General features: G+C 46.1%; 2 protein-coding genes across 3 annotated transcripts; both read left to right on the top strand.

The window, feature by feature from the left end:
• The first annotated feature begins 12344 nt into the window (after positions 1–12344).
• On the top strand, positions 12345–18427 carry LOC142585449 (lysozyme c-1-like). The gene is made up of 5 exons (XM_075696221.1): positions 12345–12590; positions 14810–14898; positions 15612–15672; positions 16047–16122; positions 18227–18427. Exons 1-5 carry the CDS (start codon positions 12464–12466, stop codon positions 18291–18293), a joined length of 420 nt encoding a protein of 139 aa, XP_075552336.1. The 5' UTR covers positions 12345–12463; the 3' UTR covers positions 18294–18427.
• Positions 18428–23550: 5123 nt separating this feature from the next.
• On the top strand, positions 23551–39724 carry LOC142585448 (glutathione S-transferase omega-1-like). Of its 2 annotated transcripts, none has more exons than XM_075696219.1 (5): positions 23551–23804; positions 24126–24231; positions 26391–26610; positions 30159–30285; positions 38375–39724. In XM_075696219.1, the coding sequence occupies exons 1-5, from the start codon at positions 23780–23782 to the stop codon at positions 38611–38613; spliced, it is 717 nt and encodes a 238-aa protein (XP_075552334.1). In that variant the 5' UTR covers positions 23551–23779; the 3' UTR covers positions 38614–39724. The 2 variants fall into 2 exon arrangements, with proteins under 2 accessions (XP_075552334.1, XP_075552335.1); XM_075696220.1 differs by lacking the exon at positions 23551–23804 and adding an exon at positions 24001–24023.
• Positions 39725–59598: the final 19874 nt, after the last annotated feature.

The following is a 59598-nucleotide window of genomic DNA, read 5'->3' as shown; positions in this document are numbered from 1 at the left end:
TTGCCAGAACATTGGCTATAATTCCCCCTCCCTTCCTTCTTCCCTCCCTCCCGCCTTTCTCTCCCGGTAAATTTGGTGTCGGTAACGTTCATAGTTCTTCCAGGGATTTCACATTCCTGGATTAAATGGAAGCGCTGGTAATAATTACTGAACCATCGTTTCCTTCGCTGTTTTCATGCATCAATCGAGTTTCATAGCTAGTTTATGCGGTATCGTACGTGAACTAGTCTTATTCACCCTGTTTATAGTTGGCGAAAATAAGGGGCCGGTTACGGGTCACGTGTACGTAAAGTTCAAAGTACGTGCTAATTCCTTCCTTTGCTATAAATTACGTATGCAAGTGCTCCGGAGTCTTATGAGCGTGTTTCACGATCTACGCAAGATTTATCCAGCTACCCCGACGTAACTACAGACGCCACCAAAATGAAATTTAGATGCCTTGGGGCATCTAAATATTTCAAATATGTCTGCGAAGTTTAATGCATGTGGATACAATACAGCCTTCGTAATTGTTTATATTTATTTGAAATGCGAAGCATCCTAACTGCAATGTATTGCAAAATTTTTGCGTTACTGGCTTAATGAGGAACGTGACTGTTGTATCCTTCTTTATTGTTTCAGTTTCGTTTCTTTCAGTGTTCATATCGTCATCGTCGTGCAATATGATTTCCTATATAAGTGGCTTTACTGTGACGAATAAAGGATAATGTACTGTACATACTGCGCTTGCGTGGTCCAGTGTCATGCGTCTGGTTTGAGCCAGACACCACACATTGGCGACGAGGGTCAGTATCGGAGCCATGCCGCTCGGGTGTTTCCCAGCACCGCCCCCGTTCTTGCCTGTACCCGGTGACCCGGCTGTGCCTTGGCAGCAGTGGAAACGCGTATTCCTGAATTTCCCGGAGGCCATTGGCGGCGATGAACTGCAGCCCAAGCGTTGCAGGGCAGTTCTTCTAAACGCGCTTGGGGTTGAAGGCCAGCGAATATTCTACAGCATCCTTGCACAAGGAGCAGACGTGACCGCGGACGCCAAGGCCGAGGACAGGGTGGACCAGTTCAAGGACGCCCTTGCTGCACTGGACACGCATTTCGCGAGCGCTGCGAATGATTTGGTGGAGCAGCGCCGGTTTCGCCAAAAACGACAGCTGCCTGGCGAGACCTTTCAAGCATTTACAGTCTTCGGGACCTTGCGTCTACTTGCAATTTCGGCAGTGCTACCGATAGCATGATTCGAGACCAATTGCTGGAAGGCACTTCGTCACGAACAACGCGTGAACGCATGCTTTATGAAGGGTCTTCGCTTCCGCTGCAGCGTGCTGTTGACATCGGGAAGCAAACTGAGCAAACGCAACAAGAGCTCGGGGAATTCGCGCATAGCTCTGTGAACATGATTCAAGATGTGCGAAAAAGGTCAGACTCTGAGCAAGGAAGCTGCTATAGGTGCGGCTCGTCATCGCATATGGCTAACTCGACTGCATGTCCGGCGAGGAACAAGCGTTGCCACTCTTGTGGAAAAATTGGTCACTTTTCAAGCATGTGCAAATCGAAGAAAAAGAAATATGCCGTTCGAAAGCTCGAGAAGGCCAACCCTTCACGGTCCTTCAAATCGGTGACCGTAATGTCTCGGCGAAAGATATTCGAGCCAACATTTCTATCGGGAAGATAAGATTGTCGTTGATTGTCGACACGGGCGCTACAGTGTCTTTGCTCAGTTAAGAGCACTACCACAAATATCTACCCAACAGCTACTGGTTGCGACCGCCGACTGCCAATTTGTGCAACTATTCCGGAGAACAAATCAAGTTAAGCGGTTGCTTTTTTGCTGACGTATCTTACACGGGAAACAGTCAGTTTGCTATTTCATGTCACAACCAAGGGCACGTCGCTGCTGGGGCTTGATGCCGTTCGGAGCATGGGAATCACTATCGACGGCTCAACCTTGAATTGCTGCCAGGTGGCATGCCCTCACTCACTGCCTTCAGAATTCACGCACCAGTTTGCGCACTTGTTCACGGAACAGTTAGGGCATGTGAAAGGCTTTGTTTACCATGTTAAATGACGTTTACCTGTGAAACCAGTCGTTGCGAAGCTCCGACGCCTGCCGCGCACGCTACGGCAACAGGTATCGGTGGAGATACAACGTCTGCTGGCCGAGGATATAATTGAACCCGTCGACCCATCGGAGTGGATTTCACCGATCGTCGTCGTGAGGAAGGACGGTTCAATTAGGTTGTGTGTGGGCCTACGTGAAGTGAACAAGGCAGTAATTGCCGATGCTTTTCCTCTCCCACATACAGGGGAACTACTTCATGAACTAGCCGGAGGAACGTGCTTCTCTAAGCTCGACTTAGCGTCGGCATACCATCAGCTAGAACTGACTCCGGAAAGTTGGTGACTAACCACCTTTATCACACACGAAGGGTTGTTTCGTTTTAAGAGTGTGTTTTGACCTTGCATCTGCCCCTTCAGCCTTTCAGAGAACGATGCAGCATATTTTGAAGGATTGTAAAGGTGTACTTTGTTACATTGATCATGTGATTGTGTGGGGCAAGACACGTGAGGAGCACCACAAGAATCTACACCAGGTGCTAAAACGCATCAGTGATTCAGGTTTGAAGCTCAACCAGAAATGTACATTTGCTGTTTCAGAACTATCCTTTTTAGGGCATACGGTGAGCTCAAAAGGGCTCACACCATTGCAGTGTAAGGTTGACGCTATTGTCAAAGTGCCTGCTCCCCACGATGTGGCCACTTTGAGGTCATTTTTGGGTCTCGCTGGTTACTATGCTCGGTTTGTGCCGCGAAATGCTGATCTCGTCGAGCCGCTTAGAAGGCTCCTGCGGTCTGGTCAACAGTTCACGTGGGATGATGAGGCTGAGCGTAGCTTCCAGCTTGTTCAGACAGCTTCGTCTTCAAGCCCAGTCACACAAATGTTTAACCCAGACCTTGATGTAATTGTTACGACAGATGCTTCTGATAAGGGACTGGGAGCCGTTCTTCAGCAACGCGGTGGTGACAGCGTACGCACGGTGGCCTTCGCATCGCGTGCCCTGACTCCTGCTGAGCGGAAGTACTCCGCTGGAGAACGCGAGGCCCTTGCTTGTCTCTTCGCGTGCGAGCGCCGTCACGTCTACTTGTGGGGTAGAAAATTTTTGTTGCGTACGGACCATCAGGCACTGGTGACAGTAGGTTTCTCCGTCACCCTCGGGGAACAAGGCAACTTTCTTATATTTGGCAAATATGAGAGGCACTTTATGGGTAATGTGTAGACAGAGTTCGAAATGTAGGGTCGACTTGCCACATTTGCAGTAAATTACGCATGCAAGCGATCCGGATCGTTATAGGCGTGTTCTATGAACAACGCTGAATTTATCCACGGTACCCTGGGAGGACGTAACCTAGATCAAATTTAGCTAAAAGGGGCCGGGGAGTGAACATTATGGCCAATGTTCTGGCCAAGTAAGATGTGTGTGGATGAACTACTGCCTTTGTAAAGATCCTTAACAAGTACTCGGAAGCGTTATATGCGGGCAATGTTTCAAATGGAAGAGCCATACACGCGTGCAACGTTTTAATGTGTGCTATTCAATTGCAGGCAACAAACTCTTATTGCAACTTCTCGAAAGAAACGGCTTTGTCAGAAATTGGTTTGTGATTCTGAAAGGTATCGCTCAAGTCTGCTGTCTTCTTTATAATCCGCGAACAATTTTCACACAGGCAATGAAACGAGGGTTACGGGTTACACGCACAAGTAAGCAAGTAAGAGCGCTCCTGAAATAAGTCTCACATTCTAATGCGCGTTGGGTTAAGCTGGTGAAGGGAAAGCGTGAACACCTTATTTACAACAGCTGAGTAAGACAAAGTACGCCCTTGAGTGTTAAATTTGACTTCTTTTTTGCCGCTTTTCTCTTCCGCACTTCGGCAGATCCGAAACCGTAGCAAGTGGAAGCAACGCTGATTCGGTACATGTTCCAAAAAACGAGAAGTGCTGTCAGAGGCGAGGAGGCTTTCAACTTTCCTGTACCAAACGCTGCCGGACCGCCGAACTATACTTGAGGCCGTAATACGCACGCAGGAGCTCCGCCCATGTTGCTTTCACTTCATTGTCACAGAAAGTTGTCCGCGAGTGTAATCTATCTGCTTTGTGCACTTCCTCCATGTCTCTTTGTAATTTCTTTATAGCAAGAGCCGTTATTAAAAAACTTGATTTTAAGACTTTTGATTCGCAGCAAATGTAGTATTAGGTAAAAAGTATTGCGGTGCCATCGAAATGACTTGCAATTTTTTATTGCAGTGTCATATATTAAAAAAATTCTTAAAAGAAATTTACACAAACGCTACGCGGATGACCCGGGTGATTACAGAAGTTGTGTAGGACTGCAAGCAGCTGATGTCGCCTCGAATAAATCGGTTTCATGTTCAGACGTTGCAGTTCGTATGAAGTCTTCGTGTTGTCTATAATGGAATTTCTGACAAAAATGAGGCAGAAAATTGAGTCTCCTCAGAATCGTTGTGATTTGGATGCGAAAGCATTATGAGTTCTCTAATTGATTGGTTACGTCTGTGGTACGTGACGTCATACATTGTCACATATCCTATACAACTCCACCTTAATCCACCTTGCTTTAATTTGTACTAACCTTATACCATTTTAATTCACCTTCATATCCGTTACTTCATCTTAATTCACTTTACTCCACCTTACTCTAACTTGTTCTAACTTTAATTCTGTACTCCTACTGACGTCATACAAAACGCTGATGACGTCACTGATGATGATGATATTCGTTACCACTCGCTGGGGGCAACGCCGGCTTTTGTGCCTCGTAGGCCATATAATGATTTCGCATTAATAAATTCAGAGATGCATGGGACATCAACTTTCCGCTATTTGAGCGGAGATAGCTCGCGGAGACGATGTGTTGTGGCTGTACGTGGCACCCCTTCCACGTGGTGCAGCCCCCTCTTACGCATCGTGATATCGCTGCAGTCGCTTCTATGGTCTTTTATTGCGACAGTAGTTGATTACTTGAAATCGCCTGGTCCGTTTGTCCATCCATTTTGTTAGGCTACCCGCGACCGTTGTCGTTATCAGTGACCCACAACGTTAATTTTTAAGGCGAAAGCCTTATATGTCTCGTCAATGCGAAAAGTGACTGCTGTCCGTCAACACGAATGGTGCCAAAGGTCACGTGACCTCAGCGGCATCGTGTCTTACCTATATGCAAACGCTCAGGCAACCATCTTTACAGTGTGCACGTGACTGTCTTCAGCGTGTTAATTAGTGCAGTCGAACCCAGGACGTTTGGTGTTAATTAGGGCGAAGTTAAATAAGATATAGGTAATTAAGGTAACGTCAGTCAAGGCACTCGAACACGCGACCTGTGGCCGTAAAAAACAAGTAATGAGAAGTGACAACGTCTTCGAATGAGAATGTCAAGTAATTTAACGAATGTCTCTTCAGCGTGTACGCTTTCGCCTTCACTCTCTTTCTCGTATGCTAAAGTGACTATCAATCTTTTCATCGGCAGGCCTCCTCTTCATACCCATCTTCGCCCATTGCCACAGCGTTAAGAAAAATTGACTTTGTCCACAACCCACTCCACTGCGTTTGTGCATTTGGAAATGTGCAGGCAATATGCATTTGGGAGTTCAAGCACGCACTCCAGTTAGCTATCGCGCAACTTTTTTTCTCCTTCTTTATTACACGAGTAAACTTCCCTATAAAAATCAAGACACTGCAGAAGTTAAAGATTACTGCAAAAACATCTACTTAAAATCGGCCGAGCAAATGCAAACGCCCAATAAAGACATCCAGTCCGGCGGTGGTTCTCGAGCGGCATAGACACTGTACTGACGTAAGTAGCAGATTCCCGAAAGAACGGCCGATTGCTTCGTGGTGATTCAGCATGCATGCCACTAATTCTATTGTGCCAACAGCTATGCAGGCCAATCAATATGAAGGAAGGAAGGAAACAGGAATAGACGGAAAGACAGAGGTTAAGTAATGTGAACATGTCGTATGGTGGGTCACAAGAATTTTTGAAAGGAAGACTAATGGCCCAGCACTGCTGTTGCGTGACAGCTCACACCACACAACATTTCACCTATAGCGTAACGACAGCGCTGGACAATTATTTCAAGGCTTTGTCACTCTGTAGACACCTGCGAACCGTCTGACGAGGACGACTTCTCCGGCAGGTCCGATGAGGATGCAGCTTGTGGCGTCGACTAGCGAGATTTAGAAGCCGGGCTTACGGTAAATAAATGTGTGTCGCGTTCGACGTGCTTTTCACATTTTTAAACATATGGGTCGACCCATATTCAAATTATATTTTTTCTAATATTTGGCGGCGAGTTCAATATACAGGAATCCACTCAAATTCGCGTCCGACCTATATTCGAGTAAACACGTAGTTAAGTATCAAAATAGCAAAAAGCAAAGAGCAAAAGTGATCAGCAGAGTTTTTCGGTCAAACAGCTGCCAAAAAGAGTTTCCATAAAGTTATGAATTTTAGCTATATACTAAATTTACCATTCTGAGGGGGAGTCTGAGCTCAGGTAAATGCGTGATGCTTCTAAGGCTCGATGACTTGCCGCGAAGATCCTGCCTGGCACCTTCAAAACAGTACGGCACCAAAGACAGTGGCAGCGTTGACTATTTTCACCCGTCCGAGAGCACGTGCTAAAAGCGCGCACGTGCTCACGCAGATGATACTCGACGCACGCGCTGAGCGTCTTAAAGTACGCTACTTGGCGTTGGCACGGGAGAAGTACGCCTGCGAACGTGGCCAATCACAACAGCCAGAATGCGGTCTAACCATTTGACCGCATTCGCATCTTTAGAGCATCGGGCCGTTGTGCTGGGACAGCGAAGGCCGTTCCCAAGATCGCGCATGTAATTTTAATTTTGATGTGTGAGCTATTTCGGCGAGGATATGTGTAGCGCCGCTTTAATAAAACGCGGGCATTCGATACAGACGCGCGATGCCAGGGAAGTAGCGCCAGCTTGCGTCGAGCTTCTCATACGGAGGGCGGTCGGTCGTTCCGCCTTCTTCCCTTTCATTCCACAAGGCGGCCAACTACGAGGTCGTCGTCTTCGGAGCGGCTTGCGAGGAATACGTCGAGGCACCCTATCGTCTTCGTTCTAGCCGAGACGTCTCTGTTTTTAAGAGGAAGCTTTAGCTCGTGTGCTCCTACCTAAACACATGTAGAAGGAGAATTCGTTTTTCTCAGCAACCACTACACCAAATTTGGCGAGGTTTGTTGCATTTAAAAGAAAAAAAAACTTAAAATCTAGTGACTGTTGGTTCCGAAGTTTTGATTCACGTCGTCAATATTTATTGAAAATTCGCAGAAATCGAAACTTTTCAGAAAACGAAACTATCAAGTTTACAACTCTTCAATTCAGCAATGAAAAATGATATCACGATTGCGGGAATTGAATCTAATAGTACATTTAAAGCACAAAATTTATATGTTACGCATGAATTTCAGAAAATTTAGTAATATGTAAATACATCTTTCCCAGAACACTTCTACACAAGGTAACAAATTCGCGTAAGATATAAAATGACACATCAAATTTGTCCAATTTGAATGGTCTAGTGGATGCCTTTTACAGAACCGCGATATCTGCTCTTGAATGAGCTATGAATTTGTAAACTTCGTGCTTCTATTCTTTTAAAACGGTAGAATAGTTGAAAATATTTTTAACAGAATTCAGGCCCTAAAACGCAATTCCTCTTCCAATTGTCACTAGAATTTAACTTTCTCTCTCAAATGCAACATATTTCATTACAATCGGTCCAGGGGTTACCTCAGAAAAACGTTTTTGCGTTTTACATGCATTTGAATAGGCCGCGTAGTAGTTGGGTCCGAGCTAAAGCTTCCTCTTAATCCACGATTCTTACTCGACGCAGCGCGGCGTTATCGGACACGTGCGCAGAGTCGTAAAATTTAACAAACTTGCTGAATGGTCGGTTTAACAGCTGTGCAGTGACGTTGGCCCGCATTCTCTAATATTATCATACGTAAGCGCCATGTGCAATTTGCCGCGGCTGTCTTTTTGTGAGGCTAATTTCTGTCACGATCCGGCTACGGAACGTCGGTCTGTGAGCACAAGGAGGGTTTCGCGAATTTCGGGCTGGATGTTCAATGTGCGTTGTATAACTTCTGTGCGTGTCCATCGTCGTAGCTGCATTGAATTAGCCTTGAAAGAACGTTCATTCGTCTCTTTACACGCATTCGGACCGAGATATCTGGAGAAATCGGAGGAAAGCCGACAGTGGCAACCTGCAGTCGTTGTAAAGTCAGACCCGCATATTTACATTTGATTCAGGGTGCTCAACCGAAATATCTTAGAGTTCGCTAAGAGTTCACGTCTCTTTTTCTCTCGTTCTTTTTTTTTTTTTTGTTCGTTTCAAGTTTACTTTCACAGGGCAAAGTTCTGGAAGGTCGAAACATTTCTGACCGCTTATGCGCGTCGAAGCGAGAAATCGTGTATATTGCAACAGCTTCCGCTGAAAGCAACGCATTGCATTCAGGGAAACACATAGATTTGTTCGGTTATTACTAAAGTTACATGTGGCGTTCTGTGTAACCGAACGTCTAAATCCATTTTTTTTTTCTTATCCATATGTAAAGCATGTCAAGTGTTTGAACTGAGGAGTCCGATATAACACGTATAATGTCTGTATCTTATGGCACCAGGTGTCTCTATTCGTTGATGACGCCGAGGAGTTGATGTTCCATATAGGCCACATTTCACGTCTCACTGCATCTCAGCACTTGTCATGGACGCCATGAAGTGCTGATCATGAGACCAATCCCGATTTCGTTATTCTTCACATCACTTTCGCGTAGTGTTCGAAAATTATTGTGAATGAAAGGCGAAAACTTCCCCTATGTTGTTTGAAATAGAGAATTTAATGCCTCAGTATTCTGTTTGTAAATATAAAACTCGACCATTCACCAACCCCTTACAACGCATATATGAAACAGACCGTATATCTTACATTTGTTTTCGCCCATTTCACGCTCGCTATCGGTACCATTTTTATTACCGTTCCTGGCTCCTGACGTTCGGGAACTGGAACTGACTGTAGATGATCGCCATTTGAATCCAACCATTAGCCGTCGTTTGACCCGTTAATGCCACCCACGAAGCCAAAAAATATAGTACAAATTTAAAAAATAATAATAAGCAGTGAGTGACGACAACCGGCTTAAATTTTGCGGCATACTTTTATGTTCTCCTTGTTTGCGTATACTGGTAGTGTTTGACTTACGGGTTTGCGAGAACGTAATCTGTTGACTGGCCAGATTTATTTGCCACGCTCAATAAATGTCGCATGGTTCCTTTCACAAACGAGTGCATAAGAGCTTCGATCGCCACCCAGATCATGTGTATTGGACGCGCGAAAAAGATGTCTAGGTAGTTGAGGTCGTATCTTTCTAATTATACGCTCCCTTTATTTGGCTGCGAATACAAGAGAACAAAAAAAAAAGCGTGAGACGTTTAGGCGACCCAATTATGACTTCATGTAACATCACCGAAATTGTAGTGCGTGGGCGCGTTGAACCTCTTCATTTTGCTAATCTATTATTATGTATATTTATTTTATTAGACACGACAGTGTAGAAGGTTAAACACTGTTCGGTGACGAAGCACGCAGTCTTGCATGCAGGATGGAATTTATAGAATAAAGACTACATAACCGCTGCTTGGGTTCAGTGGCAGTATATGGTATTCTGCTTCTGAGCTCGAAGTCGCGGGTCCGAATCCCGGTGAAAGTGACCGCGTTTTGATTAGGCAAGAATGCTCGTCTACTTACATTTAGGAGCACGTCAAAAAAGCAAGAAAGAGAGAGGCGGGCGGCAAAAATTAATCCGGTGTCCTCCACTATGCAGTGTATCTGCAGCGCTACTTTGGGACCGTTAAAACACTCCAATCGATCTGTCAGTGGTAAACCCCAACCCACTAATAGAAGATACATCGGTTGCTAGTCGCCACTCTCACACCGCAATGAATTTATCGCTCCGCCAGTGGAACCGCTGATCGGGACCATGCATATACAATTGTGTACACACGCACGAATATGGCTACATGGCTGTCGAAGCTTGCTGGAGTCACACTCGTTCAAAAGAAAAGTTGTGATGGCGGAAGAATTGAGCCAGTCGTAGCTGGCAACAATATCGAATTAACGCGAGTTGCCTTCCGGAGCCGAGGGCTGCGTCGGTTCCTTTTCCTGCCATGACCGAATGAAGGCCTCACCTACGGTCCACCTCGAACAACCACCGCTATGCCGCGACTGCAGCTACGGCGACGTGGACAAATGTTCTAGACAAGTGAATGAGCGCGGACGTTACGTGCATAAGAACACTCATCTGTCCAACGTGTTGACTGAGCACTTTTACACAAGGGCAACCATATCATCGACAGGCACATGGCATCAATGAGCGCCAAAAAAAGACAGCTGACGAAGAGGTCATTACTGGAATTTTTACTGAAACGATCGACACCCGATGCCATGAACACCTTGTCCATGGCACCTTGCCCCAAGTTAACGTCCGATCATTACGTGTACTTCCCGTGCGACACACTTAAATTAGGTGACCTCATACCTACACTGCATTAGGACAAGGAAACGGAGTGGGTTCCTAAAGGTCAGTGAACTTTACGCCGCCTCTGACTGGATCAGTGATGAACACTTGTGTGTGTAACAGTGCAAACTGTGAACTTTTCTTCCTTCTCCTCTTTCAATCCCCCTTCCCTAGTGCAGGGTAGCCTACCGGACTCAGCCTGGTTAACCTGACTGCCTTTCCCTTGTGACTTCTCGCACTCTCTCTCTCTCTTCACGTGATCAGGGTCCAGAAGCCTTTGCGTTCTTTCTAGCAGTCAGGGAGATCGACTAACTTCCGTTAATGGCAGCTGATCCCTGCGAAGTGAAAAAATAATAATCGCAGAGCAGAACGTGGTAGCATACTACTTAATAGCGCCTCTTGAAGATGGTAACGGACGATTTGGCTGGCTTTCATGCGCGCTGTTTTATAGTATTGCGTTAGTTTGCACTGCTGCACAGAAAGGGAAGGTGAGGTAAATATAGTTTCTGCAGGGCATTGGACAGAAGTTTTTAAAAAGTGACCTGCACGCGGCGCCGCAGCCTGCATAACGTGTTTTTTTTTTTATTTGAACGTCACTATACTCAAGATGTGCAATGTACCACAGAGCGGATGTACCGTTACAGCGACACTTTACCACAGCAATGGTGGGGTCGACGGGCGGCAGAGTTGAGAAACTGTATTAGCCGCATCAAAAAATGGGACCGTGTCAAGGAGACAGCTTGAGAAAGTGTTTGTTGGCGAGGACATCCTTAAATGCTTCAAAGTGTTGTTCTATGTTTGTTGTTAGTTTTCGTTGAGTAAAGCCAGTGAAAACAACACTTTGAAGCATGAGTTCCCCTGGCTTTTGGGAACATTTTCTCATCCTTAAATGCGTATAAGCGAGGCCTCCTCACGGGATAAACCCAGCCTTTCGCACCTGGAAGCCACTGCGCGCAGTTAGTTCTAATTCTGCCGTATTTGAGACCACGTTTGAAAGGAAGTCAATTGAAAGAGAACCGTAACATTATTCCGCGTCGCGCAGTACCTTTGTCACTTCACGCGACAAAACAGGCAACATGCGACGCCCTTAGGCAAATGTCAAGAGCCAACCACCACCTCCGGTTCGCTGCGAAAAGAAAGAAAAAAGAAAGAAAATGTTTGGACCACTTCCTGTGTGTACTTTCAGGGTGCTATCAGAGCGGTATATACGACAAACAAAACCAGATAAGAAGCAGAAACTGGCAGGTGGTTTGCATCCCACATAACAAGCTTATCTTGAACTTCTAGTTTTCTTCTTGTCGCTTTAGTATTTTTTTTTCAAGATGACATTTTCAAAAACGTATGCATTACATTGCTTTATTTTGCGTAATATTTCACGCACACACGCGTGCGCCGCTTCTGTTCCAACTCGAGAAAAACCCGAGCTAAGGGCCGCCGCGGCAATGGATTCACCACCACTGATATATTACTCTCAGAGCATGGCATTGCACGCAGGAAGGCCAAGAGACTGAACACGCCCTTGTATTCTGCCTGTCCCTTTCCTTTTGCTCTCGCTTCCCTCTTTATCGCTCGCTCTTTCTCGTGTAAGGCGCGTTCCGCCCAGCTTGATACCAGCGGATCCGCCATGTAGGAGCAAGTACACATTTCCGATGATGACAGAGCAAGGGCCAAGGGCCGCAGCGATTGCACAATAGGACAGCCGCCTAGAAAAAAAGAAATAAAAAACGGAAGGGTTGATAGGATCGTTTCGGTGTGTCTCAAAACGAGCTGGCGTGCTCGCCGCCGGGGGAGCGCACTTTAGAAGCATCCACGTTGTATAGCGGAGCTTTGCCCTCCGCTTCGGCCGTCCGTGCACGAGATGCAGCTGCACGTGCCGCTCGCGGTGTTTGTCCTCCTGAGCGCGGCCAGCGCCAAGAAATACGGGCGCTGCGAGCTGGCCTCCATTCTAGTGCGCAACGGCATTCCCAGGAACCAAGTGCCCGATTGTGAGTACAACGATCGCCTTGCCTCGTCGTCAGCAAATCGAGCACCAGTCGCCGAAGCACCGCAACTTTCTGCATACTTTCGGGAAGAAAGGGATACCTCAGCAGTGCACGTAACCTTGAAACGGGCTAAGGCTTGTGTTGGGTCAATTTGAACTGTACATACATAGCATTGGTGTGTGGGAAGAGCAACGCGTAGCTGTAGGAGGCAGGGCAACGGGAAATTGGGCATGGATCGTTATCCTGTTTCCTAAAGCTGAGCAGTGACGTTTCGCACTAACTTAAAGCGCACGTTGGGCACAATGTGTGGCTTCGGTATATTAGCGCAATATGCTGGAGCATACGTAAACACAAACAGACAAAGATAAGGTACTTGTGTCTGTTACAGGATTCTACGCTTATAGCCAAGTTAGATTGCAAGGCCAACAAGCCCAGCGTTCACTCCCTATGAAGTGCGGATACCTGCCTCGCAATTATTATTATTATTATTATTATTATTATTATTATTATTATTATTATTATTATTATTATTATTATTATTATTATTATTATTATTATTATTATTATTATTATTATTATTATCTAGTTCAGGCGGCAGAGCTGCCGGGCGACAAGGAGTTATCGTTCCTTTGGTCCTTCGGGCAGTCATGCGACAATAGGTGTAACTAGAGCACCATTTTGAGCGGTATTTGGAAGCATTCTAAACAATTCTGAAGTAATCGGAAGCAAGCGGAAATGCTTTCTTCTCGTCACGCACAGCACTTCGAAGGGTTTGCAAACGGCAAGCGTGGAACGTCGCGTCTTTGTTTCACGATGCGAGCATTTGAGGGGCCGGAATGAAAGGCCGTTTAAGGGAATGTTAAAGTTAAGTCGCATTAAGGGGGACGTTAACTAGACTTTGTCCTGTGGCCAATCATACGGGGAGGGGGAGAGCGAGAGAGACAAGGCTGGTGATCAGACCAGTTAACCGCACTGGGCAATGCGCAGTGTGTCTATAGTCGTGAATACATATAAAAAATAAGCGGACCCCAGGCACTGTGGGAATCGATATAAGCACGCCTTGAATAAGTTGTCCACTTGACGAACTTGTATGGTATTTTTCAGAAATAGCAGAAACGAGCTGTACCGCGCGTTGAACTTAAATTTATCCGCTTTGTTATCCACTTAAATTTATCCGTCCTCACCCCATGTATGGAACTGCAAGCCAAGAGCGGCAAGGCTGTTAGTCACTCGTTTTGCGACTGTGTCGGTTCTACACCTACTCTGCCTCCTCTCCCCCTCCTCTCTCACATTCTAGCTGGCTTCCGTCTGGACTTTCACGTTAGTAGAAAAGCAAGTGCTGCAGTTTCTGCAATGCTTTTGCGGGGGGTCAATGATAATTGCAGCTGTCAAGAGGCTCAAGTGGCGACGCGAGGTTCAAACAAGCTTCTCGCGTCACCTTTCCCTTAACCACCCCCGACGCGGTGTGCCAAACAACAAAAAGAACAGCAGCAGCAGCAGCAGCAAAGGGAAAGTCGAGGGAAGAGACGAAGAAAGTATCGCTTTAAAAAGGAGAAAAAAACGGACTGCTTGAAAATGTCCGTTGCTTGTTTGATTTGATTGCGCAAAAGAAAAGGAGTTAGTGCAAAAATATAGGCCGCTGGTATCGTAACTGTCTTGATTTTCAGTGTCCACCGGGCAATGGACGTCGCAACCGCCATCATAGGGGCATTAGACTGAGAGATTCTCCTCAATAACTTATTCTTCATTAATAAAGTTCTATATATATATATAGTATATATAATCCTTATATTCAGAATGAGACTGCTCGAGCTTTACTTGCGTGCTTAGACCCCTCTCTTCAAGCGTTAGCAACGTTAATTTTTTTTAGTTCGACTCTTCTTACGCTTGTGATTCTTGTTCACTCTTTTAACACGGCGAGAACTGCACCAAATCTACAAGAAAAGGAAGCCATCATTAAGCATTGTCTTAAGCATCAAAGCAGAAGTCGTTTGTATAAATTTAGCTTCACAATTTCTAGCCTCTGTCATACTCGGCTGTGGTTAGTGAAGTACGTGTTACTTAATGTCGTACTAACACGTTTCGTCGTCACGGGAACGTTTGTGTTCCGCTGTCTTTCTTTTTTCTCCTTGTGACTGCCAATGTAACTACAGCTCGTGGTCACTATAGTGTAGAAGTGAAAGCCAGCTTCTGATCCAATACTGCTTCCCGTTCACTTACAGGGATCTGCTTGGCAACAGCAGAGAGCTCTCTCAATTCCAAGGCCGTTCACAGAAACCGAAACCACTCTACCGACTATGGCATCTTCCAGGTTGGTGTTGCGCAGGTTTCACTTGGCAAAGAAACCTTAATTTGCAACTGCTGCATCGTGATGAACGCGCAGTGTTTCCGTCTTCTGATGGGCTGCAGGAGAGAGCATTACTCAATACAAACGATCTGTGTCACTTCCTATATTAGAGGAATTTTTATGAACAGTAGAAGCCTTCTGTTCTCTTCCGTTCTGTTCTGTTATGTACGGGTTCCTATGGAGAGTTTGAGTCTGTAAACAGTGCTTCAATTTTACTTTCTTAAACATAAAGAGGCGGCTGGTGGGATCCTTCGTCACTCTTTCTTTCTCTCTCTCTCTCTCTCTCTCTCTCTCTCTCTCTCTCTCTCTCTCTCTCTCTCTCTCTCTCTTTTTGATTGCGCTACCAAACTGCTGGTGATCAAAGCAGTAAGATAGCTTTTTATTTAATTAGCCTCAGCAACGACAAACAGAACAGTAAGGTGTCCAACTTGTGGATTTCTGGCTCTGATTCTCCGTAAGTGTGCTGACGTCGCATATCTTAAATTTATCTTTTCCTTTCGATTGGCCCACACATTTGCATCAACACGCGGGGGATGTCAAACTGAAATTGTATCTACCTTATAGCCCTGCCTTTCTTTATTAGCCACTTCTCTTCAGTTCCTTCAGATTGCTAGGCGAGCGCTGTACATGCCGAAATCCGTATAATAATATTAAATCTGCATGTAATTACATTTTAGATCAACGACGGCTACTGGTGCAGTCCGGGTCGGCACAACGTCTGCAAGGTTTCCTGTTCCGGTAGGTACTGAACTATACTCTACGTATACAGGGACGCGCATATTTCGCTTAAAATCTCCGAAAAAAATTTTGCGCTTACCGCTGCACTACTTTTGCTCAAATTCCGCACAAAGATCGCATTTCGGAGTCTACATCGTTCACTTTAACGCTGGTTGAGTTCGCTTATCCTGATGAAAACTGTGTGCCGTTGACCCGAGATAGTCTTCGAAACCCGCTGGGCCTAAATTGAATTACAATATCCTCTGTCTGTTTGCGCAACCAGTCTGAAAGTGAGACGAATAGCTTGATGTGTTACATCGATGCGTTGCAATGGTTGTTTGTTGAATAACTGTGTGTCTTTATTTTATTTTTTTGTCCCTTCCATTATTGAACAGCCTTGAAGTCGGATAACATCCTCCCGTCTATCAAGTGCGCAAAGCAAATTTACAGAAGACATGGATTCAATGCATGGTAATCTCTGTATTTTCCTTCATGCGTTCCCGCGATCGGTACTGTTGTCTCTACTTAATAGTCTGTGCCTCACGCGAACAGTGGCGCTTTTAAAGGGACACTAAACCAAAACTCTAATTCACGTTAAAGTGGTAAAGCATTCATTTGTCAAAATTATATTTTAATTGATTTTGTGTAACCATTGGCTTAGTGCATATGCTATGGTGACTCTATATTGAGCCCTGTATGCGTATCATTTCATTTATCATCGTATTCATCTGGAGTAGTGGGCCAGCTATGCGTTTCCAGTTATCCTTACAAGTACATATATCTTTCAACTTTGTCCGTTATGTTTACGAGACGGTTGGCAGTGCTAAAACGGAACCAGCTTTTTAATTTTCCCCCCTAAAAAGCAAGGAGTTTACTTGAGGAAATACCGTAACATCAAGTATCCTTCCTTCATGACGTGTTCCAGATGCGCAGTTCAGAAAGGATTCGTTACAAGCATCTAGTAGAGCGTGGTGTAATGTCGCCTACCGTTAGACTGCACACGATATCACGTCTCTTCCACCTCGTTATCATAATGTGTTCGTCTATACTTCTGTTTCGACTGGTATCGTTTTTCATACCTTGGCACAGCGAAAAACATATTGTTTGTGTTTGCTTTTACCATTACTGTATTTGATACCCACCTGTTTGCTATTGTTTAAGAAAGTAGTTTATGTAAATAAAAATAAATTAATTAGTAAGCTTGACCCGTAAAATTATTACTTGCTTCATATTTCGAATACCCTACAATATTATCGGTCAATTTTGAAGAAACCGAATTTATTTTGCGCCAACAATGTGGAGAATTCTCATTCCACCTTGAAGTCCACTATGCTGCACCCACTATGCACCCGCAAGTACCTTCAAACGTCTGTGCATAGAATGCACACATTTATACGGACAGTCCAATAAAGGTTCGTGAATTAGTAGACTTAGTGGCGTACAGAGTCAAACATAAGGAGAAGTCGCACAATGCCCAGTCAGAGCTAGTGCACACTTGAATCAACCAGCAGTTAAAAGAACGCCTGTCAGAACCTTGCCCCTTCAGAGACAGTGATCACCACTGGGGCGCCCGTGCTTACTGCCTCACCACGCGGGCAGCCAGCGGCGGAGCGTAAACAAACTCGACTGCACTCCGCAATGCCGGCACGCCTAGGGGTCAAACGCATACAACACGCGCTAAGGAACCTCCTCCGTAGTACCTAGGCGGAGTCACACATTCAAGAAGCAAAGGCCCCCAGATTTTCTCTCTCGCACCCACTGTTGCTCGCGCCTGCGCAGAAACGTCGAGCGCCACGCCCCGCTGTACCTACCAGCAATTGTAAAAATGCAACGCGGCACCACAGCATTCTCCTTTTCCTCGGACTGCGAAGATTTGTTTCTGAGCAACCCGTGTATGGTTTGCTTCACAGCTTCGTGCAACTTTCGCTTGAATTATTATTTTTCCTATCATGAAACTTCTACCTAACGGATTTGCGAAGTCCTTGATTGCTCATTCTTGTTTAGCTTAATTGGCCACGTGACATTGAACAGGATTGGGCTCACCATCTTAGTGAGGTGCTCGTCCTTCCCATCCTTCTAGCGAAAAACACTTGTAATAAAAAAACTCCCTGGAAATATGAAGTTAGCATGTTTTGCCGTTGCCTTCGGGTTTGTGATATTGTAGCTGACACTGGTGAAAGTGACTATAGTTTGCATATCTGGTGACTTCTACAGTTCTTCACTGTGTCCGTAATTATTAGTGTCAATACGTCTTTTGTTTATCAGGTGTTACTTGTGCACGTCACATCGCGCATTGCAGTATATACTAGAAAAAAATTTTTTTTACCTCAGTTGGCAGAGCGACTGCACAGAAACTGTATCACCGAAACAGGGCACTATATATATTTCCTGCGAATATATTTCTGCTGAACCCGTATAGGTTTCCATTGTAGCTTCGTGGCGAATGATTTCGGGTCGGTGTGTGTGCGTGTGCGCGTGCGTGTGCGTGTGTGTGTGTGTGTGCGTGTGTTACGGCCTGCTTCTTTTTCGCTTGCCTTATCCCGTACGAACAATTTACTTCATTTTTTATTGTCAGGTATGGATGGAAACGCAAGTGCAAAGGGAAGAAGCTCTCCTCCTACGTCAAGGGGTGCCGATATTGATCTGACGTGCCACTGAATTACTACCTGCACGACCCAAGCATTTGCAACGTAGCCTTGATATATTGGCGCCTGACCTTCTGTCAGCGAGTGCTCCTGTTCACATACGTAATAAAGGAGCCAGTGTTACCATTGCAGCTGGTGTGTGTACAGTGTCGTTTACTCTTAGAGGAAACGCATATTTACTAAATTAGGCACAGTATACTAGGAAAACTGTTCCGATAGTAACATTTGTTTTATCCATCAATTGTTTTATTTTGTGTAAACGAAAGGTTGGTTATCGCGATACCTTACGCTGATGACTGTTAATGAAACGTTAAACTATGGGTACACAGGCAAAACCTGAGCAGAGCGTTTGAGAATACTAATCAGGTGTTTCACCTAATTGTAGATGATCCTCTATACCCTGCACAACCTCAGGATGTATACCATAAACTGGAGTGGAGTGGTACATATCCTACCATATCGTTTCAAGTGTGTATTTCTTCATAATCATCATTATCAACAGCAACAAGAACAACAACTGAAGAAACAGTATATGAGCCATTGTATGGGAAACAAGAGCAAGCATCCGCCGTCACTGAATGCGTGCGGTTGTTTGGATCATGGCAAGTGAAATACAATAAAGCCGCGCTACTCACCTATAAGGAACGCTCTCGTATTATGCATCGCTTTCGCAAGATGCCACTGGCTAAGGACTAGCCCCACAGGCAAGAAGGTCTTTGCGCGTGTAGATGTCACTCTGCTACGCATATACAACGCCCTAAATTAAATCATCCGCGTAAATAGCTGCAGCTTGTTCGCTCTTTCGTGCTGCACACTTTAAAAGTAGTAGTATTAGTACTAGGAGTAGGAGTTGTAAAAGTAGTAGTAGCACACTTTTAAAGTAGTATGCTTTTCAGAAATTCACTGTTTAAGGCTACACATGCAGGTTAACTTATTTTCAAGGGCCCTGAAACAATTTTTGAACATGGTAAGAAAACCTTGCGTCTTTGTAGAAGAGGCTCCTGTGAACATGTGAGCCAAGTATTATTACGCATGTATGCAGCAGGAAATTTACAGTCTCTTGTCAAAAACAGTGAAAAATCGCTTGCTCTCGTCTTCGAAATGTCGTCATCGGAAAGAAAAAAAAATGAAGCACGAAGGTTAAACATCCGTCCTGCACTAAAGACAGCTTTTTCAGTTCTGTAAACTGCGTCTATTATAGAATGTAAAGCGCACAAATTAGCTATATTACTTTCGAGCTTATTGAAATTGTTGCATGTACAACGGTTTTGCAAAAGTCCTGTACTGACTAGTGGCGTAGCCGATGGGGCCGGGGGGAGGGGGGAGGGAGGGAAGGAGTACACCGTGCACGTGCCCCAGCCCCCTTTATCTTTCTGTGTTCGTTAGCGGCCTGCCAAGTCTCAAGTTTTGTGATTTCCAACAATATTAGTTTAAAAATTATGCATATCCCACGCACTGTGGGAATCGATGCAAACGAAACTTTCTGTGCTGGTTGCTTTGATTGACGATAATTAGCGGTGGTGCTGACGGCGAAAGCTTAATTGCTTCAACGTTTAGGCAAACCCGAGAGTGGTCAGTTGATGTTAAACCTTACCTTGCATGCATCACTGCTGTTTGTCTGCGTATACACAGAAGACACAGGGAGAGGTGTTTGCTTGAGGCGTTCTTGTGCGCCATATTTCATAACCTCTGAGAGGATTGAGCACTGTAATTGCTTCACATGGCACATAGCATCGCGGCAGAAGTATTAAACTTGGATTATGGGCGTGTACGTGCCAAAACCACAATCAGATTATGAGGCACACCATAGTGGCGCACTCCGGATTAATTTTGACAACGTGATGTTCCTTAACGTGTCCCAAAATCTAAGTGCATGTGAATTTCGCCACCGTCGAAATGCGCTGCCGCGGTCGGAATCAAATCCGCAACCTCTAGCAATGCCATAGCCACAAAGTTATCGCGGCGGGCACAGAAGTGTTGATTTGACGGTTGACCGCTTCCGTAGTGTCGCCTGGACGCGGCGGTGCGCTTTAATTAACGCGCCTGCTTCTGCACGCCCTGCGTAATTGGTCCGCTTGACATATTTGTAAGTTGTTTATTTTTCAGACTTACCAGGAACGTACTGTACCGTATCTTGAACTTAAGCGTATCCAGTTTCCCAGCAACCGCTGTCGTATAGTAGTAGGGTTTCCTTGCCTTCTCACGTCACCTCAGCCTCCCCCCCTCCCCCCATGTGGGAACTGCCGCTTCTCCTCGCTCCTCTCTACAGTTCTGTCTACGTCCCCTCTGGACTTGCACGTTAGTTCCTGCAGTGCTTTTGAGGGGAGTCACGGATAATTGCAGCTGTCAAGACAGGCACGTACTTCGGATTTCTTTTAGGGGGGGGGGAGGGAGGGCAACCCAAGGTTTTTATGCAAATGACTGAGGGGAGGTGCCTTTACTAGTACCAATGTGAATAACGCCCACCCTTCGCCATAAAGACGGGCAAACCCGCAAAAGATGAATGAGATATAAGGTGTATCTCACAGGAATCTAGGCGGGGGGGGGGGGGGGGAGGGTTGTCCTCTCCGCCCACGTTACCTCTCCTCACACACATTACTAAAGCGCCGCCAAATCAATTTTGGGACTCTACAGCTATTCGGCGGTCAACATTTTGCTGCCTTTGACGCCTGTGAGATACAACACCTCCTTTACTTGGCAAACAAAAAACCACATCAAATGGACTGGCGCAGGAAGAATACTGCCAAGAACAAGTAAACAAGCGAAAGCGTAAAATAAAGATTTCTGGTAGCGTTTTTTGAATTAGCTCTGGAAGAATTATAGAGAAATATATATTTGCGAAATAATCACAGTTCAGTTCGATCCCTCGTTTACTGCTCTGCCAAGTGCGAAAACCGACTCGTATTGTTATTTGAAAAGTTGCGTAGCGATGCGCGGCCGCCAGTCCCGTATATAACCGGGTGGAGACGCTCAAGACGCTGCGCTTCTAGACCTACTGCGCCCACCGCAGAAAATTAGAAAAGCACCAACATAAGCACAGCAGAGAAGTGGCTACGTCAGGCGGCTCGATTGATAACTGTAGAAACGTCATTCAAAACACACGGAATTGTGCTTCACTTCCGGTGGCGTTTTCTAGCTCTACTTCTTTTTTAAATGAAAAGATGTTGATCCGTAAATATTTTCACAAACAACCGTCAATTTTCACTGTTACTTCCTCTTTGTCTGCTGCCTTGGCTCTCTCCCTTTGTAGATCGCTTAACTTCTCAACTCATTGCGACTGTTGTTTCCAGTTGGAAATTTTGCACGAGAAGGGCTGTACAATTAGGGAAAAAGCAGACGAGGTAACGGATGACAGTCATATTGCTTATGGCTTTACGGGTTGTTGCAGGGTTTGATGATGAATGCTGTTTCGCATTACTTAATTTCCACCTAACCATATCGCGGGCATATGGTTCCGAGGATCTGCCAGCGTCGCGGCGAGCCGTCACTCCAGGAAATAATGAAGCAAAGGAAAAGTTAAAAGCAACTGGCGTTTTCTCCGGCCGCAACTCGTTCCACAAGCATACAAACCAGCTGACTAAGAACCGAATCCCTTTCCTGGCCCCTGGATCAGTCTAAACAAAAAAGGTTGAACTAACGAAGCAACAGCGATGCGCGTGACCGTTGAATAGACGGTGACAACTGAAAGCATTTCGAGCTAATCGTGTGGGCACAGAATCGATGAGAAAACTGGCCTTCACAACCCAGGAGATGCCGATAACTACCGCCAGCCAAAGGGAGCGAAAAAGGCAGCAAAATCTTGACCGCCGAATAGCTGTAGAGTCCCAAAATTGATTTGGCGGCGCTTTAAGAATGTGTGAGAGGAGTGGTAACGTGGGTGGGGAGGGCGCCCCCCCCTCCCCTATTCGACGCGGTGGGGTCAAAACGAGTTCCTCGCGTCGCATTTCTTCTCTGGCTCGCTCCTTTCACGCTCTGAACCACCCACCAACACGGTGTGCCAGGCAGCAGCAGCAGCAGTAGGAAAGTCGAAGGAAGAGAAAAAAAAAGCTTCGCTTAAAAAAATATGGCGGCTTCAACAAAAAGAATTCAATGGCGATTTAGCAGTAAAGGCGAGTGAAATGCGCTAGCATTACGTCGCACGTCTTTGAACATTGCATCTTTGAAGTCTCGGATACCTGATTTAAACCACGGTTACCACATTGCATAGTGTTGTTCAGTAACTCCCTCGACATATACGAACTGCCTACTCGAAAGGCGAATTGCAACTAACGCTGGTCCGGAACAATTTCGGTTGGTGGACCGACCTTCTCCAAGAGCTACAGTAAATTATATATATATATATATATATATATATATATATATATATATATATATAAAGCATGCCTTGTCTTACATTATTGACAAAGTTATTCCTCGGAATGTTGAGAATGATAGCCCACAAACAAATGTCATGAAACAAAACATCGACAGCACATGCCTTTTATGTCAGCCGGTAAACATTATGGTTACATAAGCTGTAGTTGGCGCTAAGCGTGAGAATCAGGCAGGGATCTTAGAATACTAACGCGTTCCACTCTTAAAAGCGAAGCTTAAGCGTCCTCCAAGTTTATGCTTTCATTCGTTTCGTATTTAGGATCGTTGATATCAGAAATTTCAAAGTTTGAGTACCATAGTTCATTGTGGTTCGAGGAACTGTCAGCGCGTCTAGTGGGAACAACTTCTTCCTTTTGAGGTTATGACAGCAAGGGATTTCGGAAACTCAGTCCCTGATGGGGGTAACAATCTAATGTAGTGCAGTAGTCGATATTCCAATTTACTGGTAGTGAGAATAATGTTATACTGAACAAAGAACTCTCTACTGTGTGCTCTAATGCAACAACCCACATCAACAAGCAACCACTTAATCAATATCGGTGTTGTGGTTACCAAGAAAGACGATGTCTCCTTTTTCATGCATTTACGTAGGAGCGCCAGCGCTAAAGCTTCCTATTAAGCATTATATAATTGTTCGTCAGTGGGCATATTCAGAGGCTATTTAATCTCTGACTGGAGGTAGAAAGGAGAGCTATGACAGAATCATTTGGTACTATCACTTTGAATTTGCCCCTGTAAACGTTGAACGCAAGCACGATTGGCTTTACGCGTTTGTAGTGACAATGTCCTGCCATCTCGCGGTAAAAATGATAAGACGTCGTGGTTGACGTATTGATCAGTGCATGACCTCCGAGATTGACAACGTCGTGTAATCCAATGGAAGCGGTTCTTTATTCTATGTGGAGGCTACGGCCGGCGTATGTCTGCTGGCTCGCTGCCATGTACGTTAATAGTTGCTCTGCTGCATTCCGTTACCTGCTTTTATAGATTATGATCTAGCGCACCAGCTGGAACCTTACGTAGTTTGAATTCAACAGCTGTTTACGACTGGGCGTTCGTACTTTCCGGTCAAACTGAAGTGGCTGCACGGCATATTCAGTACCACCAGCATGTCCCTGAAAGCTTGTAAAGCAGGTAATGTCCATTATTTTATGTGTGCTTGAGAAATTACTTATCCAGCGCTTATCATTTCGTGTGGATCGTTAAACGAATGTGTCGGAAATTTCGTGCGAGACTGAAACGCACGTACAAGCTGCAGTTGGTTCTCATACATTTAACTAGTCAACGTTCGGGTTAACTATGCATTTCCGGAACAATGGGCAACATTTCCATCAATACTACTGAAGCACTCCGGTTTGTGTCATGGTAGAGCAACGATTCAAGCGCACGTCCTGTTGCATCGTTTATAAGTGTGTGAAGTATATGCCGCTAATCTTTTGCAAAACCATTGTGCAGGCATGCCATGCCCCCCTTTAGCACCTGGAAAGCTCCGAATCTACAGCATGCGCTTCTGCCCGTTCTGTCATAGGGCGCTCCTCGTGCTTCATGCGAAGAATATTGAGTAAGTATCGGTCACAGCCCTCCGTGAAATGTCATCACAGAATAGTAACAATTAAAGTTGTCATTCGTTAGAAACATCGATTCCAAGTGCAGTTGTACTCGTTATTGTAGTGCAGTCAAAATTCAGCTGACATGAATACCAGCGGTCTCAAAGGCAAGCACAGTTTGTAGAGTACCTGCATTAAGTTTATGATCTGTTCGTTATGCTCAGAGAAAGAAAGCAATAATGATAATTTGCTAACGTGTTTTCCACAAAAGTGTAAAGTTGCAACAGCTACTACCAGAGAAAGAAAGTATTTTTCTGAATATTTTTAAAAATGTATCCCCCTCGCAAACCAAATGAAAACTAAGTTGCAGTGCTCAGTTCCGCCACTCAACGCGACGGGCACATTTTTCGATATTCACTGCATTGAAATTCTGGCATGTCTGTAAGAGATTTGCTAAAATTTGCTTGTACATTTAAGAAATGTCTACAAAATAATTAGGGGTGTGCAGACATTTGAATGCGAATTAAATAGTTTTTGTAAATTTATTTGCTTTCAAGTTGGGAGTTCTCAATTTCAGATTCCTCAATATTTGTTTCTGTCCAAATGTACTGGACATAGCAACAGTTACTGATGCGCTGTGGGGCAAAGACCAATCCAAGTGGAGGCTATTTCAAATGACTCAGCCACAGAAGAGCCACGGTTGTTGCACAAGGACACCAGTTTTTAACGAATGCATAAGGCAGACTAATTTCAAGCCATTCAGTAAGAATGCCCCACTTTTTAAGCAGTATATAACTGAGCTTTCCTTGATGTAAGAAATGAAATTTATTATTCGGTAAATAATGCTTCATGTTTCAGTAGGAGAAAAAAAAAACACAAGAAGTTATAGATCCAAGGCAAATATAAGAAAATTTTCCTAGTGGGAAACTTGTATTTTCTGTGAATGTTAGCTGTTTGCATTATTTCTCATACTGCAGCACAAAACATCATTTCATATTGTCTAGTTGTAGTGACGGTTAAGAATCAAACACTACTGGAAGTGTGAGTTAGGAACATCTTAATTGGGTGTACTGGTGACAAGCAACACTCAAATCGTAATGATAGCACCTAGCACAGTCATTGGTTGTTGAACCGGAACTGATGGGTCAAGTCCGTTCGCTGTATTATATGTGTCACCACACATTTGAGGGTGATTGCTGCTGCTTACCTATGCTAGAGAATGTACACTATTTGCATTGACTTGAAATAGTTTGATTAGACAAGACTCTTTCACGACGGAATTTGGGACAACATGCAAGAAATTTCAAGTACACTGGGCTTGTCTCGCACATCTTTATAACTCATAGCATCGATAACTCGGTGAAAAGCAAACACATGTGAAAAGCAGAACATCAACACGTGACCTCTGGCAAACTTGTCAGTCCCTTCCACTCCCCAATACCAAAATCTGCGATTGCAGAAAACTGCACTGTTTGCTTCCTGTTGCATCTGCATTGACAATCGTCAGTTAGTTATGTAGCGTCTTATGGTGCAAAGCACCTAAAGCTGTAATGTGCCACACTTAAGGTCAGATATTATAGTCAGAAGTCTGTAGAGTGGTAAAACAGCATTAGGTTGCACTACTTGTCTCTGAAGGAACGACACAAGATTGAAGCTGTGCAACTGATCTTGTATAAGCAAAGAAATGAAATGCTGAAATTATCGGTTGCATGCAAGTTAGAGGGGGTGGTTGTCATGTGTGCCCCGACAAGTTGTTTAAAAGAAATGAAATAATGAAGCATAGAATATCTGACACCACTTCCTGTGCATTTAGTTCCTGAATTTTTTCAAATTGCAACCCTCAGAGAGGTCCTTGCTATTTTTCTTTCTCTATCTCTGAAAAACTGTTATGTTCGATATGGGAATTTGTATAAAATTTTAAAAGTATTTGTTGTGTATTTAGAAAAAGATATGTCTTAAAGATAACATTTAGATACACAAGTACCTCTAGCCTCTAGCTGGAAGGAAGGGCCCTGTGTATAATTGTAGAAAAACAAACACCTGCTTTCCTTTTCTTTTTGTGGTCTCTAGAGTGCCACGATTTATATGCAAAATAAGTGCCAGCTGGTGCAGCAACATACTTTATGAAAATTGTGGTATATTTCTTTTTAATTTTATATGTATCTTCTTTCAGCCATGAAGTAGTTAATATCAACCTCAAGGACAAGCCTGAATGGCATTTCAAGTTAAATCCTGCTGGCAAGGTTCCCATACTCCAACAAGACGACAAGCTGGTTTGTGAATCACTGATTGTGTCCGAGTATTTGGACGATGCATATGGAAAGGCAAAGCTTCTGCCAGCTGACCCCTACCTGAAAGCAAGGGAGAAGATGTTTATTGAAGTTGGCTCTGCGGTGAGTACCTTTGGTAGTGAACATCAAGTGAACTGAGGCCTTCATATCGACATTTCGGTTTCAGTGATTCTCTTTTGCACAACATGGCATCTAATGCGATGCCTCATTAATTCCATGTGCATTCTTGTGGCTTGCTTAGCCATTCAGTGCCCACTGAAAGCGGTACTAAGAGTGTGCAACCTAGAATAACACCTCTGGTCTCGAACCAGTCAGAGCAATGAAATGTCTTAGCAGTCCCATTGCATCTTTTTGTAGCCAGTCAACAGTACTGAAAGTGATGTCTCCCAAAGTTATTGACATAGAATACAGGCTCTAATCTCAAGCCAGTGACTGCAGCGAAACACCCAAGTGCTTGCATATAGTGCTTTTCTTTATGCTGTTCAACAGCACAAACTTAAATAAGATTTTCTTTGTTTGCCTGTGGATGGAAAAAATTGTGGTGCCATTTGTTGGCAGAGATAAACGGTAAAGATTTCTCAAATGAAGGGCAACATGTTGGTTTCAAACAACTTATTCTTGGTCTAATTGGTTCAGCAAGTTTGATGGCAGCTAAGAGGCTGCTTGTATTGTTTGCAACAATATCGGTCAGTTGTGTGCAACTGATTGCTTGACTGGGCGTCAAATTTACCATTTTGGGTCTCACTTGTTCTTAAATAGGTAGCAAGGTTGGAGGTTAAGTCATGCCAGTCTTTCACAAGTTATAAATAAAATTCAGGTAGTATGACTAAAATAAAGGTACATGTGTATTTCCTACCAGACCATATTCTCACCCTTACTCATTTTCTGTTAGTCTTGTACAGTAAGGCAGTGTAAATTTGACATGTTTAAGCTTGATTAAGCTCTTGTATGCATTGTAACAAGTAATAAATTATTTATTGATAAGCCATTAACCAGTTCTGAGAAAGTGCTGTCCAAAGCTTACTGTGTGATTTTCGTGCCTGTCTTTAATTTTTGTGTCTTTTCTGGTGTAGCTAGCAGAGTTGACTGTTGGGCTAGTTGGTCGTCCATATTTGAAGTAGTAGCTTAGCACAAATAAAACCATGGTTTTAGTCGCGCTAAGCTACTACTTCAAGTATGGTGTACCTAGACCCCACTCATTGTAAAACCAACATTTCTTTTGCTCCATAAGTATAATCATTTATTCCAGTTTACCTTCACATTCCTTTTTACACATTCCTTACCCGCCGTGGTTGCTCAGTGGCTATGGTGTTGGGCTGCTGAGCACGAGGTCGCGGGATGGAATCTCGGCCACAGAGGCCGAATTTCGATGGAGGGGAAATGCGAAAACACCCATGTACTTATATTTACGTGCACGTTAAAGAACCCCAGGTGATCTATCTGACAGGTGACCTATCTGACAGGTGACCTATCTGATCGATCAGCTCGAAGCAATACAAAATAAAGCAGCAAGATATATCACAAAAAATTACTCGCGAAATTAGTTTTACGGATATCAAGGAATCACTTTCATTGCCCTCTCTTCAAAACCGCCGACTAACAACATTGTTATCACATTTTCATGTGCTTTATCATAGTAGATCCCCGTTCCACGAATCTTACATCAATGCAGCTCATAGTATTTTTCGTTTTGATCACCCATTTAAAGTGCAACCCCTTTTTGCTCGCACTAATCTGTACTGTCATTCACCACTACTTTTGGCAATATATCATTGGAATAAACTACCGAGGGACATTGTATCTGCCATTAACCATGATGTTTTTGTTAGCAAGATGAAGGTTTTCCTAAATTTGTGATTTTTTCTGTGTTGAGTGCTTACTTGCATATGTTATTCTTTCTGTATATAATTATGTCACTCTATCTTGCCAATGTTCTTTTTTACACGTTTGTAATTGTAACTGGCTCCGCCTTTATGTAATGCCCGAATGGGCCTTTAGGGTATATGCATGAATGAATAAATTAACAATATTTACAGTCCTTCACTATGGCGTGCCTCATAATCAGAAACTCGTTTTGGCATGTAAAACCCCATAATAAAATTTAATTTTTTACACATTTCTTTTTGTGCTCCTTTTTACACAATGTAACAAAGGGCTGCGTTAGGAGGTTCTGACCCCCTCCCCCTTTACTTTATCTCTCAGATATATTGCTGCGGTGATGTGTTTCATGTAACTTGTAACCATAAAAGCTGGTGGCTACTCTTATAGCCTAAACATTTATATAACCGAGACGTTTCACCTAAACCCATAGGTTTGTTATACAGTTTTAAATAAACCTTGTATAGCCTAAACTTACTACCAAACTTATAATGTAAACTTTTTTTCTTTGCTTAACTTGGATTCAGGTTTCAGGCACCCACGAAGCTCTTTTTTTTGAAGTACAAATAACTTAAATATATCTTTCTAATTAGTACACTAAACTCCACTTAAACAGAACTAGAAGGGGCAGAAAAATGTATTCTATTCATCCAAAGTTTCATTTAAGGGAAGTACACACAAATCACCAAGAATTCTTTTATTCGACAAGCATCTGAGTCTTTTGATACTACTGTGATGAAAATAAAAAGCCTTTTTATGGGGTCATCTAATATTACAGCTTCCTTTGTGCAGCGTTGTGTGCGAAAGAATCCTCAATAATTCTGCACAATCCTTGAGTTAAAATTAGCGCTGTAGACTTTCAACTGACGTCTCTTGCCATCTGGTCTGAAACAGTAACCCACAATGGAACATTAATGCCAGTGTGTTTGTCAATAGAATCATAGCTACCACCATGAACTTCCCTGATCATATCTTAAACTCTCGGAGCAGGTAACAAGGGCATCATATGAGGTCTCTTATTCCTGGCAGCGTGAATGAAACAGTAGTGGCAGCTTCGTTTTCGTCCTCCTCAGGGATGATTGCTTACCTATAGGGAAACCCTCAATATAGAGAAACACCGTTGGAAATTCAACATACTTAATTTGCATTAAAGCTACCGTGACGGCTGGATGTATAGGATTTTCTTCAATATTTATAACATGAACATTTGATATGGTTGTTGAACTTTTCCTGTTCCATACCCTAATAAGGTGGGTGATAGTTTCGGTTAAAGTTCCATTGAACTGAAGTTCATAAAAAAAATGGGATTCCATTTAACCCCAGTTTTGCTAACATTGTTCCTATAGGTAGCCAACATAAGTTGATGCTATTGTTTTGCTTATTTGGCATTTCCGTTTGTGTTTCGTTTATCCCCGGCACCCACTATACATGTCAGCAACGATGTGCTTGATTCACATGTGAAAATAAATTGATATATAAACTTCAGGATGGCAGCCATTGTTGCTGCAAAACCTTCCCCCCTCCCCCCCCGCAAAAAAAAGGTGCAGCCCTGGCTCTTTGGCATTCCCTTAACAGCAAAATTTTTTGACGATAAATTTGCATTATAGGTAATGCAACTCATACTGTTTTCATTTTCATCCATGAAGTGTGATTTAGTATCAAAGATTTGTGAAGCTAGGATATATGATAACGGTGTGAAGAATACTTTGGTTCTGATGTGCTTGCTGTGGTGCTTAATCCTCTCTTCTCCTTATTTTGTACTTTACGGACAGGCTTTGATGCCGGTGCTGAAGATACACTACAACAAGGACAACAGAGTTGACCTGTGGAAAGAGTTCAAGGAGAAAGTGCGTGCTTATGAAGAGGAACTGTCTTCCAGAAAGACTCTCTACATTTCTGGTACGTAAATTCAGTATGTATTTGCTTGAGCGCTTCCAATGTACTTTGAGCACCTTGCACCTAAATTCAAGGTATCCAAACGAACTACACAGTTTTGCATAGCCATTAGAAAAAGCTATATTAACCACTGCAGCATCTACTGCTACTCTTCTGCAAATATACAAATGAGGAGTATCACAAGGTAGCAATTCAAGTTAGGTGTTCTGCACATATATACGAATTATCTAAAAAAACTGGTAAATGTAGGAGGAGAATTCCATTAGTTTTTCTGGTTCTTTTCACTGTGTCATTTTACAGACATCATCAAGGCTCGGGCTTTCGTGGGCTTTCGCTTGAGCTTGCTTAGCAGTTTTAAAAAACAAATTTCCTAGCCAAATGTCTCTGAGAGCATGTGACATGTACTATTAATTGTGCTCAGTGCGAGTTGCGGTGAAGGAGCCTGTTAATGAAGGGGCTCCAAAATATGTAGCGCAGGGCCGACTCAAAAAATATTACTGAGCTGAATGGCATTTCAATTACTTGTAGCACTCTGTTTATAAGGAAATTGGCACCTGTTACATTTCTTATTAAAAAAAAAATTGGCAGATGTATATTGTGATACAGCTGATATTGAGCACAGTGGTGAATTCTCAACCACATTCCTAGCAACATTCCTCTAGTAGTACATTCCTGAAACAACAGTTGTATGCCATTGTTGGCACAGCTGTGAACGTCATTGCTTGCAGCACAGTTGTCACTGCTGGAACTTGGCACAACTTAGTTTGTAGCTTGTCACGGCTATGCTAATATTCATTCGTTGCTCTCCGTTACTTATAAACTAATGGTTACATTGTAAAAAGGCTCACTTAAACAAGGAGAATATTGTGTACAAAATAAAAGGCTATAGATTTATGTGCAATCATTCACTATTTCTGGTTTCATGTAAATATGACTGAATCTACCAAATCAAACTTAACTTTATATTTATTATGTTCTAATCATAGCTTTGTTCACCTAGCCCCTTGCCACACTTGGAAAAATTAATATTTTGGCACGGCAAGTGCAGTTAAATCGCGATTTATTGCTACTAAAAAAAAAACAGAACATAAGCACATAAAAAACAATGACAAAAGAAATAGGAAGATAGTTCTGCGAGTGAGCTCAGCTATCTTTGTGATCTTAGTGTGCAGGTGGGCTAAACTTTCTAAGAATGCCATTGATGGAATAGAACCTGTGCTATCGTTCCCCGAGTTGTCAAAGTAGACTGTTACTACCATGATGCAAAGCTTCTTAGTTTTTAAAACATGTTATCAGATGCAGTGAGTGCAAAATTATTAGCATTCAAAGCTCTGTTGTGTACTTATTCAAAGCTCTGTTACACTCCATTTCCTGAAAGCATACCTGCCAACTCTCCCGCTTGTACAAACACTGCCTTAAATCTCCCGAAAAACTGCCCCAATGCCTCTCCGCAAGAAAATTAATGAAAAAATACCGTCATAAGTACAGCGTCATTATAATTGCCATTGCCGTTATGGCTAGGATTTAAATGTAAGTCAGTTAGATTTAAGAGGAAGCTTTAGCTCGGGTGCTCCTATATAAACACATGTAAAAAGATATCTTGTTTTTCTCGGCAACCACTGCACCAAACTTGACCAGGTTTGTCGCATTTAAAAAAAAACTTAATATCTAGTGACTGTTGGTTTCAAATTTTTGATTTCGGTCGTCAATTTTGTACTAAAATTGGCAAAATTCGCAAATTTTCGGAAACTGAAACTATTAAGCGTACAACTCCGTACATAACTCAGCAATGGAAAATGATATGACAATTCTGTGAATTGCATCTCATGGTACATCTAAAGTAGACAAAATTGATATGTTACACGTGAATCTAAAAATAAATTTAGTAATCTGTCAATACACCTTTTGCAAAATTCTTGTACACAATGTAACAAATTCCCGTAATATATAAATTGACATATTTTGTCTGCTTTGAATGATCTAATCGAGGCTATTTACAGAATTGCGATATCTGTTCTTGACAGAGAGCTACATGCGGAGAGCTACACGCTACACGAGGTACACGCTCCCCGCATGGGCAAAGGCACCATACGTGAGCTCAGTCCTAGTCACAAAGGTGTCGGTGGATGAGAGGAAGCATGTACGTACCGGGCGTCGTCCCAAGGAGCAAGATAGCCACTACCGTCACGGTAGTAGCCACCAGGGGCCGCTTCGTGACGTCACTAGCTCCGCCCTCACCGCGAACCATCGCGAGTGGAGCGCCACCGCTGCCAACTGGCTAAGAGCGAGAATGGCATAGCTTAAGGATTGCAGAACATAGGTGAAATGCGCCCACGCAATGGCCCGTCGAATTCCCCAAATCCCCGCAAATTGAATAGGCCACGTCAGAGTTGGGCCCAAGCTAAGGCTTCCTCTTCAATCTAAATCGTTGGTTTGTAGGAAGTGTAGGCCTAACTCAGTTCACCTCAGATCAAGAAATGCTTTGACGAGTGCATGTGAAGCAAAGGGCTAATATGCATTGCAGAATGCCAGTTCTTATTAGTCAGCTTTGCCATTTTGCAGCAGTATTAGGCAGTGAAGCATAATAAAAGTGGAAAGAGGTCACTGTCACAGAACATTGCAGGTGCTCCTTAATAATGCACACGCCGTCTCCACTCACAGTAATACCTGTGTCACACGGGCACATTTGGAAGGCCTTCCAATCGACGGCCTTCGAAACACCACAACTCTATCGACTCAAAGGAGTTGTCGTGCTGCTACATGGCACTTTTGAAAGGCCATTGGGTGGTTCAGGCGTGTCTCACAAAATTGTGTGGCGCTGTAGATCTTTATTTTAGTTTTCATGTCACCAAATGTTCAACAACATTAAAACCACTTAAAAGCACTATAATTTCTTTTATGTTTGTTTATACATTAAAGAAAGGCACATGGAGTAGAGGGAGATTGTACTAGACAACATGGAGGAAGGAATGAACACAAGTACGTCGCTGTTGTCGAGAGTATGGGCAGTTCGCACATATCAAGTGGCAAAAATACTTTATTGAAGAACTAATAACACTCATATATAGTATTTTTAGAGCATTTTGGCTTGGTTTGTTCTTTGTAACCGTGAGTACGAGTGCACTGTGAATGAGAGGGCATGTTGGTGCTGTTTCCGCTTCCGTTGCTCAAAGGCCGTCAAGATTTCGATAGAGTTGTAAGGTGCTCTGTTGACTCGATAGACTATCGACTCGGCGGCCTTCGAAACTGCCCGTGTAGCAGCTTGAACTTGACCTTTGAGTCAACTGACTATTGGTTGGAAGGCCATCCAAACGCCCATGTGACACGGGTATAAGAGTGGCAAGACACCTAAATAACTACTGGCAGCCATTCAGAGCTGTTTTGATCATTGTTGTGGTGATATGAGCCCTTCTTTCACCCACCCTGCGCCACTTGTATATATGCATGAGACCGTAACAGGACCTAGTACGCACTCCTTAATTATACATGTAGGCATGTGCAGTCTTCGGTTACATTATGAACACTAATAAATAATATTGTGTGAGATTCTTGGCAAGTTCCGTTTATTTTGCTGACCTGTGGTTCTGACCACACCAGAGTGCAGCCAACATGACCTCACTCTGCTATTAGCCAACAACGGCTAATAATTGCACTGGCAAACATTCGTAGCTGCTTCTGACATTGCTGTAGCCCAGAAAAAACGAAACACATTTTTTTTCTTAACCCCCCCCCCCTCACTTTTCTTCACACCTCAGCGATTCTTGCAAATTTTGAGGTCCGCAGGTTGACAGGTATGTTAAAGTGTGCTGGCCATAGCCATTTTCATCATACCAGCTGCCCTATGCTTGCCGAAAGGTAGACCTTTTCTAGACATTTTAGAACAACCAATCTGTGCACTGCACACCAGGGGCCGTCACAGGCGTACAGCCACTAATGCCTTATGAATCGGGAGCAGGCAGGCATCAACCACCATTGGCCACTGCAGTGACTTTCTGCGCAGATGTCAGAGATCGGTTAGTACTATTTAATTAATTTGGAAAAGCAGAGGAAATACGTGCTCTGTAGTGAACTGCAAGAACTCGGGAGAGTTGGCAGCTATGAAAAAACCTTTGTCATGCAGGGGACAAAAGAATAAGCTGCTGCTGATGATGATGGTAAGCATATGCTTATGATTAATAGGACACTACTTGCTGCGGTGTGTCAGTGGTTATGGTGTCCTGCTGCTGAGCATGTTAAGAGTTGAATTGCTCATCATGTTCGCTGCACTATGGTGTGGTCAGAACCAAAGATCGGCAACATAAACAGAACTTGCTGAGACTCTCACAAAATATATTTTTGCTTAGGGATCAGTCAGACTCAGATTCACTAGAAATCTTCTCTGCCTGGCTTACTTGGACTCGGACTCACCAAAATTCTACATCAATTGGCTTACTTAGACTCACCAAGACAAGACTAGGCCAGTTCCACACGTACTCTGTCTTGGACAGGCCCACTTATACTCATAGTCCCACACTCACTTGCGCTTCACGTAATTTCACGTAATTACTAAACATTCATACTAATGGAACCAGAGTCAAAGTGATCTCATGGAATCCCCCACTTGTTTATCTGATTCGAACTCACAGATGTATAAGTCATGTGGATTAACAGCTCACTAATAGGATTGCTCACAGAGAGCCAGAGCAGAGCAGAGCTCTCTTCACAATCTCATTCATACTCGAGTATTAAAGATTCGCGGACCCAGGGGCTCAGCACCCAGTGATAGAAGCATGGCGAACTGGCATTGTTTTTATCCCTGGTTTGTCAGGTCGCATATGGTCTTTACACACACATAAAACACTTAAACATGTCAAGAGCAGGCTTCGTCGTCCTGCTCTAGCCATCCATGTCTACACGGTATAGTTCGCTATCTTGTGGTGCCTGTTGTCACTCAATAGTCGACTATCCCAAGTGCAGTGTCGTGGTGGCACAGTCACAGTATGCCAAATGTCCATGGGCATGTTGTCTTGTGGAGCTGCCATGCCCTGGCACCGGGGTAGGATGCTCACCACTCTGGGCTTGAGAAGCGTGACAGGCCCATTGATGGCAAGCTGTGCTGGCTCCTGCCGATGAAATGGGGCCAGCAGCACTGCTGGCAAACATGTGAACCGCAGCGCTGGCTTGGACTCAGCGGCGGCTCTCAGGTGGGTCCACAGGCACGGCAGCCAGGGTGGACCGTCAGCCGCCAGTGTCGTTATCCGGTCCCCACAAACCTCGAACAGTTCTCCAAGCAGACCGGTAGCCGCTCGTGTCTGGGCTGGCCTGGCTGTGCTCCTAGAACAGGCGCCTAGGCGGACTAGTAGCTGCCTCGGTCATCACTGGAACACGTCCCGCCAGGTTGTTGCTAAACTCTACTTTTTCTGCCAGTCTTCCCAAATTCAAACCGCCAGCGCACACTCTCCTCACGCACCACATTGCCGTGCACACTTCCTCTTCGTTCACTTATCCATCCAGCACGCTCGTCTCCACACGTCACACGTGTTTGCAGACATTCATTGCTGCAAACTCACTTGCACGTACTTGTTCACACTCATGATGATCATTTACACCCACTGGCATCCACTGGTAATGAAATCGTTGTGTCGAAACGGAAAAAAAGATACAGGTTAGGTTCGGGTCCAATGCACTCTCATTTCATTCTGGAGTTCCAGTTCATAGAAATAAATAAATATAACTGTTCATGAAAGGTGTTCAGTGTAGTCCACATTATTTAGCTTCATGATGGCACATCGCCCAGTGCTATTCATTTGCCCGTATGGTGCATGCGCAAGTATTCTCAGGACAAGGCAAGAATGGGCTTGCTTGCAATGGGAGCAAGCAACTGGTATTTTAACATGAATGTCATTTATTGTAGTTTTATCCTATACAGCTACAGCAGACATACACGTAAAGACAGTGGTCTTAGGCAGTGGTGCCACTGGAGTGTGCAGCACATGGCTTGGCACTTCGATGCGTCTTTCTCTGCAGATCCTCTTTCCCAGGTTTTCTTTCGTTATTATCCGCACCCAGTGCATGCAAACCTTTGAAAACAGCCTTCCAAGACGTATAAACGCACCAATTAAGGTATTTGTAAATGTAAACTCTTGCAGTCACAACCGAATTATCAGGTTCTGCTTTTCTTCATAAATGAAATGGCAGATTGTAATATAGTGACATTCATTCACCAAAATTCCACTAGGCTGGACCATTTGGACCCACTCACCAAAATTCTACTCAGCGGTCTCGCTCGGACTAGCGGGTCAGTGTAAGTCTGAATGAGTAGGCTCATCAGTGAGTTTACCGACACATGGCCAGAACACAAAAATGTTTTTGATGCATGTTAGGTAATCTCAAGCAGTCAAAATTCTCCCAGAACACACAGCTGTGGAATTTCTCACAGCCCTCAATTTGCACAGGATGTTGAGCTTCCTAATTAGATAAATGGTACACGCAGTTTGTTTCACAACAGAGTACTGTGAGCATGAAAGAGTCAAGCACTGCCTGGTTGACAATATATGATAATCCCAAGTAAATATTGCTCTTGTATGTATGGAAGGGCAAGCACAGTTTTGTATCCCAGCTGGTTCAGGTTTAGTGGGTTTGCTTCTCTTCACTTATCTATGGCTTGTGTTAGATATTGTTTTGGTGTAGTATGTATCAGCAGGCCGTGGTGACTGCATTCTGATAGGGACAGAATCCAAAAACGCTCGCATACCGTGTATTCAGTGCACGTTAAAGAACACCAGGTAGTCAAAATTAATCCGAAGCACACCCTTCCCCCCTCCCCCCACTGTGGCAGGCCTCATGTTTTTGGGTTATAAAACTCCAAACTTAAATTTTTTAAGAACTTTGCTGCAGGATGTCTCTGCTGTGTTAGTTTACACTGGCTGCAATAAGTTGTGCGGACACCATAACACACAGCCCACGGTACAGTAACCACGATAGCCTCTGTTGATGGAGACAAATTGCTCTGCTATAGCACTCTAATTGCAGTTAAGCCACACACAACATGCTCCCAGTAGAAAAATATTAGCAGTGGCTTAGCTCGGCTATGCCAGGATATACATAGCGTGAGCTAAGGTTCAGCTGGTTATTCTTAGCTTTCCTGGCTGTCTAGGATTACCTTGATTATCATGCTTACTGCTGCTTTAATGGCATACACGCATTATGTGACACATGTATATTTATTTTTGCTCAATGTCTGGTTGCTCCTCTATTGCCGCAGAGACGGCTCGGTGATCAGTGTAGTAACATGCTGCCATCTTTATGGCCCAAACGCAGTATTTGGAATTGATTGTCTGTCTCCGCTCTTCTGCGCCGCTGAGCAGCATTTCGCCCTCCTTCTCCATGGCTATACCACACCGGCAAACGCCCCGCTATATGTATACCCCCACCGATACCTCTGCGCATGCGCATGAAATGAGAGGCGCTATAGCGGCTCCGGTGCAGCGTCAGACTTGGCTACTGCGCAACGGAGGCGCACAGCTGGGCACGCACCGGCACCAGTGAGTCTGCCGCGGCTATGACGTCACTCCTCTGGAATGCACAGACCGGTGAGACGCGCGCGGCGGCAACTCCGGCACACCAGCTGTGCACCATGTGATGTCACTGCTCCTTGCGCATGCGCAGCACAGCTCTCCAGGAGCCATGCGAAACTGCTCAATTTCGGCCAGTGTAGCTCACGCTACAAAAGTAGCAGTTACGTTGAGACTTATGTTTGTCACATGCTGGATCCTAGGAGCATCTACACATTTCTCTTATGAAGATTGCCTTACACCAAGTATGTCAAACATGAAACCATGTTCGAGGTAATGCTTCTGAATGTGTTACATGCATAATGAGCTGCCCTTACCAGGTGTATAAACATACAAAGTGTCATAAGTGCAATAATCTTCTAAGCACTACATTCATGCACAGTAATAAGCAATCAACCAGTCTTTCATAAACACTTCTGTAGTAAAGCCCTTCGGAACTAGATTACCTTTGAATGTTTTCATTTCTTGCTTACTGTTCATTGTGAAGCTCAGTGCTACAGTATTTTGAACCTCATTTATTTTTACTTCTTTCATTTCAGGTGACAAACCTGGCTTTGCAGACTACATGGTTTGGCCTTTCTTCCCTCGAGTGCAAGCATTTGCAACAATCTTTCCTGAGTTGAAGCCTCCCACTGCTGATGAGTTCCCTTATCTTCATAAGTGGATTGAAGCTATGAAGAAAGACAAGGCAGTTGTGGCCACTGTGAACGAACAGCACCTGCTGGAGCACACCAAGAGTGTGCTTGACAACAACGTGAATTATGATGTCGGCCTGTGATTACACAAGTGATTAATTATGTTGATGCTCGCCATATGGTGGCATTCTTCTTGAAATAACTTCTTTAACAACAGGGATTTACAGAACTAACGCTATTTATGCTTCTACATGATGCCCCATCTATTGTCCCCAGAGCTTTACAGGAACATAGATCATTCTACGAGAATAAAAACAAGTGTGTGTTACTTAAAACCTTGTTGAGAAACTGCCAGTACTTTTTTATTCCCAACATTTAATAATAGTTAAAAGTTGTTATCGGGCTCTTCAGTTGTTCTAATTCTCAAGATCTCAATTAAGCAGTTGTTGATAATCGTAAGACACATCAAAATAAGTGGTATCCAACATGGTACACATCACATGTTCACTTTTAGCAGCAAATAAAACAAGCCCAAGAAATATGAAAAAAAAACATGTGACAACACACCCATGTTCACAAAATAGCAGTGCCATAATACAGTCATCTGTGGGAAAGCAAGCTTTTCATCTGAGGCTCGCCACTCAAGGCAGCACATTTCCTTTACCTTGATACGCAGTAATTGCCAGGAGTTATTCACGTTGCATGGGAAGAACATGTGGGCTGTTATTGCTGACGCTCGGCCCAGTAATAGATGAACAGCTTGCTTTCCCACTCAGGCTGTTTGATGACACTGCTCTTCTGTACACATGGGTTTGCAGTTGCATGATATCTCTTATATTTTGTGGGCTTTTCTTGCTTGCCGGAAAAAGTAAGCATGTGATGTGACCTTGCTGGAAGCATCTCATCTTGGCTTGCCTTATGACTCTCTGCAATTGCCTAATTGACATCTTGGCAGTAATAACAACAGTTAAAATGTGGATCGTTACATTAAATTAAATAATTATCTGTCAGGGGCTAGAACAATACTGGCAGTTTCTCAATGAGACTCTACACAACATCCACTTCGTCTTATTTGCGTAGAATAATTTGTGTTTTAAAGTTTGGTTCATGATAGCTGGGACAGACTGTAGGCACTATGGGTTATGGCCAGCATATTGACAGTATGCATCTTTAGTGTTCTTAACGTGGTTATATCCCGGCTTTCATTTTTGTTTTTGCATGGATGAAGTAAAGCTTCTGCATGCAGCTCTTGCACACTGACTGGCTGAATAACTTTATTGGTCGAAGTATTTACAGGGAGGGTGTAGAGCAGTCCTTAAGGGGCTGTTCCTTATAAACACTAGGTGGGCTCCTCGTTACAGGAGCCCATTGGTTGTAGCCGCGGCTCGGGCACGGCCGACCAGAGATTTCTGGCTCTCCAGGTCGGAGCAGCCGAGCAGGGCCGCCTCCCTGCTAGGGTTGGGTATAGGGGGAAAGTGTGGAGTTGATTGGCATGGCCACACCATGTGGAAAATGTCCGAAGATTTTTCCTCACAGTGTGGGCACGCAGGGTCGTGCACACAGGGTCGAAATGTTTTAGCACTGCCTGGCACAGCAGTGTTTTAGTGTAGAGGTGAAGAAGTAAACGCTCCTCCACCTTCGTGAGGCACCTACAGGGCTTAGGAAAGATTGCATGGCCGAATTGGTGATGTTGGGTGATTTCCTAAAGAGGAAGCTTTAGCTCGGGCCCAACTCCGACGCGGCCTATTCAAATACATGTGAAATGGAAAAACATTTTTCTGAGATAACCCCTGGACCGATTTCAATGAAATTTGTTGCATTTGAGAGAGAAAGTTGAATTCTAATGACTGTTGGAAATGGAATTTTGATTTAGGGCCTGGATATTGTGAAAAAGATTTTCAAAAATTCGGAAGTTCGAAAAAAAATAGACGCACGAAGTTTATGAATTAATAGCTCTGCATCAAAAACAGATATTGCAGTTCAGCAAACGACATCCATTAGACCATTGAAAGCAGACAAATTCGATATGTCAATTTATATCTTACGTGAATTTGTTACGTTGTGTACAAGGGTTCCGCAAAAGCTGTATTTCCATATTACTGAACCTTTTTTTTAGATTCATATGTAACATGTCAATTTTGTCCGCTTTAGATGTACTGTCAGGTGCAACTCAAAGAATTGTGATATCATTTTTCCGTGCTGAGTTAGAGAGTTGTAAACTTGATAGTTTCGTTTTCTGAAATCTTCTATTCTTGCCAATTTTTAATAAAAAATAGTCAATACAAATAAAAAATTGGAAACCAACAGTCACTAAATTTTCAGTTTTCTTTTAAATGCGACAAACCTCGTCAAATTTGGTGCAGTGGTTGCCGAGAAAAACGAATTCTCCTTTTGCATATATTTAGATAGGAGCGCTCGAGCTGCAAAGAACCAAGAATGACAAAAAGTTTGAGAACAAGTCAAGGACCGCGCAAAGCGCGATAGAACGAAGAATGCTAGGCATAACTTTAAGAGACAGAAAGAGAGCGGTTTGGATCAGAGAGCAAACGGGTATAGACGATATTCTGATAGACATTAAGAGAAAAAAATGGGGCTGGGCAGGTCATGTAATGCGCAGATGAAATAACCGTTGGACCATTAGTGTGACAGAATGGGTACCAAGAGAAGGGAAGCGCAGTAGAGGACGGCAGAAGACTAGGTGGTGCGACGAAATTAGGAAATTTGCGGGGGCTAGTTGGACAGGGGTAATTGAAGATCGCAGGGAGAGGCCTTTGTCCTGCAGTGGACATAAATAGGCTGATGATGATGACCCGAGCTAAAGCTTCCTCTTGAAGGTAAATGCCGGATTGGAGTCGGAGTCCACTTCGAGGGGAGGCGAGGGAGATGCCCGGAGAGTGAGTGAGCGTGCGGGCAGCGGCGTCGGCCGCTTCGTTGCCCTCGAAACCCTCGTGCGTCCATATTATCGCGCGGGACGCGGGGACCCCGAGAACTAAACAGTTGCTGCCTTGAAGTATGCGGTACGCAAAACAGGGAATGAAGCCGCTTTCGATGTTCCTGCAGGCCCCTCGCGAGTCGCTAATAATGACCCGCGAGTCCTGATCAGCTGCGGTGGCGAGCGCGATGGCCACCTCTTCCGCATGTGATATGTCTTGTGCTTTGAACATAAGGCCGTTCACCGCGGTGTTTTGGTGGATGACTGCGGCTGTATTGGCGGCGAGGAGTTACGGAGTCGCCATCTATCGGAAGCGCCTCGCTGGCGTAGTATGAGGGATCACGTGGCGCGCTCCTCATAGGTTTTGCTGTCAGCGCTCACTGAAAACACCACGCGCGAGCTCTCCCGGACATTTCTGTAAGTACTTTCGAAACGAGAGAAGTTTCTTACTGTCTAAATAATAATCTTGGGCAAACTGAAAGCACACAATCGTTTACAGACGCTATCTCTTTACCGAATACGTACAGTGAACGCCACTGCGCGCGGTCGCCGCGATGGAGTCTACCGAACCGGCTTGCGTGAAAGGTAGGTAAACGCTCAGAGCAAACTATCTGAAATATGTTCTTATAGTGTTTGTATAACTAAATGGAGCGTAATAGAATGAAGCCTCAATGAAGCGATCGCGCATATTCGCAGCGACCGACTGCGCGTCTGCATGCTTGTCCGCGCACTGTTTCGCTTTCTCCGCGCGCGCGTTTTCGCACCGTGCCATGAGCTTTAGGCCGCAGAATATGAGCATTTGACAGTATACAAGCAACCATTGTTGCGTGGGCGCTATCAGAGCTGTTCAAAAATAATTTCATCGTAGAGACTTCGACGCCTACGGGGACTGTGATGTGCCGTCGTGACGATTCAATCTTTTTTTTCTTCTAAATTCTTTGACCTTTCAATACTATTTCTCGAGTTGCGTCGCACTGTATGTTTATCGGTGTTCTCAGCGTGCAATTCCCCGCTGCTCCTTTTTTTTGTAATCCAGTGCATTAATTCATAACACAAATATGACCATACGCCATGCTTTTTTTAAATGTGCTTCTTACCGCTGCCTTTCCACTCCACTGAACTTGCCAGTTTCTATAGCATCGACAGGTTCACAGACCAAACCGTCATGACATTAGTCGGGCAGCGGACTCGGGCGAGCGTCTCGGTGAGCGTTTTCAGAACATCGCAGACCGGGCGCCGTAGCAAAAATCTTCCTCGCGCCTGTGCTTGCTGCATACCCGAGTTGTAGCCGATGACTGTTTGCCGGTTTTATGTTTCGCGAGCCAAGCTTCACACAGCTTCTTGTCCTGCGGCTACGTGTGAATAAGGCTGACACCTATGGCTGACACCGTGCTCCGTTGCGTGCGTCCGGCATTGCGGCACCGAGCAGTAGCCTACCATGTTGTGCGCCTTCAAAGGCAGCCACTACCTATTGTAGTGCTTTGAAGCGTTGTAAAGGAGACCCTCGAAGCGGGAAAATCTCGCCACTAAATGAGGACCGCAGCGCATGAGGGAATTTAAACTCTCGTTTTCAGCTCGCTTCGGCGCGTCCGAAGCAGCCGACGCGGCCGCTATGTCCACGTGATCCCTCCTAGCACGTCACGCCGACGGTGGCGCCAGCTTTTCCAGTGGTGGAGCTCGAGGCCAATACCAAGCCCCATGGTGTGGGCCGGAGGCGTATACGTAGAATACTCCGTGTTTGTTCCCACAGTGACGTGCCAATGCTTCCGCCCGCGCGAGACGCCGGCCACTATCGTCGTCTGCTGTCATGTTGGCCGGAAAAGGGCGCACGTGCTGGGCGTATCTCCAGATTTCGGGGATGCGCACGCGCTCTTCCGTCAGTGTTGGACGGTGGATGTGTACTCGGGCAAGAAGGCGACCAGACGGCGTCTTTGAGAGCCTTGTGTAGTGGTTCGTCAGGTGTGCTTCTCGGAGTTCCGCGAAGGTGTTGACCTGGAGGTCGAGAGGGAGCTATTCGTGGCATCCCCATTGAAGACGGGCCCCGAGCACTGGACGAGAACGTCGTAAACTGAGAAACCCACTGGCACTGGCGGCGAAACGCATAGGCACTACGACCACGGTTGTCATTGAGCTCGACGTATTCAAAGTGGCCAACCTCGTCAGGTACGGCGCAACACTCGTCCATTGCATGTTGTATCGCAAGAAAATTGACATCTGTTACCAGTGCGGACGCCTCGGCCACCGCATGGACGTTTGCCCGAATCCCACCAACCGCATTTGAAGGGGTTGCAGAGGCCGCAACCCCGACCAGTGACACCAATGCTCGCCCAAGTGTAACCTGTGCGACGGCGCTCACATGACGGCTGACAAGGCCTGCAAAGCAGGGTAGAAGACTCTGTACGTGATTCTCAAACGACGATGGGAGCGCCAAAACGCACATGACCAACTGACACAGCAAAACTCCCGCCCATAAAACCGCCCAGTCCCAGATCCACGTCGCGATCACGTGGCCGGTCCCGGTCCTGCAGCCGGCAAAGGCACAGGCGCGCCCCGACGAGATCCAGATCCTGGACACCAACTCCCGGAGACAAGGTGAGCTGGGCGGACACTGTCCGGGGCCTTGCGCGGGAGGGGGTCGGAAAAGCACCTGAAGTCCCAGAAAAAAGTCAAAAAGCCGATAATGGCATTTTAGAGGAGCTAAGGAAAGAGAACGCGGTAATGCGCGAACTAGTCCAAAAGCTAATGCAAGAGATGCGAGAACTCAGACGCGAGCACGCCGTGGCGGAACAAAACAAACAGAACGCACAACCGTTGGTGCCGGCGAGCGTTCCAGACGCGGACGCGCGCGCCCCGAAGAAACTGGCGATACAACAGCAACAGCACGAGGGCGGTTTCGAGAGCCAGGTGCGAGCGGAAATTACAGACATCAAGAAAATGCTGTGCACCATGCAATCTTCCATTGAGACCACCCTACACGCAACAGTCCGTGGGCTCGCAAACAGGACCACTAACCTCGAAGGGAACATGCAGATAATAATGAATCACTCCGTATTCACGCAACAAGGACACATACCAGCGAGCAGTGATGCGGGACCGAGCCACCAATCAAGGGCAACTATGGCCAACGATAATCAAGGGATAGTAATATGGCAGTCGAACTGCCCTGGCTTCGCCGGCAAACACGCGGTTCTACGGCTACACATCAGGGGCACGCAACACGTAAACCGTACGTAATATTACTCCAAGAAACACTCACCAACGAGGCTACTTTAACAGGCTACAAAACGCACGGCAACAAAATCGAGGGAAGGAGTGTGTGCACGCTCGTTAGGAAGAGTCTCACATTCGTTGACCACGAATTAAGCGGCGTCCAGATGGAACACGCTCTCATCGAACTAATACCCAGCAAGCAGGTGAAACAGCATAATCGTACTGAACGTATACAGCAGCCCGTCGAAACACCGCCAACGCTTCCGGGCGCTGTTGCAGAAGACGCTCAAGATTGCCGGGTCCCGGGCGCCGATTGCAGGGGGCGATTTCAACGCGGAAGACGCGGCGTGGGATTACGGATACAGCACGGCCATGGGAAGGCAACTCGGGAAATGTGCGCAGGAACTCGACTTCACGTTACTTACAGAACCGGCGTAGCCGACGAGAATCGGCAACTCCCCTTCCAGGGACACGACCCCGGACCTGACGTTCGTACGAAATGCCGGGGCGACGGCCACCACGTGGAAAAACACGTCGACCGACTTGGAGAGCGACCACATGATCGTCTAAATACACGTCCAGACGCCGGACAAGGCGCAGGGCAGTAAGCAAAAATTCAAATGGATCGATTAGGAAGATTTTAGAAAGAAACGAGACCAACAACAGTCTTCAGGACATACGGTCACGGACATCGAAGCCTGGGCCCGCTCGCTGGTCGCGGACGCCAAAGCGTCAACCAAGACCGTCGAAACCGAGGTCGAAACTGACAAGATGGACAGCCGCCTGGCGCATCTCATCGAGGCGAAGAACTCGGTCCTGGCCAGATGGAAGGGAGAGAGACTCGATCGAAGGCTCGGAAAGAAAATAGCAGAGATCAACCGCAACATAGAGGAACACTGCCGAACGCTCAACCGCCATCAGTGGGACGAGTTATGCAATGCAGTCGACTGCCAACTACACAACGGGAAATCGTGGAACTTGCTCATGTATTTGTTGGACGAAACGAAGACCAAGTCCCACTAGAGGAACTGCCTCGAACGTCTGTTACATAGTGAGCTCGAGAAGCACGTTGAAGATGCAGTGACCGTCCGGTTACGAGCGAAGTACTTGCCGCACACTTCGACCGCACAACACGGCCCATATGAGGGGGATCCGAACGAAGAATTGGATAAGGACTTTAGCGCAGAAGAGATCGGGACGGCGCTGCACAACCTCCACAGCAGATCGGCGCCGGGCCCCGACGGGGTGTCGAATCGTGCCTTGAAGAACCTCGACGACCGATCCGGTGGAACAGTTGATGGCATTCATCAATGACTGCTGGCAGCGCGGCAGCCTCCCGCAACAGTGGAAAACTGCGAGAATGATACTAATTCCGAAACCTGGAAAAGCGCCGAGCCTCGACAACGTTCGCCCCATATCGCTAACGTCGTGCGTCGGCAAGGCCATGGAGCACGCACTGCTTAACCGCTGGCAAGCCCACTTAGAGCAGAACGGGGCATGCCCGCCATCCATCATAGGATTCCGCCCACACCTGTCAACGCAAGACGCAATGATACAACTGAAACACCAGGTGCTCGACGGCAAGACCAGAGGCACCAGAGCATTTCTCGGCTTCGACCTCGAAAGCGCGTTAGATAGACTCGCGCACTCGGCGATCTTACGCGAGATATCGCGCCAAAACCTAGGTGTACGCACGTACAACTACGTAAAGGATTTCTTGACAGACAGGCGAGCTGTTTTAGTGTCAGGGGACCTCCAGCTAGAAGAGCAAACGCCGGGAAGCTCCAGCACCCCGCAGGGCTCCGTCATCTCGCCCACGCTCTTCAACCTGGTCATGATCGGGCTAGCAGAAAAGCTACAAGAACTCAAAGACGTACAGCACACCATATACGCCGACGACATAAACCTCTGGGTGCCCGAAGGCAGCGACGGTGACATCGAAACGGCACTGCAACTAGCAATCGAGACAATAGAGGAACACCTTGTGGGTACGGGGTTACGATGTTCGCCGAAAAAGTCGGAACTCCTACTCTACCGCCCCACGCAGAGGGGCAGACCACCCGGATCTGGTCGGAATGCGGCGACGACCAGGCGAGAATACGAAGAGATCAGACTACGCACGAGAAACGGAGCAACCATCCCGATAGTGCAGAGAATTAGGGTCGTCGGCTTGATAATCGAGGCCAACGGCGTCAACGGCGAAACGATTACTAAATCTAACCGTGTTGACGATCGCTTTAAGGTTGGTATCGAGCCATGTCATACTAAAACCTTTCTTTACTCTTTTTTACCTCGAACTTCACAAGATTGGAATCACCTTTCTTCCGACATTGTTTCCATTAATGATAATACCCGATTTAAATATGCCTTAGCTGACATTGTATAATTAGGAGTTACCATACCATACCATGCATGCTTTGTGATATTATGTTTATTACGTTCATGATTATTTTGTTATAGTTATGTTACTATATATGCACTGTGTTTATTCTCTACCCACTCCCCTCTGTAATGCTTCGGCCCTGAGGGTAAATAAAAATAAATAAATAAAAGCACAAGACGGCTAACGCCGTGAGAATCCTCAAGAGGGTCACTAGCAGAAGAAATGGAATGAGGAAGGCGAGTATCACACGACTCATGCACTCTTTCGTCATGTGCCATATTGCGTACGGCGCGGTATTCCACAACTGGTACAAGGGAGAAGAAGCCAAGATCAACATCTTCATACGCAGGGCGTACAAGATAGCACTGGGTCTACCCGAGTCCACCAGCACGCACCGCTTGCTTCAGCGCGGGCTTCACAACACGCTTAGCGAAATCGCCGAGGTGCAGCACACTTCACAACTAGAAAGATTAGCGGACACGGGAGCGGGACGCCAGATCATGGAAAGTCTCGACATCCGTTACCACGCAACAACAAGGCCAGAAAGTCGCTGTTCCGGACGCGATCAGACAAACGCTAAGAGTCGACCCGATTCCACGGAAGACCAGCCGGAACGCAACCAGGAAGAAGAGTGGCCAGGGCCAGAGCTCTCCTACACACCCACGAAGACGAAACGGAGACACGGTTCGTTGACGCCGCGGAATACGCAGAACGCTCGCGATTCGCGGTTGCGGTCGTCGATTCGAGTGGCAAAACGTGCAACGGCAAATGTAGCGTGCGAGCGCGCAGAAGCGGAGGAATCGGCGGTGGCACTCGCCCTCACGGATCCAGCATGCACCATGGTTTTCTGCGACTCGCGACAAGCGGTCAGAAACTTCGCCAAAGAATGGATCTCGCGGAGAACGGCCCGAGTCCTGTGCAATCGACAAGTCCAGCGGGAGGTAGATTTTCAAACCAGAATCCAGTGGTTCCCGGCGCACGTGGGAGAAGTATCGGATACACATCGCAACCGAAACGAGACGGCACACGCCAAGGCGCGCGAGCTCGCGAAACGCACCGGCGACCGTCGTCCATGGGACAGTACCAAAGACTGCTTGACCAGCTACAACGAAATTACAAAGGCCCTCTGCCTGGCCCGCCGAACCTTCCCTCCGCCCAGCTACAAGCTGGTCCGGGCGCAGGCGGTGGCCCTCAGACAACTGCAGACGGTCGCGTACCCTAACCACAGGTAGGCCCCGGCACATACCCGACAAATATATGCAAGATCTGCCACACTGATATAGCCACTTTAACTCACATGCTCTGGGACTGTAACAAAAACCCGCACGGTGCTAACTCCGGAGCCCTTCCGTCGCGGTGGGCCGCCCTTGCGCAGCCCCAGCCTCGGTGACCAACTCTGGGCCGTCCAGCAGCCCCGCGAGGCCGCGGCGAGCAGCACCTCGACATCCCCACGTGGGAGACCTAAGGCCCCGTCGGCGAAAGCTCTGCAGGGCTATCAGTAAAGTTGTTACCAAGCAGAATCGCCTCGAGGGCGTTCTCGTCAAACCTGCGAAAGTGGAGGTAAGGAGTCGAGTACAACAATCGCTGGTTACGAATGCGAGCGCCAGCCGCAAGGCGCCTTTGCACCGTAACCCCCCGCGTTTATTGGAAACCCGGCGGACCATGCGGCCCACCTGGGGAACCACCTTGCGCAGTTTGGCCAGTGTTGTGTCTACTCAGCTGTGTTTATGAATAACGAGACCCAGTACTCTGATCTCATCGTGTTCTGTGATGGTTCCATTTGCTAGCGACAGTTAGATTTTGGTAGTGCTTCGGCGAGGGGTGAATGTGCACAAATTGCGATTTGGCCGGGGAGCATTGAAAGCCGCAGCGGCGGGCGTAGGCGTCCACAATCTCCGCCGCTTGCTGCAGGTTGGCTTCAATGTCTTCTATCGATCCATGTTTAGCCCAGATGGTGACGTCGGCATACAACGCGTGCTGTATGCCTTCTACATTCTCCAGCTGAGCCGGAAGTTTCAGCATTGCCAAATAGAATAGTAGGGGTGAGAAGACCGCGCCCTGCGGGGTACCTCTCGTGCCTAATTGGTATAGGGGCCGTGTTCTTCATCTTGTATCCCGATGTACGACTGGCGGTCGGAGAGAAATTTCCTAACGTATTGAAACGCGTTGTGTCCACAGTTGGTTTGTGAGAGGTGCGTCAGAATTATGTCATGTGTGGCATTGTCGAAGGCTCCCTTAATATCGAGGGCGAGTACTGCCTTTTCATTGAGGGGGTATTCGAGGAGATTTAGACCGTCACAGTCTAGTTGAAGAGGACACCCTGCGCGGACCGGTGCGGGCGGAATCCGAACATGGTGTCTGCGAATACGTTTTTGTTTTCCAAAAACTCGGACAGCCTATTTTGCACCATAGCCTCCATCAGCTTTACCGCACAAGACGTGAGGGAGACGGGGAGGAGGTTCTCCGTGGTTATGGCTATGGTTATCTCCGCGGTTATGGCCAGGGCAGTCTTCCATTCGATTGGAAGGGGTGCCTCACCGAGCCAGATTGAGTATATGTATGCGAGGAGCGCCTCGTAGGGCCGGGTAGGCAAGGTTGGCCAGTAATTTCACTGCTTTTTTGTCTCTTCCCGGCGCCGTCCCTCGCTTCATTTTAGTGAGGGCCGTCTTCAGGTCGTGGAGCCGGAACGGTTGAACCAGCTCCGCGTTTTCGGAACCTGCATACGAATACGCTGGCCCTCGGAAGTCCTGTTATATACAGAGGTATTGATCGCGTAGTTTGCATGCTAATTTTGAGATATCTCCGGCGTAGCTATGGATAGTCCGTTGGAGATGTTCCTGTGTCATGGTTCTGGTTTGAGGCGGATCGATCAAGGCGCGAAAGAGATACCAGAGATATCTCCGGCGTAGCTATGGATAGCCCGTTGGAGATGTTTTTGTGTCTCGGCTCTGGTTTGAGTCGGATCGATCAAGGCGCGAAAGAGATGCCAGGTGCTCCGGCTAGACATTTGTCTAGCAGCCATGTTGCATCGGTCCACCCAATTCGTGTCGGCGAGCTGGGCCGCGTACTCTGCCGCTCGTTGGGTGAACTCAGCGATGCGAATTTAGAGCTTCCTATTGTGTTTTTTGCTGCGTCACCTGTGGACGAGGTTGTGCCACGCCTGCAATAGGTGCAGGAGGTGGTTGTCCGCCTCCGGCGTGGCCTCCGATAGTTGAACTTGAGTTTCCGTCGAACGAAGGTGTGTAACTAATTCTTGTGACCACGCGTAGAAACCTTGTTCGTGGATAGGGGCCGAATTAGTGTAGTTTTGCCGGAAGTTTGTCCAGTCGGGTAGGCGGGCTTGGGCGTTGGATCTCGCCACTGGTTCGCTACTGACGGTTGCGTTGAGTATGCAGTGGTCACTACCGAGGGTTTCCTCGGTGTTGGCCCATTCTGCGTGTGTAATGTTTTTGGTTAAGGTAAGCTAGGGACACGTCACCCGAGTCACGGAATTACCTACCCCCGTTGAATTTGCAAGGTCGGTGTGAAGAGCCGGGCCCAGCGTGGACGCAAGTTCCGCTAGCTTGCGCCCGCTCTTCTCTTCACGCACGTACCCCCAGAGTGTGCTGTGAGCGTTGAAATCGCCCACGATGACCAGGGCGCCGCAGCCTTCAGGGTGCGACTGAAGAGGGCTGCGAAAGTTGCATTTTTAAGCTTGGGAGAACAATAGATGTGGAGTATATCTAATGGTGCGTTTTGTTTCTTAAGAGGAAGAAGGTGACCGTCACATAGGAATATTCAGCATTGAGTTCCAAATCGACCTGGTTGGCTGTATCGTTTTTGTGCATGCAGATACAGGAAGAGGGGTCCTGCTGGAGTGTGGTGTAATGTGTAAGGGTGGCGCCGCTCCCTGGCTCCTGGAGGGCAACCACCGCGGGGAGTGAAGCGAATGTTGACAGGAAAAGCCGGACGTCCGCCCGCTTGGCGCGGGAGCGGAATCCCCGGCAGTTCCATTGGGTAATTCGAATGGGGGTGGCCGAATTGGTAGCGGGGGAGCGCCTAATTTGAGGGCTGTCCGCCATGGTCATTGAAGTGAAATAGCGATAGCAGGGACGCTGCTCCGGAGCCAGCACTCGCGGGGAGGGGAGCATCCTCCATTCCGGAGAGCGAGCAGCTGTCATCATCTTCTACTTCAGTTTCAATGGTGCGGCGCGACGTTTTTGGATAGCGGCCAGACACGTCTCTGATAGGACCGCCAGTTCGTCGGACGCCACGAGAGGATTGTGCGATGTGCTGTGCCACGATTGTCGGTATATTTTCAGTCATTTTGGTGATTGCGGACGTGATTGCCGCGGCAACTTGACTTTCTAGGGTATTGAAACGGGCGTCCATGCGGGCATCAAGACGGGCCTCTAGTGCAGCTTCCGCGCTCAGTGCTGCCTTCGGTGCAGCGGGCTCAGTCTCCATAACCTCGGTTACGGGTGTAGAGCGGAAGTGGTAGGCTGTTTTGACTGCGATTCCAGGAGCGTAATTTTCTTGAGCAGCATCTCAATTCGGCCCTCGAGAGCTGCTATTTTGGTTTGGTTGGCACTGCCTGCCGCAGGGGGGGGGGAGGCTAAAAGAGGAGGAGGCAGCCCCGCCCGTACTGCTCACCTGCGTTCCGTTGTTTCACGGCGTTGGCCCAGGCCCTGGCCTTGCCGCGTGGTGGCGACGTCGACAGCTTTCCAGTGCCGCCATGTGGTTGCGGTCGCTTGCCAGCTTCTCCGGTATGTGGCGCCGGCTTCTCGGTGTTGCTGTCGTCCCGGCACGGTGACTCACCTGGAAGTCCAAGATGGCGGCTCTTCTTCTTGGCCGCCATTTTGTTTTTTGTCTCGCCCCTCGGGGCGGCCAGCTTGTGTGTGCTGAATTTTGCCGCACGCTCCCGCGATTCTGTGGCGTGTACACCGCCACAAATCGAGCATTGCAGAACGCACTCGTGAGGGGCCCGCACCGCCTCCACAAGCGGTGCTTGTTGCCCGCAGAGTCCGCACGTGTTCGGCTGCGTGTTGGGACGGGCATCCGCTCGGTGGCCGACCGCCACACACAGGCCGCAGGCCGAGATTGTCCGATATTAGGTTTGCACTGGGATGAGCATGTTCTCATAGTGCACAAAACGATGTTTCTCCCTCCCGGCGAAGGTGACCCGAGCTCTGTTAGAGGAGCGGAATTTCCCCACCTCGACGATGGTGCCTCCTCTCCATTGCACCTGCTGCCGAAGCGATTCAGTGGTGTCAGAGTTCCTGACGACGATGACGCCGTGGCAGACATCGCCTCCATCTTGTCTAAGGTATCCGGGGAGCGGTATCGCTCCACGCTCGGTGTTGATTGAAGAGTCCCCGAGGAGCCGATCTGCCGCCGCCGGGTTCGGGGTGTGGATCACTATGAGGTTTTGTTCACGGGTCGCAGAACCGTAACAGACCTTGCCGCCTCAGGCCCGAGGTAGGCCGTAATTGCGGCACCGTAGTGGTTCTCCGAAAAGGCTTGGTGCAGCGACGTCTTCGCGTGGCTTGAGCACGACCACGAAGTCGTCAGGGCCCGGTCTTGGGAATGGGTGAGGCTTCCACTTGGTAAGGGCCTTGCCTTTGCTTCCCGAAATCGCGCGAGGCAGGAGGCTACGGCTTCCCGACAAATGTGCCGGAGGCCGGGACGGCGATGGACGCCGCCGTCTTGGCTTGAACGAGCGAGCAGCGCGCGACCGCTTCATTGAGAGATTGGTGCCTAATATTCGGAATAACATCGAAATTTGGATCTTCCGATGTTGAAACCGTCATCCAGGCCATGGCGTCGGGATCGTAACCCCTCAGGAATGACGCTGGGGCCGCCATTTTACCTCGGGAGGCCGGTTCCACGCCGCCGGGCGTCGGCGTCGCCCACGTAGTCAGGTGTAATTCGGTCGTAAAATCTTCAAAAGTGGGCTCACCTAGGGAACAATGGTATCCACGTAGTCCACACGGCTTGCTGCGTCGATTGACGTCAGTCTTGTTGGGGTGCAGAGGATTGAGCCGCGGCTCCAGCCGAAAATCGACGGAGCCGATGTACCACACGTCTTACTCCGTCGCGCCCTAGCAAACCAGCTTTTGCGCAGCACAGATGCCTGTATTTCCCACGAACCACCAGCTATAGCTATGTATAGAGGCTATATTTGTAGCCTGCTCGAACAGCACCCATGGCATGTGAGGCATGAGTATTTCGAGAAAGCATTATTGTTTGTCTTCTAGGTCCATTTATGGTCAGGAACAAACATTTGACATAATTATATTTGTTTGCCATGGTTAAATTAGGCACAGTTACTGCAACAACTGTTTCATGTTGATGTTTGTGAGCTGAGGAGCTACAGGAGAATGTTCTTGCTGTATGAGGCCTTCTCATGAGGTCGTTTCAGAAGCCATGATTACCACCACTTTTACCCGCCGTGGTTGCTCAGTGGCTATGGTGTTGGGCTGCTGAGCACGAGGTCGCGGGATCGAATCCCGGCCACGGCGGCCGCATTTCGATGGGGGCGAAATGCGAAAACACCCGTGTGCTTAGATTTAGGTGCACGTTAAAGAACCCCAGGTGGTCAAAATTTCCGGAGTCCTCCACTACGGCGTGCCTCATAATCAGAAAGTGGTTTTGGCACGCAAAACCCCAAATATTATTATTACCACCACTTTTGCACTCGTGTTACTGAACTTGCTGTGACATGTGGAGCACTTGAACATAAAAACTTGTAAGATGAAACTGGTTATTGAAAAAGTATTGCTAAACCCTTATGCTTGTTAAGACCTTCAACATCACTACTATGATTAGTAAAGTCATCGTTACTTCAAGCAATAAAGTCATCGTTCCTTCAAGTAGAGCATTGTGTCTGTATGCTCTACTTCGTTCTCCCTAAAATGTCATTTTTGTCGTACTGTAACTGCAGCAACCATAGCAACCACTGTCTTTCAAAAACTGTTGCATGCTACTTGAGAAGATACTTTACATTATCCATACAACGAGGTATGCCATGTGAAGCTATATTTTTTATTAAAAAAATTATGGGGTTTTACGTGCCAAAACCACTTTCTGATTATGAGGCACGCCGTAGTGGAGGACTCCTAAAATTTCGACAACCTGGGGTTCTTTAACGTGCACCTATATCTAAGTACACGGGTGTTTTCGCGCCCATAGAAATGCGGCCGCCGTGGCCGGGACTCGATCCCGCGACCTCGTGCTCAGCAGCCTAACATGATAACCACTCAGCAACCACGGCGGGTATAATTTTTTATAAGTAATTATAAAGTATTTGTAGAAAATCACATGGCCTCCTTCAGAGTAGATCATTAGCCGTTATCCACTAAGTGAAAACACAGTTTATTTACAATTGCCAAAAACGAAAGGCACCACTGAAATGGGTAAGAAGGTTTGAAAACATAGCTAATGAATGCGGGCCTGGCTATGCAAGCTGAGAGGTCTGAAATTCATTTGCGCAAGCAGTATGAACACAACAAATCTCGCACATTTCTAGCAAAACACGAATGCAGACAGGTTACATGCATGCAAATTTGCTCAGCTTTCCAATGACATGCCTTGCATATACTAAGGCAGTACAACATGCACTACCCTTTCCTCCTCCTCCACGAAAACCAGTCAGCACATGTCCGTTACATTGATTGCGTCAACTGCTGTGGCCACATGCCGAGCATGAGCGATATGTGCCCCGAGGAAGCGCTTCGAGAGAAGAGGTAAGATGCCGCTGCGCAGACGTAATGGGCATTAGGATTCTCCCCCATATTTAAAAAAAAAGTAGAATCGTAAAAATTTCTATGTCTACCCAAATGCAGACCCGTCAAGTAGGATGATCGTTTTCAAGATTCGGCCCGCAGTAGCTAGGGAATTCACTTTCGTACTAGCTCTCGCTTCCCCAATTACCAAGTGGCGACAACAGTGCACACGAAGCTATCAGCACTCGGATAAGTTTCTGAACCGGGCTGAGACGATATTTCCCTGGGCTATAGGCTTAGTGTTTTCCAATTTTTCCGATACAATTATTCTTCGCCGTTTCGTTTATTTATCGCCTAATTTGGCATCTACGCATGTGTGGGGAGCGCTGTAGGCTGAGAACGAGCGATTTAGAGCGAAGTTTTCGAACCTGGGTAAAACGATATTTCCCTGGGCTATAGTCTTAGTGTTTTTCCAATTTTCCGATATAAGTATACATCTATGCATGCGTGGGGAGTGGTGCAGGTAGAGAACGAGCGATTTAGAGCGAACTTTTCGAACCTGGCTGAGACGATATTTCCCTGGGCTATAGGCTTGGTGTTTTTCCAATTTTTCCGATACATTTATTCTTAGCCTATTCGTTTATTTATCGCCTAATTTGGCATCTACGCATGCGTGGGGAGTGGTGCAGGTAGAGAAAGAGCGAATTAGAGCGAACTTTTCGAACCTGGCTGAGACGATATTTCCCTGGGCTATAGGCTTGGTGTTTTTCCAATTTTTCCGATACAATTATTCTTCGCCTATTCGATTATTTATCGCCTAATTTGGCATCTACGCATGCGTGGGGAGTGCTGTAGGCAGAGAACGAGCGATTTAGAGCGAACTTTTCGATCCTGGCTGAGGCGATATTTCCCTGGGCTATAGGCTTGGTGTTTTTCCAATTTTTCCGAAAGAACTATTCTTCGCCGTTTCGTTTATTTATCGCCTAATTTGGCATCTACGCATGTGTGGGGAGCGCTGTAGGCTGAGAACGAGCGATTTAGAGCGAACTTTTCGAACCTGGCTAAAACGATATTTCCCTGGGCTATAGGCTTAGTGTTTTCCAATTTTTCCGATACAATTATTCTTCGCCGTTTCGTTTATTTATCGCCTAATTTGGCATCTACGCATGTGTGGGGAGCGCTGTAGGCTGAGAACGAGCGATTTAGAGCGAAGTTTTCGAACCTGGGTAAAACGATATTTCCCTGGGCTATAGTCTTAGTGTTTTTCCAATTTTCCGATATAAGTATACATCTATGCATGCGTGGGGAGTGGTGCAGGTAGAGAACGAGCGATTTAGAGCGAACTTTTCGAACCTGGCTGAGACGATATTTCCCTGGGCTATAGGCTTGGTGTTTTTCCAATTTTTCCGATACATTTATTCTTAGCCTATTCGTTTATTTATCGCCTAATTTGGCATCTACGCATGCGTGGGGAGTGGTGCAGGTAGAGAAAGAGCGAATTAGAGCGAACTTTTCGAACCTGGCTGAGACGATATTTCCCTGGGCTATAGGCTTGGTGTTTTTCCAATTTTTCCGATACAATTATTCTTCGCCTATTCGATTATTTATCGCCTAATTTGGCATCTACGCATGCGTGGGGAGTGCTGTAGGCAGAGAACGAGCGATTTAGAGCGAACTTTTCGATCCTGGCTGAGGCGATATTTCCCTGGGCTATAGGCTTGGTGTTTTTCCAATTTTTCCGAAAGAACTATTCTTCGCCGTTTCGTTTATTTATCGCCTAATTTGGCATCTACGCATGTGTGGGGAGCGCTGTAGGCTGAGAACGAGCGATTTAGAGCGAACTTTTCGAACCTGGCTAAAACGATATTTCCCTGGGCTATAGACTTAGTGTTTTTCCAATTTTCCGATATAATTATGCATCTATGCATGCGTGGAGAGTGGTGCAGGTAGAGAACGAGCGATTTAGAGCGAACTTTTCGAACCTGGCTGAGACGATATTTCCCTGGGCTATAGGCTTGGTGTTTTTCCAATTTTTCCGATACAATTATTCTTAGCCTATTTGTTTATTTATCCCCTAATTTGGCATCTACGCATGTGTGGGGAGTGCTGTAGGCTAAGAACTAGCGATTTAGAGCGAACTTTTCGAACCTGGCTGAGACGATATTTCCCTGGGCCATAGGCTTGGTGTTTTTCCAATTTTTCCGATAGAATGATTCTTCGCGTATTCGTTTATTTATCGCCTAATTTGGCATGTATGCATGCGTGGGGAGTGGTGCAGGTAGAGGACGAGCGATTTAGAAAGAACTTTTCGAACCTGGCTGATGCGATATTTCCCTGGGCTACAGGCTTGGTGTTTTTCCAATTTTTCCGATAGAATTATTCTTCGCCTATTTGTTTATTTATCCCCTAATTTGGCATCTACGCATGTGTGGGGAGTGCTGTAGGCACAGAACTAGCGATTTAGAGCGAACTTTTCGAACCTGGCTGAGACGATATTTCCCTGGGCCATAGGCTTGGTGTTTTTCCAATTTATCCGATGGAATTATTCTTCACCTACTCGTTTATTTATCGCCTAATTTGGCATCTACGCATGCGTGGGGAGTGCTGTAGGCTGCGAACGAGCGATTTAGAGCGAACTTTTCGAATCTGGCTGCGACGATATTTCCCTGGGCTATAGGCTTGGTGTTTTTCCAATTTTTTCGATAGAATTATTCTTCGCCAATTCGTTTATTTACCGCCTAATTTGCCATCTACGCATGCGTGGGGAGCGCTGTAGGCTGAGAACGAGCGATTTAGAGCGAACTTTTCGAACCTGGCTGAGAGATATTTCCCTGGGCTATAGGCTTGGTGTTTTTCCAATTTTTCCGATAGAATTATTCTTCGCCTATTTGTTTATTTATCGCCTAATTTGGCATCTACGCATGCGTGGGGAGTGCTGTAGGCAGAGAACGAGCGATTTAGAGCGAACTTTTCGAACCTGGCTGAGACGATATTTCCCTGAGCTATAGGCTTGGTGTTTTTCCAATTTTTCCGATAGAATTATTCTTCGCCTATTTGTTTATTTATCGCCTAATTTGGCATCTACGGATGCGTGGGGAGTGCTGTAGGCAGAGAACGAGCGTTTTAGAGCGAACTTTTCGAACCTGGCTGAGATGATATTTCCCTGGGCTATATAGGCTTAGTGTTTTTCCAATTTTTCCGATAGAATTATTCTTCGCCTATTCATTTATTTATCGCCTAATTTGGCATCTACGTAAGCGTGGGGAGTGATGTAGGCAGAGAACGAGCGATTTAGAGCGAACTTTTCGAACCTGGCTGAGACGATATTTCTCTGGGCTATAGGCATAGTGTTTTTCCAATTTTTCCGATAGAATTATTCTTCGCCTATTTGTTTATTTATCGCCTAATTTGGCATCTACGCATGCGTGGGGAGTGCTGTAGGCAGAGAACGAGCGATTTAGAGCGAACTTTTCGAACCTGGCTGAGACGATATTTCCCTGGGCTATAGGCTTGGTGTTTTTCCAATTTTTCCGATACAATTATTCTTAGCCTATTCGTTTATTTATCGCCTAATTTGGCATCTACGCATGCGTGGGGAGTGCTGTAGGCAGAGAACGAGCGATTTAGAGCGAACATTTCGAACCTGGCTGAGACGATATTTCAATGGGCTATAGGCTTAGTGTTTTTCCAATTTTTCCGATAGAATTATTCTTCGCCTATTTGTTTATTTATCGCCTAATTTGGCATCTACGCATGCGTGGGGAGTGCCGTAGGCAGAGAACGAGCGATTTAGAGCGAACTTTTCGAACCTGGCTGAGAAGAGATTTCCCTGGGCTATAGGCTTAGTGTTTTTCCAATTTTTCCGATAGAATTATTCTTCGCCTATTCGTATATTTATCGCCTAATTTGGCATCTACGCATGCGTGGGGAGTGCTGTAGGCAGAGAACGAGCGATTTAGAGCGAACTTTTCGAACCTGGCTGAGAAGATATTTCCCTGGGCTATAGGCTTGGTGTTTTTCCAATTTTTCCGATAGAATTATTCTTCGCCTATTTGTTTATTTATCGCCTAATTTGGCATCTACGCATGCGTGGGGAGTGCTGTAGGCAGAGAACACGCGATTTAGAGCGAACTTTTCGAACCTGGCTGAGACGATATTTCCCTGGGCTATAGGCTTAGTATTTTTTCAATTTTTCCGATAGAATTATTCTTCCCCTATTCGTTTATTTACCACCTAAGTTGGCATCTAACCATGCGTGGGGAGTGCTGTAGGCAGAGAACGAGCGATTGAGAGCGAACTTTTCGAACCTTGCTGAGGCGATATTTCCCTGGTATAGGCTTGGTGTTTTTCCAATTTTTCCGATGGAATTATTCTTCGCCAATTCGTTTATTTATCGCCTAGTTTGTCATCTACGCACGCGTGGGGAGTGCTGTAGGCAGAGAACGAGCGATTTAGAGCGACCTTTTCGAACCTGGCTGAGAAGATATTTCCCTGGGCTATAGGCTTGGTATATTTCCAATTTTTCCGATAGAATTATTCTTCTCCTATTTGCTTATTTATCGCCTAATTGGCATCTACGCATGCGTGGGGAGTGCTGTAGGCAGAGAACACGCGATTAAGAGCGAACTTTTCGAAACTGGCTGAGACGATATTTCTCTGGGCTATAGGCTTGGTGTTTTTCCAATTTTTCCGATAGAATTATTCTTCGCCTATTTGTTTATTTATCGCCTAATTTGGCATCTACGCATGCGTGGGGAGTGCTGTAGGCAGAGAACGAACGATTTAGAGCGAACTTTTCGAACCTGGCTGAGACGATATTTCCCTGGGCTATAGGCTTAGTATTTTTTCAATTTTACCGATTGAATTATTCTTCCCCTATTCGTTTATTTATCGCCTAATT

This window comes from Dermacentor variabilis, chromosome 6 (genome assembly GCF_050947875.1).
Source record: "Dermacentor variabilis isolate Ectoservices chromosome 6, ASM5094787v1, whole genome shotgun sequence".
NCBI lineage: Eukaryota > Metazoa > Arthropoda > Arachnida > Ixodida > Ixodidae > Dermacentor > Dermacentor variabilis.
This window is presented reverse-complemented; position numbering and strand designations above follow the sequence as displayed.

Excerpts from the sequence above, each read along its gene's own strand:
- LOC142585449 (XM_075696221.1), top strand. The coding sequence starts at position 12,464 with ATGCAGCTGCACGTGCCGCTCGCGGTGTTTGTCCTCCTGAGCGCGGCC. Across the intron at positions 12,591-14,809 it reads CAGGAACCAAGTGCCCGATT|GGATCTGCTTGGCAACAGCA; the intron begins GTGAGTACAACG and ends GTTCACTTACAG. Across the intron at positions 14,899-15,611 it reads CCGACTATGGCATCTTCCAG|ATCAACGACGGCTACTGGTG; the intron begins GTTGGTGTTGCG and ends ATTACATTTTAG.
- LOC142585448 (XM_075696219.1), top strand. The coding sequence starts at position 23,780 with ATGTCCCTGAAAGCTTGTAAAGCAG. Across the intron at positions 23,805-24,125 it reads CCTGAAAGCTTGTAAAGCAG|GCATGCCATGCCCCCCTTTA; the intron begins GTAATGTCCATT and ends ACCATTGTGCAG. Across the intron at positions 26,611-30,158 it reads TTATTGAAGTTGGCTCTGCG|GCTTTGATGCCGGTGCTGAA; the intron begins GTGAGTACCTTT and ends CTTTACGGACAG.